This window comes from Pieris napi, chromosome 2 (genome assembly GCF_905475465.1).
Source record: "Pieris napi chromosome 2, ilPieNapi1.2, whole genome shotgun sequence".
Taxonomy (NCBI): Eukaryota; Metazoa; Arthropoda; class Insecta; order Lepidoptera; family Pieridae; genus Pieris; species Pieris napi.
The window spans coordinates 3,691,095-3,760,806 of record NC_062235.1 but is presented as its reverse complement, the minus strand read 5'-3'; the positions used below and the strand labels follow the sequence as shown (position 1 = coordinate 3,760,806).

Here is a 69,712-nt window from a genome sequence, read left to right as displayed (position 1 = left end):
GAAAAATATATACTTTCTTCTTAATCGATAACAAAAAGTTTTTGGCTATCATTCATTTATTTATTCAAGCACACAGACAGTTAAGACAGAGTCCTAACTTCTGTGATTCTAAATATATCTTAGATATAATTTATGTTTAGCCCATAAAATAACCCTTATATTCATAAGTCCGTTACACCCTAACAACCTCATCTGTCTCTTTCCATCACAGCGTTATCAGCCTTTTAACAGAAAAAGACAAAGTTTTCGTTAATGCAAATTAGACTGTTTTACATTTTATGAATAAGGGACTTAACAATTTTATTTTCATTACAAAAATAAATTACACACCTGTAATTCTGTTTTTTTTTTATAAACTAAACCGATAATTTCGTGTGTAACAGCCGTTAACAATGTTATGGAGTTTATTGTGATATACACATGTGTAGCACCCTCAACACAATACCCACTCAAACCAATACGTCATAAGTGCTAATTTTTTATACGTATTATATATTCGCATGTTAAACAGGTACCATTGTACTCTAAATATATGTATCAATTTGATACATTATTATAAGCATGATAATTTCATATATAAGCTAACTAGGATTCTGTTTTTGTTTTTCTATTCGCGTCACGACTATATCAAATGAATTAAATCGAAGAGGCGTGGAGTAACATTTTAATACTTGAACCTCAGAGTGATTTATTGTAAAGTGTTTAGAGGCTATAAAGTTATATGTTACAGCCGGATGTCAAACCTTATTGAATTTAACGGGAGAATAATACAGAAGTTTTGACTTTGATTGTTAGACTACCTTGCACTATATATTACTTGCTTGTATCACCAAATAGTTAATCTTTTTTGCGAAATGTTTTTGAAAAACATAGTTCTTTTTTGGTAATACCTATCTATAATACAGCCTTTTCGTTTCGGTACATACCTCCCGTGGCACTTGGCTCTCCTCTGTTTTGCGTATTTCTTGGCCAGATGACTCCCGCTATTTTCTAAATGTCATCTTCCTACTTTTGATGCTGTCCCCTCTTTATTACGGTAATCCATCTTTAAATAACTATAATAAATATAAAATTTACATATTCAATCTGAGTATCACAGTTTTATGTGCTTTGATAAAACTACATAACAATATAAAATATATGGATATACCTACTATATCTAATGTAATAAAAAATAGCAATCAGACATTAAATTAATTATCTTTTAACCTCTCTACATAGTATTAATATATAACGTTTCTGTATGTAAAGGCCGATTAGCATACTCGTTAATTAAAACTATGTGGGGACCTCACTTTTTACCTTATTTACTAAACCCCAAGTTATATTTTATGACAGTTATCACTTTAAAAGGCCATGTGTTTTCCGCAGATTAATTATCTCTTGAGTCCGTTTCTTAATTATATTATGAAAACATACCCGAAGCTTAAATTACTGAGCGATTACACTAATAGATATAAGTTATCCAACGTTTTATAAATTTACATACATTACATACAGAGCAAATCGAGTTCTACATCTTTAAAATTGAAACTCAGGGTAACATTACTTAGTTCTAACAAAAGGGAATTCTTTGTGTTCCTTGTTATAAATTATTATTAAAGTATTATTTAAAAAAAAAACAGAATATTATATTGTTTTCTGGTTCTGTTTCGTGATGTGCCGCCGTCGACTTTTTGGGTGTAAGGCACGCCGGCTTCCTCACGATATTTTCCTTTACAGTACGAGCGAGTGTAAAAGGACACTTATGTTAAATAGTACTTGAGTATATGTCCAATGAGTACAAAAAACTATTACATAACTTTAGTATCAACTTTCCAATTGAAATTCTGTTAAATAAAAAAGTCTTACTACGTAATTCTAAAAAATCTTTTGATCCCAAAGTCACTGAATTACTAAGTGAGCTTTATTCACTTACTATAAATGTTCATAGTTTATCCGTAAAATACAATCTTTTATGTAAAGTTGATCAAGTGAGAGTTCTTTTGAAATTATTTTCAATTTCTCTGATAATTTTCAATCTCCGACACGTGCCGAAGCTTTTTAAAATAAGTTTTAGAAGCTTGCGAACCCACTTTAAGATTTACTTGAATAATTTTTTATGTTGTATAAGAATTGGATATTATAGAATAGTATCTACTTAGTAATAACTATTACTATCTTACCATTATTATATATTATTACTAATAGATATGTATACGATAGGCTACACAAATAAATACCAAATGGTCCAACCTTAAAAATGTGACCTATACTATATAATACTTAAAAAAAACTGAATATAGTTGCAATCTTATATGTATTACACTATAAACTATACTATTGTGTAATACATATTAGTATATAGTATTTACAATTTTTTTAACCTACATAGTAATAATTAAAAATTAAAAAAAGATCCCTGTGGCAGTGTACCTTTAACGCTGGCAGCATTTCCTCGCTGTATTGCGATACTTATTCGTTGAGCGAGGAAAGCACCAGCTCTGGGGTCACCGGTACTATCTACCAGGAGCAAACTTAAATCTTTAATTAGCACTTGAATCCCACGGCCAAAAGTCTCTACTCCAATGGAAACAAAAACGAAGTTGGACAAAAGACTGTTACATTTGAGCCAATCATTATTAGCCGCCGGCTCTGCGGCCGCCCCTGCTTTTTTGCTCGTCCAAAGGAGGTAAGACGGGGCCTAACGAAACTTACTTACCTACTTCAAAATATTTAATAATGCATTAAAATCTTGGTGTGAATTTTTGACACTTCGTCAATACAATTATCGGTTAAAATTTATTTACACGTTTATTTTGCGCGTTGAAGGCGCGAAGAAGAAGCCAAGAAAGGGAAGAAAGGGGGGGAGGGATGTAAACCTAAACGATAGTGCATTCCGTTTCTTTGTGATTGGTTAACAACAGATTGGTTATATTTATTTCTACTGACACGAACGATTTCTTTTAAGTATTATAAACAGCCCTGCGATTCTGAAAAGGTGGGAGCTTGTAGTTTATTGTTTATCAGAATGCCAAATCATAAAATGACTGCTTCACGACTGATTTGAGAGCGACCGCCGATGCAAAAACCGCTGTGTGAGTTCGTGAAGTGAGTAACAGAATCGCAGGGCTGTATCTTTAGCTATTAAAATACGTGGAAGAACAAAAACCGTACTCAACATTGTCTCATGGCTTCAAGTAAACAATTTGTTTTCTGTTATAAGGCCGAAGTAAACACTGCGAATATTAAACTTATCCATAAATAACATCTGAATATTGAATATCTTACGGTTGCTAACGAAAACATCACTTTTGTTTCTATGAGCGCTTGGTGTCAAACTTTATCGGATCATTAAATGCAGGAATCGCTTATAGAAGTGTTTTACTATAAATTACTTTGGTTTAGATGATAGGTCCCCGAAGCTATATTATCGCCTGACAGCTTTCCAGTATGAAATTACTTGCAAAATTTGAAAAGAGATTTTAATAAAACTCCATAACTTTGTTGTTTCTTCATTTTCGTTTGTTTTACCTACTAAAGTTTTTTTATAAAACCAATTTCTTTAATAGGTATCACAAGGGTGCTAAATCTTGTTTTTAATTCCGTCCTTAACTATTTTAAAGTCAGTGTGCTTTTCCAGACTTTGGGTAAGAAGGTAAACACATTTTATTACATTTTTACGGATGCATAGGATTGGTTTGTTGATGTTTTAAAACGATATCATAGTAAACTTTTAAGGTATCTCCCAATATTATAGATGTACGATTGATATTTAGTTACTAAAATATACCATAAAATGAAGATATTTATCCTGGAAACACGGACCAAACTGCTCTCAAACGAAATCGCTGGTAATAATATTTCATACTGTATTTTTGTTGCCAAATTTTTCCTCTGCTTAACATTATTAGCTTGGGAAAATAAAAGCGAGATCACACCTGTTTATATTCTAAACGCGACATATATACGTGACGCAGGGTTGAAAATTATTTATCGATCCATTTATAACTTTCCATTCCATTTATTCTATTTATGGAAATAAAAATTAAATCATGCCTGGAATAGAAATCAATCCTTGACACGTACAATATTATCTCTGGAATTGGCTGAAACAACAAAATATGGCCAGTAAATCTATTAGCATCTAAAAATTTACTAGGTATAAAATAAAAATGTGTTTATTCATTAAAATGAATGAAAGATTTGGGAACATTTTAAGTAAAAAATACCTACGTGTCAGGGTTCACAGCTCTTCCATAACAGGTATAATATATATTTTTTTTAATTACAATTTTATTTTTTTCTGAATACTCGACGCGTAACACGCGAGAGTGCATGAGTGAGTGTGTGTATGTGAGTGAATGAGTAAGTGTAAAGTGTATGCATGAGTTACCACATGTCAGGTCTCAGTAGCATCTCCGACTCTGCGTAAGGTGTGTTCATAACAAACAACAACAAGAAAGATTTCGGGATATTACCACATCACATGCTTAAAATTTTCGATTAAATCGAGTTGTTGGTTTAAACTAAAAGAACAAACATTCGTCCATTTAAAAATAGTCCCCTTATTTAACAAAATACAATTCTACATAGCTGATAAACGTGAGCCATCTTGTCTTTCATTAGGTAAAAACAGGGAATCTTTTACTTTAATATAAAAAAAAATATATTTTACTTTAGTTTAAACGCGTCTATGAACTTTATTATTATTATTAAAGCTTTATCAATTAATCCATACAATAATAATTTATTTTAAGTATTAGTTGTGTTAGTACGATGAATTAAAGTTAGTTTTGTTAGTGTTCTAGTATTTGTATGGCCCCTTTTAGGCTAAAAGCCTCCTCCATATTGATTAATTTCTCTTTGTCTTGAGCAATATTCATCCAGTTTTTCCCCGCTAGCTCTATTACGTCACCTGTCCATCTTTTCTTTTGTCCTACACATATATTTCCAGTAGGTCCAGTCCATTTTGTTATTTCAAATATAATAATTTTAACCCGCGCTCTAGAAATATAACCTGTCCATATCCATTTAAGCTTTTTAGCGTGTACAAGTGCACCTGTAAGTTTTTTTTTAATTTCAACATTTTTGTTTTGTTTATTCTAACTTTAAGACTTTTCTATTGCATGCTGTCAAAACATGATTTTTCTTGTTATTTTCTTGACGTGGGTTACGTTTGACTTCCATATTTGACAAGGTAGAATATTTGAATATTTGTGATATTTGTTATAAAATAAGTGCTGTTTCACATAGTCATTTTGTATGATGATTTGCTATTTTAAAAGAGTACCGAGAGTTTTTTACGACGGCATTTTCTGTCGGCCTACACCCTCTGTCTTCTTTGCCGATGAATAGATATGTCTACCGATTCAAATTTTATGCCGTGGAATAAGTGATACCTGTATCTTATATTCCATATTACACATATATTATGTTTAATACATTTTAACCCATTAAGCACTGATTGGGTCTTAAAGTTCACAGGTTACTTCTAAGGAAATTATTCGTTAATAGACATGGTAACCGCAACAATTTTTGTTTCTGGAATAAAATTGACCGAAATGCGTGATCAGCTGTGAAATACATGCCATAAAAGGTCAGTACAATGAAAAGAGGGAAAGCATTTTGGGTCAAGATCGTTCTAAAGTAACTCGAGTTGACATCTTAACACCCCTCATGTACCGACAAGTATTTGTGTAGACGTTTCTTAGATCATTATGAATTTGATTTACATTTTGTATAACAAATTGGAAGCGTGATAAATTAAGTCGTGGGTTCAAACCCCGGCTACACTACTGTCGTATACTTGCTTACGTTGAAAGCGTTTGCATATGGGCGACGTGTGTCGGGCACAGAAACATTTACTTGCCTATAATGTAAATGATTAATGAAACAAACGCAGATATGTATCTGTCCGATTGTCCGATTCATCATCGAACGTCGAGGCAGAATACAAAATTCCACTCGTATCACCTTGACGTCTGGCGTTCCACAACTGAGCGTAATGGCAGTTTTTGCCGCGCACCACCACTATGTGGACCAGCTGCCCACTGAAGTATTTCCGAACCAATTCGACTTAGGGTCCTTCAAGAAAAAAGCGTATCAATTCTTAAAAGGCTGGCAACGCACTCGCGAGGCTAGCATTGAGTCCATGGGCCCTTAACATCAGATGGGCCTCCTACTTGTTTAACCCCTGTTCTATATAAAAAATTGTCTCTTGTAGATTAAATGTTAAACGGGCACGAAGCCCGTTTAACTAACTGTACTACTTTATAGCGGTTTTAGTTTTTTATCACTTTTGCACCAGTTTACTATCATTTATGAGATTTCCATATTTTTATAGTCGAATCAACTACGCAATAAAAACGATCCCGAGATATGTATAAAACTTCAAGAAACCCAAGGAATAGGTTTACAATGTAGATTTTTTATAAGATACGAATTTTAGTTCGGATCCCAGAGGCCTAGTACAAAAATACTTATACTAAAAAGAGGATTTTTTAAGTCAAGTCAAAGTAAGTCATTAGAATTACATATTCCACATCATCCCTCAGTAAAATAAACATATTTATTTTTAAAATTTAAAAAATAAAAATAAAAATTTAAATATAAATATTAAATGTCCAGCCGTGCTAAGCCGGGACAGGTCATACATAATATACTAGGCACGATTTACATCTGAATATATAAAACAAAGTCGTAATGGGTTTCGAAACTGTCAAACATTTAATGTTCATTCCGTTGATACGGTAAACTCTCCTCTTAAATCAAAGAACGTATTTAAATAAAGGTTTCGAATCGACAAGATGTGTCCACAACATTCGGGTAATGGCGTATTTTAGATTTAAAAAATATAGAATAATGTCAGTAATGAAAAAGGAAATTGTCTAAGGCAAGCCGATTTCCTCACGATGTTTTCCTTCGCCATACGAGCGAATTTTAAATGCGCACATAGAAAGAAAGTCCATTAGAGCACAGCCGGGGATCAAACCTACGACCTCAGGGAGTCGCACGCTGCAGCTACACTGCTTCCAAAAGTAATGAACTTAATATTTGTTTTGTATTTATTGTATCACTTTCATAAAACAATAAATAAAGCTCACCTTATACACGAGATTCATTGACGTTTGTTGTTGGGCGGTAAGATTTTCGACGGGTCATCTAGTATTAGCATAAAAACTGATACGTAGTGGAACTAATCCAGAATGATGTCACAACTGTCATTGTCCTTATTATTGTCCTTAATACGTCCTCTTTCCTTTACGTATTTGGTTTCACCCATGAGTTAACTTTCCTGTCCCTAATTTCTGTGAGTAATTAATTGTATTATCTACACTCATTTTAATATATCAGAGAGTTCAATCTTCATCGTCAGTGGAATAAGAGTGAAAGAGAAAACGGACATAGTGAAGCAGAGCAAGAAATTCTCAGCGACTTCATGTACTTTGGTTACTGCAAATCGGCAGGTTATAGTTTTAGTTTCCTTCAAAACAAAAAAAAAACAGTTGAAGTTTTTTTTGCAACTTTATAACTGCCATTTCTTCTGTCATGCTGAAACTGTCAGATTATTGAAATTAACACTTTTCTGCGTGTACTTACCTTATCTTTTCTATCTGACGCGCTCAAGTATTTCTAACAATCCATTATTTTTACCAATCTGATCGGCTTTCCTAGATGTTTAAAAATATAGGACTCAGGTTTGGTGGTAGTACTTCACAAGGTCTAAGGTTGTCCCCTTATATTAATCGGCCGCGCTCGAGTAAAACCCGAAATCCCCGCTTGGGCTTCCCTATTATTACCTGTAAGGAAATTCGACCAAAATTATCAATGTAACCATAAAGTATATAATAATAAAAAAAAATTTATATGATTACTTATGCAACTTGTCATAAAAATAGTAGAGTTTTTCCGTATAACCTGGACGTCCGTTGTTCCACAACTGAGCAATTTCTAAGGCAGTTTTTGCCGCGCACCAGCGCTACAAGTGGTAACCAGCTGCCCACTGAAGTATTTCCGTACCAATCCGATTAAGAGTCCTTCAAGAAAGAGCGTACCCATTCTTGAAAGGCCGGCAAAGCACTTTCGAGCCTTCTGGCAATGTGAGTATCCATGGGCGGCGGTATCACTTAAAATCAGGTGAGCCTCCTATTACATAAGAAAAAGTATTTTTTTGCAACGATGTGATAAATGCTTAGCTCCATTTCCCCCTGTATTCGGCAAACCTTAGCGCTTGTGTGGACCTTAACTTAGTTGATCCAACGAGTAGGGTATAGGTATCAGGCTCTCAGTCACCACAAGCTTCTCCTTGTTGACCTCTGCATGCTATAAGTCTTAGGATGCTCATGTATCAATAAATACATTGAATATATTTAGCAGATATTGAGTTGGGAACGAAGTAAGTGGTGTGTATATCTCTCGTTCGTTAACGCTAATCACAAAAGCAATAAAGGATTGTCATACAATGGATATTTATGACTCAATTACGCCAGAATGTTTTAACGAATCTAGTTGAAATTTGGCACAGAACTGACTAACTGAGGCAAATGCCATTTTCTATCACGGAAATTACGGTTTACTCAAACTCAAACTCAAAATAACTTTATTCATACAGTGGGTTAGACGAAGTTTCCACATGAACAAATTCGTGGTCAACAAATAAAATGTAGAAAAATAACACCCCTACGCAATTGATATGTCACCGGAAACATCATCATATCTGTATATATATGTATGATCGTAAAATAGTGATTCTTTAAATGATACTCACACAATTTTTATTTTTCTAGACAGATTATATTCGGTCCATGACCTATCGTTAAATTGTGAAATGAAATATGACGGGACCCATCTCGCAACACCAAAGCAATTATCATTCTAATTGTAGAAAAATCGTATCTTCGTTGACTTAATACTAATATAAGAAATAGTAGCATGGTAAATGTTTTAAAATATCAACAAAAAAAATCTATGGCGGTACCACCTTTTTAGGTCTGGGCCTCAGATAGAAATCTCAGATAGTATCTGTTTCATGATCATTTGTTAATATAATAGGCAAGTAGGTGATCAGACTCACGATGTTTTCCTTCACCGTTCGAGCGAATGTTAAATGTGCACAAAGAAAGAAATTCCATAAGTGCACAGCCGGGGATCGAACCTACGACCTCAGGGATGAGGGTCGCACTCTGAAGCCACTAGGCCAACGCTGCTCTTAAAAATATCAAAAATAAAATAGTATTTGAGATTTGTAACCGATTTTCATTAATTTTCATTAAACCGTACTCTAAACAATTTTTATAACACCATAGATAAAATTGGACGTTAATAAAAACTTCTAACGAAATTAAAGTAATTTTTTATTCAGCATAACTATAAATAAAAATATTCTTTTAGGAAAAAAAATCTTTTGTGCTTCAAAAGCCAGTCGCTAACTCATTTGGGCACTTTTTGTCATAAGTTCTATATCATTTATTATTAATCTGTACGGCGACCACATAAATAGAAAAGTAAGTAATTTTCTAAAAGTACTTTGTTTCTATACGTCGGAAGTTACAAAAGCCGTAAGAGAAAATTACGGATGTATCCTGTCTTTAGCTTAGGATGTTGGGTGTAATTTGTACAGCAATTGAAGCTTCTATCCTCACTGATTCCAAGATTACTGAAAGCTTGATTATGTTTGTAAAGCGTACGTTTCTTACTCTTAACACAATCAATAAAATAAAATTTTCCATGGCTTTTCTTTTGACGTCTTTAAAAATGTACATTTATACGTTTACATTTTGCGAAATTTATGAATGTTTGCTTATTACTAAGTCTAATAAATGGAGATCAGACCATTCTTTACAAAAATATGAATTGTTATCGTCTATACCTTGTATGAAGGTAAACTTCTTTAACGGATATGACTTCGAATTTATTAGGTGCATTATTTATATAACTTTTAAGAGCTTTTTCAAGTAGCGAGACTAAAACGTGTAGTAGGTACTCGCGTAAATCAAAGACAGTAAAAGTAAGCTTACTCTCAATCTATTTTCGTTTATACATAATTAAGCAGTGAATATGTGTAATAAAGAATATTAATTCTAAATATTCAAAGACCGGCAACGCACTCGTGAGCCCTCTGAGCCACAAGAGTGTCCATGGGCGGCATCACTTAACATCAGATGAGCCTCCTGCCAGTTTGCACCCCGTTCTATAAAAAAAACACAGAACCGATTATGGTAATATCTTACAGGATCCGAAAAGTACTCGAAGCTTTTCTCGTATCTCTGTTCGTAGACCTGCTCGTTCCTCTGCTAGTAGCACTGCTCGTTCCTCTGCTAGTAGCACTGCTCGTACCTCTACTAGTAGCACTGCTCGTACCTCTGCTAGTAGCACTGCTCGTACCTCTACTAGTAGCACTGCTCGTACCTCTGCTAGTAGCACTGCTCGTACCTCTACTAGTAGCACTGCTCGTACCTCTGCTAGTAGCACTGCTAGTTCCTCTACTAGTAGCACTGCTCGTACCTCTACTAGTAGCACTGCTCGTACCTCTGCTAGTAGCACTGCTCGTACCTCTACTAGTAGCACTGCTCGTACCTCTACTAGTAGCACTGCTCGTTCCTCTGCTAGTAGCACTGCTCGTACCTCTACTAGTAGCACTGCTCGTACCTCTACTAGTAGCACTGCTCGTACCTCTACTAGTAGCACTGCTCGTACCTCTGCTAGTAGCACTGCTCGTACCTCTACTAGTAGCACTGCTCGTACCTCTGCTAGTAGCACTGCTAGTTCCTCTACTAGTAGCACTGTTCGTACCTCTACTAGTAGCACTGCTCGTACCTCTGCTAGTAGCACTGCTCGTACCTCTACTAGTAGCACTGCTCGTACCTCTACTAGTAGCACTGCTCGTACCTCTGCTAGTAGCACAGTTCGTACCTCTGCTAGTAGCACTGCTCGTACCTCTGCTAGAAGCACTGCTCTTTACCTCTACTAGTAGCACTGCTCGTACCTCTGCTAGTAGCACAGTTCGTACCTCTGCTAGTAGCACTGCTCGTACCTCTGCTAGAAGCACTGCTCTTTACCTCTGCTTGTAGCACTGCTCGTTACTCTGCTCATAGCTCGGTTCGTAGCTCTACTCGTAGGTCTGCTTATAGCTCTACGGACCCTAAGCGATATTCTATTATTTCAAAAAAATACCATTATTTTACAATACACAATACAATCTTTATTATGTCTCGACCAAAATTACTGAAAAGCACGTCGATTTATGTAAATATTACATTATAAAATATGTTATATTATTATCGCATTGGCTTAGTTCGTACTGTGTATGGATTTTTGATTTATATATTATTTTTCCAGTAAGGAACTTTCCTTAAACATTATTTGTTGAATAAGATGGGGTAGTGGTGATTATGACGATATTTTTTTATTTCATGTTCTTAGTGCTTTAAAAAGAATAAAAACCTCAAAGGGCTACAAAACTGTAACTGAGTACACATATATCAAACAACATTTTTCCTAATAAATATCTGATTCGCTTTGTTCAGGATAATTAAACTGTTACACAGAGGAAAATTCCATTTTTGTTAGAGAAAATTAACTTGTCATCGTGATAAATATATACAAGTAACATAATAAGATTTTATTATAGATTTGGAATTTTAGCGCTTTAGCCTGCCATATTTTCCTAACTGTCAAATGGACAATATTACAAAACTTTGTCAGTTTAAATCGGGATCAAGAGTCTCCAGAACTTTGTGAATGCTGGATACAGATTATTCTCAGATTTCTGTGTTTAACTTGTCGGTATGATGCTTCATAAATTATTCACAGGCATCGTTATTCATGCTTAAATCCTACACGTTTTGAACTAGATAGATAAATATAAGCCTGTATATTTTCACTATTATTTTTTTATTCACGGTTTGTTAAATTTTATACGTAACGCGACTTTTTGACACTGTATAAATTGTGCTGCTGAGTTTTTAATGTATTTATTGTTCTCCCAAGACATTGACGAGTTAAAACTTATTATATTATGACAGGTCAATTTTGATGTTCAGATTAATATGATTGAACATTATATTAGGTGAGCTGAAAAGTTCATAAAGGCTAACATAGAAAAAAATTTTGTTAATAGAATTTGATTTTATTAATCAATATAGTTGCTTTGAGAGCGATACAACAATTATAGCGGTCATACAAATGTTCGATACCATTTTTATAGTACGATTTGTCTTTAGCCTCAAAGTAGGCTTCAATTTCTGTCCAGCAAGCATTCTCTTAAGTTCTGAGAACAGGAAAAAGTTACATTTACTTGAACTATTGTTGAATGTCGATAACGCTTTGCGCATTTACCCAAGCTATACGATTTCTGATAACACAATTATTATGTTTGTAAGACAGAGAAACGTTTTCCTGAAAAAGAATTATCAATTAAATATATATGTTTAGCCATATATGTAACTGGAATATTTAACTTTCCATAACATTACTGGTTAACACCCACGTAGCTTTGGGATTACAAGCAAAATAATAATTAATCAAGGTTGTTACAAAATCAATTCGCACGACGCTAACGAATTAGATACTCACTTCAACACAAGTCTGGAATGTGATAGCGCGACTTCAAATGATAATTTAAATATTATATTACTTTACTGATATGAACATATTAATTAGCTAGGTTTCTATTGAATATTCTTTTAATAATAATACAAAAGTTAATATACGACGATGGTAAATTTGTTTGGACATTTGTTATATTAGTGAAATATGAAAGGGCTTTCCGAGGTTTTAGTCAAATACATAAAGAGCGTAGCAAATATAAACATTGCAGTATAATCTGTATTGCATAATGCATATCAATCTCTGTATATGCAGCATTGATTCGCCTTGGCCCGCATTCTTTGAAGAGCAAGTATGAAAATCGTAAACATTGGCTATTAATAAATCACTTGACATTTCGGTGGTAAACATTTTAAGTCACTATTATTAATTAACGTGAAGGTGGGTTGGCACAGGCCTTTGGTCAATATTTGTGACTGGCGGGCGCAGTGCTCTCTACCAATCTGTCTATAATTCATTGCGTTCCATACTTTATACCTCACCTGCCAAACATCGATTAATTATACCAATTTGGCAGTTTTGTAATTTGGCATATTTTTTACAGATAATATTTCTCTTTTACTTGGAAACCATGTTGTCTATATTACTTAAATATATAATATAACTAGCTGCCCCCGCGAACTTGGTTTCGCCTTAATATGTTTTTTTTTGACTTAGCCCACTTTTGCTAGCGACGTAGCTACATACATACATATGGAACATTTGTTCGTTTTTCTGGAATGAAAACTTTTTAGGGTTTTCTGTGAATTTTTCTCTATATAAACCTCATAAGTCATAAGATTTTAATTATCAAAAAAAAATAGTAGTTGATCGTAGAGGGGTGAAAATTAAGGGTTGTATGTATTTTTGTATTCTGTATCATAAAAAAATAAAAGTAAAAATGTAGGGGTGCGACAACCCACTTAGGAGTATGAAAAATAGATAGTAGCCGATTCTCAGACCTAATGAATGAATTGTACGATTTCTGATTATACAATTATTAGGTTTGCTAAATAGAGAAACGTTTTCCTGAAAAATAATTATCAACTAAATAAATATGTCTAGCCATATACTTAACTATACATATATATATATAATGGTATCAATCGCTTATATGTACTCGGGATAAATAAGGCACAACTGCGTTTCTCTGTGAATACAAAAGAATCAACATTTAAAGCCTTTATTCTAGGTTTATAAAATAAAATAATAAAATTAAAAAATTAAAACATCTTACATCTATTATGTCAAGTGACAAATAAAACATCGTCGATCACACGACAAAGAAGAAAAATAAAATATAAAAAGTTTGTATAGGAAAATATTAAATATTATTTTTTCCTTACATATTTACATAAAATTTGATACAAATCGGTCAAGCCGTTTCGGAAGAGTGTGGTAACTAACATTGTAACACGAGAATTTTATATATCAGATATTGTAAAGAGGTAAAGTTTGTTAGGTGGTAGGGATAATCTTTGTATCTACTGAACTGATTTTAATTTTATATATCTCCATATAAAGCCACAATTTATTAATCTACAAACAATTCCTGATGCCTGTATGGACTTATGGTTTCTGTGGTATCAGTAATAGCCGCATCCAAATAATCCAACGATTCCTGAACATAGTGCTCAGGGGAATAGTCAATGGTACATTCACAATAACGACCTCCATCGGACGTCGCCCAGTACTCAAAAAGATTGCTGGAGCCCACGAACAAAGGCTCCAATATCACGTGAATGTCGAGGCTATTCAACTTCTTGACACCACGGGCCTAGTGAGAAGATTGAAAAGGACAAAACCACTTGAATTAGTGTTAGTGCACGTTAGTCTTAAGTGCTAAACAATGGTAAGTGAAAAAATAAAACACAAGAACAGAGTTTATTCCCTTTAATAGACACTGTAAGTAATGTTCTTGGACAGTTTCTTATGTTAAATAATCCTGATTAGTAAATTAGGTTAGACTTCAATTACTTATTGGTCTTAAGTTAGGCTAGATCGTAATGTTCTATGATGCCTCAGTGAAGATACTTATTATAAAAATAGAAGCCACGTTTGCGAGTGTCAAAGGTTTATATTAACTGAAAGAATTATTAAAAGAACTTTCGGTTGACGGTTCAAAGTTTACGGGTCCCGGTTGTCCGTGAGAAGCCTGGACGGATAGTATATTATAATAAAATCATCTAAAGCCGGGTCCACATTTGTAGCATTTCGGTGTATCGTATCTCCGTTGCGTGGCTTCGGCGCGTATCATGATCGTTAGTTTGGACGCAAAATGATACTCGTTTATGATACATGCCGTATCGGATACGGCCCGATCCGCACTAAGCGCGTATCTTGATACACCTCGTATCCGATACGCGTATCACGATCGGTGGTATGGACGTATTTTGATACTGTATCACGATACTGTATCGCGATACGATACTTGATACACCGCGAACCATCCTGTGTCGGTTTTTTCGCGATCATCAAAGGGAATACACAACATCAACATGCGAGTGAAATTTTTGTATTTTCCGCTGGTATGCTGAAATTTTAAATCTCGCATCAATGGTATTCCACCACGTTTGTTTCGGTTTCTAAACACTTCCAGCGCCGTCTACGTCTAGATTTAACTTTTTTTGAAATACTATTAATGATAATATAACAGGCGCTAGTCACCGCCAAACTGTGAGCAATTGCTGACATGGCTAAACCGTTTGGGAACGAAGACATGACTGAACATTACGAGAAGGGAAAGGTGCACTGAAAGACACGCGCATCATGATACATCGGAAGAAAAGTGAAGCGTCTATATTTGTAAAGTTAAAGCCGATACACTGACATGATACAGCATTTGATAAGTATGGACGCGTTTTTTACAAGATGCGCCTTAAATATACGACATGGACAAAATGAGCGTCCATATTTATGATACAGATACTAGATACGATACGACGGATCGTGATACGTCAACATGCTACAAATGTGGACCCGGCTTTAAGCCGGGTCCACATTTGTAGCATTTCGGTGTATCGTATCTCTGTTGCGTGGCTTCGGCGCGTATCATGATCGTTAGTTTGGACGCAAAATGATACCCGTTTATGATACATGCCGTATCGGATACGGCCCGATCCGCACTAAGCGCGTATCTTGATACACCTCGTATCCGATACGCGTATCACGATCGGTGGTATGGACGTATTTTGATACTGTATCACGATACTGTATCGCGATACGATACTTGATACACCCCGAACCATCCTGTGTCGGTTTTTTCGCGATCATCAAAGGGAATACACAACGTCAATGGGTGACATGCGAGTGAAATTTTTGTATTTTCCACTGGTATGCTGAAATTTTAAGTCTCGAATCAATGGTATTCCACCATGTTTGTTTCGGTTTCTAAACACTTCAAGCTCCCACCAGCGCCGTCTACGTTTGGACTTAATTTTTTTTTGAAATACTATTAATGATAATATAACAGAGAGAAAAGATACATCGGAAGAAAAGTGAAGCGTCTATATTTGAAAAGTTAAAGCCGATACACTGTCATGATACAGCATTTGATAAGTATGGACGCGTTTTTTACAAGATACGCCTTAAAAATACGACATGTACAAAATGAGCGTCCATATTTATGATACAAATACTAGATACGATACGACTGATCGTGATACGCCAACATGCTACAAATGTGGACCCAGCTTTAAGCCGGGTCCACATTTGTAGCATTTCGGTGTATCGTATCTCCGTTGCGTGGCTTCGGCGCGTATCATGATCGTTAGTTTGGACGCAAAATGATACCCGTTTATGATACATGCCGTATCGGATACGGCCCGATCCGCACTAAGCGCGTATCTTGATACACCTCGTATCCGATACGCGTATCACGATCGGTGGTATGGACGTATTTTGATACTGTATCACGATACTGTATCGCGATACGATACTTGATACACCCGGAACCATCCTGTGTCGGTTTTTTCGCGATCATCAAAGGGAATACACAACATCAATGGGTGATATGCGAGTGAAATTTTTGTATTTTCCGCTGGTATGCTGAAATTTTAAATCTCGCATCAATAGTATTCCACCATGTCTGTTTCGGTTTCTAAACACTTCCAGCGCCGTCTACGTCTGGATTTAACTTTTTTTGAAATACTATTAATGATAATATAACAGGCGCTAGTCACCGCCAAACTGTGAGCAATTGCTGATATGGCTAAACCGTTTGGGAACGAAGACATGACTGAACCGTACGAGAAGGGAAAGGTGCACTGAAAGACACGCGCATCAGGATACATCGGAAGAAAAGTGAAGCGTCTATATTTGTAAAGTTAAAGCCGATACACTGACATGATACAGCATTTGATAAGTATGGACGCGTTTTTTACAAGATACGGCTTAAAAATACGACATGGACAAAATGAGCGTCCATATTTATGATACAAATACAAGATACGATACGACTGATCGTGATACGTCAACATGCTACAAATGTGGACCCGGCTTTAAGTATCTTTTTAGTGTTGATAATTTATAAGAGTTTACTTATTATTGCTTTCCAGACCGAAAATAGAATTGGGCCGGTACTAAAACTTCCTTTTATCTTATACTAATTTGTTGTCATGCAATAAACTTTAATTACTTCACATATAAAATTATGGACAAACCATTTTAAATATTAAGATATCCTCAGAAAGCATTCGTTTGATCTCATTTCTCAAACATTCTTACAAAATTGAAAGTAAACACAAAGACGACAAACGCGATCCATTTGGTTTATTCCAAGGTTGAAAAGATAAATATTTGAATAAGCTTAAAATATTTTGCAAATATGTATTGAAATATTATTAATAGAAATGGAACAGATAACTATGATTTGCGGGAAACGTAACTTAGCGGTTTCGTATCAGCCTTGCCATTCTGTAACTCACTTTTCGAACTCACATAGCGGTTTTCGTATCGGCGGTCGCTCTCAAATCAGTCGTGAAGCAGTCATTTTATGATTTGGCATTCTGATAAACAATAAACTACAAGCTCCCACCTTTTCACTTTTGTGGTGTAGTGGCTGCGGGAACTTGGGCCCCTTCTGCTAGACTCAGACCTCGACTAGGGCCTTCGCAGGGTAGTCAATCGCCGGAAGGGTAGGACGGAAGCTCATTGGAGTGAGGAAAGGACGAAGTTAGGGACCACGCCTCCCACGTTGAAAGCGGTTTTTTAGCCTAGCAGCGGGAACAGAGCTCTATTTCTAATAAATGAAGCGTTAATGATTACGGCTGTTCCTCTCCAGTTTTATCTTTATCTGGGTATTAACAAGTTTTAAATAATGATCAAAAAAATTTTTTTTTAGTAAAATATATTATGCATATAATAGATGCAAAACAACGTTAACACCATAGATTTTTAGACATAAACAACAAAAAACAGCTGTTTTATTATTCGATGCGTCACATACACAAAACAGGAAATACGTAGGTATACCAATTGTAATTTGGAGCTAATCGGTAAAGTTAAACTACAAACGCGTTAGTCGTCGATCTAATAAGATCTCCCTTAACTTCGGAAGAGATTGCCAAACTTTACAATAGCATGTTCTTATTAAACTTTAACGGTCGGATAGACTTAATCGTGTATCAAATTGTATCGTCATTCGTCTTTGGTAGTCTGCGAAAATCACACACATGCAGTCCTTGCTGTTGTTTGCGGCAAGGACGTCGCCAAAGTCGAAAAAAAAATGTGTGTATACTTATGTACATGCGTTAGAAGTTATACTTCTTTGGCGTAACAAGATAAAAAGTTTATTCTACGTTTGTAGAAAAAACGACGCTAACAATAGATAAAAGGTATTTAATATATTGGAAGTTTTATTATAACGCATCATCTAGATAAATAAAGTTTATTTAAATATCACAAAATGAAATATTGACTATAGCTCTAAAATCAGGGTGTCGGTTTTTTGGCACGGTGTGCGCGCGCTTCGTAAAAATTTACTCTCATAATTTTTCACTAACGCGCCAAAAGAAGTGTAACTTCAAAAATAAAGAGATTATCGAAATTTTTTTTCATTTATCAAAATATATTATTAGTTACAAAGTTTTTATTTACGGCCGGGTTTAGGGGAAGGCAACGCCTCTACAACAATCTTTCAAATTCGATATTTCTTTCGATGCTTTTTACCTACAGCACATTGCACATTATATTGATTTGGACTGAAAAAAATTGTACTTGTTATATGGAAGTACCTATACCACCACGCCCCTTTATCCTACCCTGGCTTTATTTATTGCTCAGTCAAGACGTTAGTTTTCACTTGCTTTATACAACTCTATTTCCCATCCTCTGTTCTACTGGTGGATAGGACATAGAGGCGACTTTGATTATAACTCCTATTAAATCTCAAAATAACGTTATTCATATCGATAACTAAGTACACTTATGAAAGCAACAGACAAGATAAATTGATTGTAAATTTACATTTACCACCACTTCGCAAGTCAAGGGCGTAGAGCGGGCAAGAAACTCTACGCCACTCTTTTTGATCGCCAAGTTTTAAGTCATACAAATTGTTAGGTAGAGCAGCCATAAATATTTGAACTGGAGCAAATCAATCCCAAGGATAATAATCGTCAAATTATAAAAAGCTTTTTTGATAAATTTTCATTACACGAGAGTTTTGAATTTATTGAGTTATAAATCTCTACTTTCGCTTGGGAGTTGGTAGAAAAAACGAATAAAATTCCCATATAAGGAGAGGTTTATCTACTGGCGCCTGGTTGGTCGTACACTTAGATTTATTCTGTTTCGAGTATTATTCGGGTGAATGTCACCATTTGTTTTCAAAGCCCGGTTCTGCAGCACAAATATGGATTGAACCTCTGCAGCAGCACCCCACGGTAGAATAACGCTGTGAAAGTAGCTATGATTCACAATTTTAGCCGTGTCCGGATCAGTTAACTGTTGGATTTTCTTTACTGCATTATGCTGCAGAGCTCAGCCTATTTGAAATAGTCTCTAAGTGTGGCCCACACTTAGAGACTATTTCACCACTGGAGTTTTAGTGTTGCCCAAAATCGGTCTTGGTCTTGCAGTCTTGGTCTTGTTCTTGCGTTTTTGCAAGACCAAGACCAATACCAAGACCGCCTTATTATAGCAAGACCAATACCAAGACTGAACCCTGCAAGACTTGAGCAAGACAATACTTAAGCCTGCAAGACTCTTGCGTCTTGCAGTTAAGACAAACTGAGATTTGGGCGTTATTAAGTAGGTATTTGGTTTCAATCCCGATTTTGAGAAACGTTCCTCAGTATCAAAACCGTAGGTATCACAAATCATAACACTAAACTAAGGGCTGCAGTTGTATTTGTAATTGGCAACGTGCCGCTCGTCTGAAAGCACCCTGAAACGTATTGTATTGATTAGGTAGGTAAGTACTTATTATATTTCAACAATTTATTAAGTAGGTAGCGTGTTAATACTCACAAATCTGTTCCCTAATAACTTTCTAGCAAAGTTCATACCTTGTAGGTATCTACCTATAATAATATGTTATGCTTGTTAATGTCTAATGTGCAGATCTAACGTTAGTACTCGTAGGTTGGTATGTGCTTAAAATTATAGTTAACAAAATTATATAAACATCATGTAGGTGTGAAACTTATGTTTCAAAGTTTATATTATTCTTCTATTTAGCAAAATTTAAAACTAACAGCGAGTCGAGTAGGTCTAGTAACAGTTTCTACGGCAGCCAATACTATGGTACAGACGCCAGCACATCAAGGTACTACAATCTATCAAATTTCTTCAACAGATTTTCAAGTTTATCGCTAAAGAATTAAGGTTCAAAGTTGATTGGGGAAATGTGACGTTCTGCGAATAAACTGTTGGTCGGTCGGTGTATTAAATACCTACTTATTTGATAATTTACCGACAAAGACGCGGTTTGCAACAAGTGTAACACAGCATTTGACACTGAGCGCCGCATTCGCCGACAGAGGCACACAAATTTTTACCTATTTTGGTAGGGTTGGTATAGCAGTATAAAATTAAATGACCTTGAAGATGTCCCAGCAGTAGGTAGGTATAAATTGAATGCCCTGAGTTTTTTTTATTTAAATACATTCTCACACTGGCTTGAATTCGAACACTACAGCGTTAAAAGCTGTCGGGCGAGATGATAATTAATAACTAAGTAGGTATTGCATCTATTGAATTGCGAATATTTTGATTTCGAAATAATCATTGTTAATATCGGTAAATGGTAGATAGTGAGTGATACCTAGGTACTAAAATGTGAGCAGCAAGATTGAAAAGTGTATATGCCATGTCAGTGCTTTCAATAAGTTTATTTTAAAAAAGCTCTCTAGTAAGATTTAGAGTTTACCATACAATTACACACAACATATTATTGAAAAACAAAAATTATGAAAAAGATATTTAGACTGAGTACTTAGGGTCGATTCGACCAAACAAGAGTAAATCTTAATCTTAGAATAAATCGTCAGTTAATCGAGAGTAAATAAATTTTACGTTTTACCAACTACAAATTCTAAGAATAGTGGGCTTATTCGGGAATTGTAACTATACCGCCGTTTCGCACGGAATAACAGCTATTCCTAGAATAATTTAATGGCGTCAGTCAGTCCAATCAGCTGATTTCTGTCATTTCACAAATATGTGTTCTGTGTTTTAATTTCAAGTCAACGCAACGCACTACATTAATAGGCTGGCATTGTATAATGAAACGTTTAAACAATTTATTATTTATTTATTTATTTTTAGATTTTTTATTTTCTATAATATTAGAATGAAATTCTCTAAAAAAACTGGGCTCAACAGAAGTTCCTGTTTAGACGAAAGCCTCAAACAAACAAGAAATAAAAACTTTTTGTTGTCGTTTGACACCTGTTAAAAGCTACTTTTTCACACTATAATACGGCAAAATCGAGTTGACATGATGTATGCTCTTACACTGTCCCGTTGTAGAACAACATTTATTTGCCGAGTTTTATTTTCGTTCACCATTTTCTTGCTATTCGCGTATTGTTATTCCTAGCGCAATTATACTATCGATTACGTGGACAAACGACTATGGATTTACTCGAGATTAAAATCATGGAATAGATTATTCTTGGTATAGTTACTCGTGTATAAATTGAAGTTTGGTCGAATCGACCCTTAGGAAATTAGTAGAAAAAATATTCTATCGTGGATACCTAGTTATTAAAAAGTGGATAAACGTTGTGTTTACTTAATTTTATTTTTCTGTGCTAATGCCAACATCGACAACCCCACCAAAATAGGTAAAAATTTAGTCCGCTTCTAGACTTTGTGTTGCCGCCGTCGCTTTCATGTCAAAGGTCGCCGCCACTGCCCATGTTCTAAAGAATAAAATAAGTTTCCGGGTGCTCAGAACGGACGCAAATAGATTATGTTGTCCTCGCAAGGAAGAATGTAGTCGTAAGGATAGGTAGATTTTATAAAAATTGTTATAAGTAATAAAAATATACCTAGTTTATATTATTACTAGCTGGCCTGGCGAACATCGTACCGCCTAACAGTCGATTCTTTATATTTATACTTATTCTGCTATTCGGGACACCGGTCTAGCTAGTAAGATAAAAAAAGAAAATTGATAAGACAACAAATACATTATGTCAAAAAATAAAAATTTACCTTCCCGGAACCCCTCCACTAACACTTGAACTTTATGCTATGGTATTAAAGTTCAAATTCACTTTTAAGTATTATTACGAATATTTTGTATGGGAATATAGAAAAGTGTTGTTTTTAGACTGATTCACTCAATTTTATTTTAATTTTTCTCCGTAAGAACCATCTTCGTACTTCAAGGTATATTATTAAAAAAAATTAGACAAATCGGTCAAACTGTTTTCATGTTATGTCGTGACAACGGAAAACGGGTTTCATTTTTATATATATATAGATTACCTATTATACCTTTTTAAAGGACATTGCACTGCAAAATTGGAAGTGGGTGATTTTAACAAACTTGAAACGTGGAAAAGTTCCAAATATGAGCGACGTCATATTGCTTTACGCATTTTGTTTTAAAATCATCGAGAATTGCAGTGTCGGTTTATCAACTTCTATCGTACCTACTCTAGTAGCGACTATTGTCTTCAGCGATGATTTAATAAATAAATAAAAATAATCGTCGTGTATGTACGACGATTATTTTTCTAAGGAATACAATTTTGTTGTAGTAGGTACCTACATCGTTTCTTACTTAGGTACACATACTTTAACGACAGTACCTACGTAGCAAAGCGCGCCAGTCACGAGTACGACAAATTGCCTAAAAAATGTACCTACGCACACTGCAATGAAATCTGCTAATCTCAACACAATGCCTGTAGCCTGCCTGCTATTATTGGTTGATGAACATTGTACATTGGTGAATGCTCCAGGATAGCCCGCAAGCCCCCACAAATAGCAATAGGCAAATAGGTATTTGCAAGTCTTGCGAGACTTGCGAGACTCTTGCTGCAAGATCAAGACCAAGACCAAGACTGAGAGCGCAATACCAATACCAAGACCGAGACCAGGTGTATTGACGCAAGACAATACCAAGACTGGCCTAAGTCTCGTCTTGGTCTTGCATTTGGGCAACACTATGGAGTTTACTATTTATTGTTATGCCTAGGAATACAGTTTTATCAACAAAGTTTAGTTCAATAGTATATATATAACAGGAGAGAATCGGAAATTCCTAACATATTTATTCAGAATATTTGTTCCTTCGTCTTCAATATTTACAAAAGAATGATGAATACAAAAGACCCAGTATATTATAGGTATCGTAAGATTTGTAATATATCACCAGTATTGTATATTTTTTAGGCTTCCTTTAATACAATGTTTCTTAGCTTTAGTACATAATAGAAGTACGTATAGCAATCCTAGTTAAGGGACGCATCAAAACATAATAGGATTGTGTTTCCAACTAGTAATTCATCTCCCTAGCGTCAAATTATCTCAGTAACGTTGTTAGTATAGAATATAGATTGTATACAGACCTATCAGGTACATTCTATTCCATAGTACAAACCTCTTAAGTTTCAATAAGAGTCCTATATATCATAACTATAAATAGTATTGTCATCAGCATGGTACTGTTAGGATAGTTAGTGCTAGTGACTGGGTTTTTAACCAATATTAGACAGTATGCTAACAAATGTGTAAGCAGTGTTGGCTTAGTGGCTTCAGCGTGCGACTCTCATTCCTGAGGTCGTAGGTTCGATCCCGGCTGTGCACCAATGGACTTTCTGTCTATGTGCACGTTTAACATCCGCTCGAACGGTGAAGGAAAACATTGTGAGGAAACCGGCTTGCCTTAGACCCAAACATTCAACGACGTGTGTCAGGCACAGGAGGCTGATTACCTACATTTCTATTAGATTTACAAATAATCATGAAACAGATACAGCAATCTGAGGCCCAGACCTAAAAAGGTTGTAGCGCCACTGTTTTTTTTTATTCATATTTATTTATATTTTGTTGCTGAATTCTGTAATTTAAATTGGAATTAAAATGCAATAATATACTTCCCAACTATTTAATATTTATAAATTCATGGCAAAAAAACGTCAGATAATTTCGGGCAATACAAAATACGCTTAAACGAAACCTTAAATAAATACATATTTACATAAATTCTGATAATAAAAAAGTCAATTAAATATTTTATACTGCTCGAAACGCCGTCTATATTAAATGTATTCCTATAATTTGTATTATCTACTATACAATGATTAAAATTCATTAGCAACTATAAATTGACATATAATTGACAGTGAGTGTCACAACTATGTCATATGCGCTAAGCTTACGTGTGAGTAACACTTGCAAAAAGCAGTACTTTTAACGAATTATGTGGCACTATAGACTATCGAGACATTGCGTCAGACCCGAATCTTTATCCGAAAGTGATGCAAACATCACAATCTTTGAGCCAAACTAATATTCCTTGGTAACTATGTTAGATATTCAGCTAATTCGTTGTAGCATATACATGTCACCGTAAAATTGTAAAAACCGTTAGATTGTAATCTATCTCGCGAGATTGTAAACTGTCGAAAGATTGTGAACCTCAACGAACTGCTTACAAATTAACGTATTATTATTCGGTAGTTATATGAAATTCTTGGGAAGTAAAATTAATCTGTAATTGACCAAAGAAGTTTGAATGATAACTAAGTTAGTGTAGTACAATCTACCGAATAATAATACGTTAAATTGTAAGCAGTACGCTGAGGTTCACAATCTTTCGACAGTTTATAATCTCGCGAGATAGATTACAATCTAACGGTGTTTACAATTTTACGTTAACATACATATATCACACAATAAGTATTCATACATTTCATAAATTTCTAATAAAAACAGCATCAATATATGTTTATATATTCCACGGAATAGAGAAATAAGTTATGCCTTTCAAAAACAATACGACAGAACAACTTTCTACTGGTGGCTCACATTTTCCACTTTCCTCATCTATCAATTCGAGGGCTTTACCAAATAATTATTGATTTTAGTTAACAGAAAATTTGTTACTAATATTGTATAATTGACATCGATATAAAAATTAGTGCTTAAATTCGTATTTTAATGTTACGAAGAAAAAACAATTATTTGATGAAGAATTGTTTTAATATAAACTTGTGAATGTAGCGGAAAATGCAGTAGGTATCTATCTAATAATATAGACCATATTATTTTTATTATCAAATTATATTATTATTATCAAATATAAATAATGGACAACATACCCTAGAATATAGAATTGGAACTAATTTTTTTTTTATGATTGGAAAATTCACACCAATTGACCTAGTCCCATGCTAAGCTGGTGAAGCTTGTGTTATGGGTACTAGGCAACGGATATACATACATATTATACATAGATAGACCTAACACATATAAATACATATTTAAACACCCAAGATCTAAGCACAACACCAAATGCTCATCACATCGATTTTGGCTCAGCCGGGGATCGAACCCGGGACCCTTGGATTCGCAGTCAGGGACCAATGAGCCGTCGACATTAGTATTCCGCTGACATAGCAACTTGTAGATTTTCAGAGAACATCAGAGGAACAAAAATATTCCACATAAGTAAGACAGAACACGATAAAAAGACCCAAATGTATGAGAACGTAATAAGTTTAATAAACTGACATAAAGCAGTAACTCAAAAAAGAGTTCCCGCTTAGCATTACTCTGGGACTATCTAGTACTCAGATATTTCCTCCTACAATCACAAGTATCTTCAATTAAACATTTTAAAACTGAAACGATATATAAACTGATTTATAACTATATAAAATAAGGCCATTCGATTGCATAGCACCACGCCACATCAGTCTCTCCCTATTGGTATGTTATCTAAAGCTGGCGGCTTCAACACATTTACACTTTGTGCTTGTGTAGTGTCTGTGAATAAGCGCGAGGCGTAGTGTCACACTGAATATGCATCATGAAAAGACTGTCCGTCTCTCTCGCGCTCGGTCAAGCTTATGAGTATAAAAGAGACAGTTATTGTTTTGCTTTTGCTACTGTTTATGTTGATCTTTACTGTACAATGTACATGTTGATCTTTTTTCTCATTATTATTTTGTCTGTGATTGTTTACTTATTTGGTTGGTGGTTAGAAAACTTTGAAAAAAATGTCTTATGAAATATATTCCGTCTAAACATTACCAGGACAATCTCGTGAAATGGTGCACAATGTTTTTAATTATTTTAAGCATCTTAATAAAAACAGTTTAATGAAAAAATTTAATTCTTAATTTGACATCAGATGCGACTGGGGTTTCTAAGAGGAGTATTGAAAGAATTGTTAGTGAAGTAAAAATGAAGTGTGTTGAGCTAGATGGAGCTTATGTCGAAAAATGAAAAATTCTTTACACAAACTACTCTTTTATGTTCTTGGTCGGGCTTAGAACTTTTGGATCCACCCTCGTATTATAATATTTGTTTTTGTAGTTTATGTATTTGACACATTTTTATTTATTTACAACCCACCCAACCTTACTAAAACCAGAGTAGACTATAAAATATATAGCTTGACAAAAAAGTCATATTTTTAAACATACTGTATAGTGAAATTGCATTAGTGTGAGTACTGTGAACGCGCCAGCTTACGATAACCGACCTTATCACATTCAATTCATAACTTTCCATATTAAAAAAACATTTGTACGAATTCTGTAAAATAAAATCATTCTAGATTTAAAATTGCGATTTAAATTATAATATCAATAACAATAAAAATTATCTTTGGTTTAAAACTTACATCGTACATTGAAACTATTTACATAAAAGCTATATGATTTTCGTAATTCCGTTAGGTACCACTTAACATTAGACTAGCAATTAAACCTCAGATTTTTCTTAAAACTAAAAACTGCTTAAAATGTTATTAAAACTTCCTTTGATCGGCAAGTAAAGTCAACGGTCACCGCAAACATGATACTTTAAGCTACGTGTTAAAACATTTAATTATTATCATTTCACTTTTAGAACCATTGCCGTAAGATTAAGGGTGAGATCAATAGTGCGCACTTGGACTTTGCTCAGACTTTACTTACGAAAAACACTAAGGTTAAACTATGATTTAGTATATTGATAGACATTTTAACGGTGAGATTAAGCTAAGCTCAAGCTAAGACAGAAATTGATGTTTCATTTCATGCAATACCTTCTTTATTATCCTTTAAAAAAGTAAAGAATGGTTGTAGTTAAGTCTGAGCAAAGTCTAAGTGCGCACTATAGATCTCACCCTGAGTATTGGCTAAAAATCATGGCACAGTCCACGGTGGTTGTTAACTTTTTTTTTTAATTCTTGACCATTCTTTACAAAAATACTTGATTATGACACATTTGTTTCTTTTATTAAGAAAACAGCTATTAAGAGCGGATTGAATTGCAATTTTAAAGTTAAAACTACAAACATACACTCTACGTAAAATGTTCGATAGCTTTCAAATACCATAGGAACGAAAAAAAAATTGTAAGTTAAGAAAGTTTTAGCCAGAAGAAAACTTTTATGACTGAAATAGGCTAGATATTTTTCATTTTCCGTTTCCGAAGGCGTCAAGAATACGGATATTTTTTTTATTCAATTAAAAATACTTAAAATATCATGTGCGGGGTCCCCTAAAAACTATGATCCTTAATAATTGTAAAGAGGTATTTGCAGTTAAAATATTTACAACTTCAATACATTGAGGAACAAATATACAACCATTCCATAAAATTCGATTTCATATTAAAAAATATTTCATAAATTATTGTAGAAAAAATTAAATTTCCATATCTCTATTTTTAGTTTGTCGGTAGAACAACATAAAAAAATTATATCAAATAAATTTCCTCAATATAAAATCACAAAATCGGAGCAATAAGCCAATTAGGCATGTATTTCGATGTATTCCTTGTTCCCAATAATTGCAGAACATTCTAGTTACTTTTCTTATATATAATATTGCGAAAATTACAAATTGTATTACTATTCGAGGTTATCGTCAGTCGTGAACTTTACTAATGCGAGAGCAAGACAGCACGATCGATGCGCAAAAGAGACAAATGTATTTCTTGGCGCACGTTATAAAAGCGATTCTCAAAAGCAAATATATGCTTTATAGGAATGTTGTCAATGGTCTAATAATAGACACGTACAGTTACGTATACCTTAATACGTACGTATGTACGTACATAATTACGTCGCAATAATCGTTCGCTAGAAGCGAATTTGTCCGCGATTTCAAGCCAACTAAGCCTAATTAGTTCCTTCATTTATATTCGTCCATAAATCGCTTGCACATATGTACGAGGTCAATAAATTTTGGTCTCATATTGGGATCCAGCGCCCAGCAATCCTTCATCAAGTGACGAAATATTTCTGACGGGCACCCATCCGGTATTTGGAAACTGCAAGAAGATTTATTGCTATAATAGAAAATAGGGGTTGATCGTAGAGGGGTGAAAATTAAGGGTTGTATGTATTTTTGTATGTTGTATCATAAAAAAATAGAAACAAAAAAAATTGTCAAAAATTTTTAAAAACATTTTTGGGGTGCACACCCCTCATCACTTTAGGGTTTATAAGATAGATAGTAGCTGATTCTCAGACTTACTGAATTTTCATAAAAAACTTCATAAGAATCGGTCGGGCCGTTTCGGAGGAGTATGGGAACGAACATTGTGACACGAGAATTTTATATATTAGACTAGCTGATTCGGCAAACGTCGTTTTGCCATGTTTATCATTTATAATAAAAAAATAGGGGTTGATTGTAGAGGGGTGAAAATTAGGGGTTGTATGTATTTTTAATGCTGTATCATAAAAAAATAAAGAATATTTTTTTTATCTAAAATAAAATAAAAAATATATTAGGGGTGGACTACCCTTAACATTTAGAGGGATGAAAATAGATGTTGTCCTATTCTCAGACATAGCCAATATGCACACAAAATTTCATGAGAATCGGTCGAGCCGTTTCGGAGGAGTTTAACCACAAACACCGCGACACGAGAATTTTATATATTAGATTAGGTCAAGGAATGGTCACTAAGGGTGATATTGAAAGCCGAGACAACGCTCAGCATGAACTTTAATATGTCAAATATATATATTTTTTTATATTACATACCAAGACGCCCTCTCCCGTGGTCGTTCCACATCAAATTTGGGGACCTCAAGACGTGCACGTGTTAGGATCTCCCACGCGGTTACTCCGTATGACCATACGTCACTTTTCGTTGAAAAGTGCCACGGCTCAACGGCTGACTCTGGCGCGTACCTATAAAATTTTTTTTTATTAGAATCTGGCAACTGAATGCTAGTTTTTCCTCCTATCCCTTGACTATATTACATAGGAAACACAGTTCTATGAAGTATTACGTCACGCAATTTTTGGAGATTATTAAACGCCTCCCCCCATGTAACGCGCCGTAACGTTTTTCTGTACCCAAGTATAGTAAAACGTTTCTTGACCACCCAGTGACTCTACACCTAAAAGTTTCCATTTTGTGGTGTAAAGTACTGAAAATAATATTAACAATAACGCGTAATTTAATCCCCGCCCCGCATCGGAACGTTTTACAAGAGGAACCCTCCCCTCCCAAAATTCGTTACGTAATACTTGAACGCTCCCTAAAGCAAAATTTGACAGCAAGAGACAAAAGAGTAATTTTTGTTTGCTTATAATATATATCACTTTAAAAAAATGTCATAAAATACATACCAGTTTATAGGCAATAATCGCTCAGTCTTTATCCTATAAGCACTCTCCTCCTTGGGAATAATCCTCGCAAGGCCAAAATCAGAGATCTTGACGTGGTATTTGTTTACAACGAGAATATTTCGAGTGGCTAAATCCCGATGTACTACGTTTTTTGCGGACACGTGATCCATTCCCTAAAACAGAAAATGCCAACTTTTGATACACCCAAAACCTATCATAAAACTATTCATAATTTTTTTTTAAGTTATACTTCTTTTGGCGCGTTAGGGAAAAATGAGAGTAAATGTTAACGATGCGCGCACACACCGTCACAAAAAACCGACACCCTGAAGTTAGCTATAGTCATTATTTTAGTTTTTATGACATTATACTTTTGGCGCGTTAGAGGAGTTAGTTTCGTTTTTCTACAAACGTAGAATAAGGCGAAAGATACAATTTTGGAAAAGATTTTTATCTAGTTACGCCAAAGTATAACTTCTAACGCGAGTACATAAGTACACACACTCTTTTTTTTAGTTTACGTCGTAGCTTATGATGACTAGCACCATCTCTGTTATCGAAATAATGCTTAATATAATAAATATAATAACAAAATCTATAAATGAGCTTGTATAATATCTTCCCAGGCCTAAAATATTGTTCTGGTTTTAGAAGGTATTGGAGACTTCTTATTTTTTTAACAGAAACAATGCCGTAGGGTTGTAAAACTTCAAACAACAATAAGTAATAATTGTTGTTTATATTAACAATCTCGTTTTAAATTTTTAATAATTCCACAGATTATATAAATACTAATTACAGATTATACAACGATTACTCATAAATAAACTTACAGTAGCAATATCCTTGCAATACTTGAGCAGATGCGAGAGCCGCAATTTATCGCCTTGGAACTTGAGGTAGTAGTTGAGTGAACCCTCCTCAAGGTACTCCATCACTATTAGAACATCTGACCCATGGTCCCACGAATATCCGAGGATTTCCACTATATTTATATGTTGTAGGGACTGAAAGAGTAAATAGTTTAAGTTTAATAACAGAAAAGCACAAGAAAGGAAAAATTTTATGTTTATTGACAAGTTCGCGTTTACTTTTACGTAACGGGTAAACGGGTAGAAGGCTTTAATAAACAATCACATAGCTAGAGGGCTCGCAAGTGCGTTGCCGGCCTTTAAATTATAATATGTTGCGGGTCGTTAATAATAGATAGGGACGGACGGTGAATGCATTTTGACGTTCTGGGGTGTAAATTGTCTAGAACTAGCCTAGACCAAAGAGAATATAAATACATACAATTAATTAAAATCTTAATACAAAGGTATGCAAGGCAAAATATGATATAAGGTTAAGGTTGTATTTATAACATAAAAAGCTATGAAATCATTTTGATTAAAAAAATTGTCAACCTTGCATTTAATTAAATTTATGAAAAATGGATTGCTTTTAAAAATTAAATAAACTTTTGTCACAATAAAGTTTATCATGGTATGGGTCACGTGACAAATGAAGTTCATGACTTATCTGTGTTTATCTGGGGAATAATAAGTTATTCTTACCTTCATAATTTCTAATTCATTTTTGAAATCTTCATACAAACTACCATTTCTCTCAGACTCTTGTCTTGTTAACTTTTTAACTGCCACTTCCATCCTTTGAGATTCTTGATTATCACGCTCCATCCACCCCTTGAAGACGTGCCCATAATTTCCCTACAATATTTTATTAATAAAGGTTTATCTGTGGTTCCATTTCCACTTAGAACTTAGGAATTTTAACCTAACAACGATTTAAACTTATATAAGTCAGAATAAATTATTCCTAAGATATGTCATAGTATAAATGAACGAACACTTATTTTAACGCAATGATAATAATGATACAGAGAGACCAAATATTTACTTTATTGCAATCACTACCGGATCTAAATTTTGATATATTCTCGTCCACACGGAAAATAACAAAATCAATTTTTAAACTATAACCATTATACTCTCACATATGTAAGAGACAGTAGAGCAGGTAAATTGAACTTTGTCGTCAATTTCTTATCTGTACAAATACAGTTTATTTAAAAAAAATGTTTATTATGGAACATAAGATACAGGTATCACTTATTCCACGTCATTAAATAATTTGAATTTGTAGGCATCCCTACTCATCGGCAAAGAAGACAGAGGGTGTAGGCCGAGAGAAAAAGCCGGCGTAAAAAACTCTTTTAAAATAGCAAATCATCAAACAACACTTATTTTAAAACAAATATCGCAAATTAATTAGAAGTAGCCTGTCTAGCACTAGTCCCAGGCCCTTTTATCAACTAGATAATCGTTAACTTTATAGTAAGCCTTTTTACACAGCTTTTATTTAATACATTTCTTTATTGTCTATTATCCAAACGAAGAATGTCTATACTTACACTGCCGATCTTCTTAGTGATAGTCACGAGGTAGGTCTTTCCCTGAGATACAATGGACTCCATAAGCCGTGGAGCCGAGCAGGCAAACTCGTCCGCGGTCTCTAACCCAAGTCCCAAACCGAGCACGCTGCTACGGCTACTACGCCCGCACGATAACGTCTCGTTGCGTAACGCGTACGCCATCGCGTTTAAGTTATGCTCAAACGAGTTCGCGCTTTTGTTGTCTCCGAACTATTAGAAAGATATTATTTTTTAGTAGTGAAGATACACGAGTTTAAAAAAAGTAACATAAAAATCTGATCTATTGTTTAAATTCAATTTGATAATTTGAAAAAGATCTCTTAAAAGTGTTACCATACTTAAATTATGTACATACAGTGTAAATTCTTTATAACGAATTTCGAGAAACCGAGAATTTCTTTCGTTATAGAGAGTTTTTTTTATTCGGAGAACAAAAAACAAATTTAAACAATTACAATAATTTCTAATTTTATTACTATCAATAGGTAAATTATTCTAAACGCAACGCTTTTCTTTTACTGGCCATCTTGACAGTTTCAACGTTTGTTTACGACTGATAATACACGATAGGTGACGGTGGTGCGTTTAGTAACTGAGACCAAAATTTCCTACAATGCAAATTTTTGGCTATATAATCTATGTAATGTGAATTAATGTATGGGCTTTGTGTTAGCCAAATGTTACTTTATTTACGTTATAGAAAGTTTTTCGTTATAAGGAATGACGTTATAAAGCGTTTACACTGTATTTATATAAATTTGTATTATCTTTAAAAATTAACTACTGATGACTAAATAAAAAAAACTCTTGTCCCTTGCATTACATTAAAACATAGAATAAAGAAATTAAAAATCCCGGGGCGTATTTATGTAAATATTGTTTCCTTAAATATGTCCTTACCATATTATCGTAGTGATCGGACATTCCATTAATAGAATTAACACTACTTTCCACAGACAACAAGGACTTATTGCTGCCCGCATCGCTCAACTCACTAGGAATAAATCTGTCACCTGTAAACAATATTAATATTTATATCCGAAGATTTCAAAGCAATATCTCATTTTATCATACACGACATTGATACATTGACTTAAATTGCAGTCTTTAATAGTAGGGCCTATATATTTCTAACAGACTGGTGGCCATGAGGCACACGATCGAGAGGCCGGCGTTGGGCCAAACAGACAAAATTACGATGACGGCGGAGTAAAGATAAAGGACATAGTAGAAAATTGTGGAATTCTTTGGAGGAGGGTTTTACCCGTGGGGAGTCCAACCAAAAATACACCCACCTTGCCCTTACATATTATTTATGTACGAGCCAAGGTTTTACATTTTGCTCACTCAGGGTTTCTTAGTTTTATAAGCGTGGCGATTTCCTAAATCGTCGGAGTTACGCCCCGAAAGTATAGCCAGACCTCGGCACTCTATTGAACTGCTACGTTGTAGTCGTTAAATAGCAATTAACATTTCATTATTTTGCTTATATTCTATTGTTGTACGCGAGTGGTAAATATAGAGGAAAACTAAATCCTCTATTATTTAGAGCACCCCGATGATCCAGTCACCGTACATTTTGGTCCTTCGAGCCGAATTTGAACCATGGACCTATATATACAACTTTTTATGTTTATTGCTTCCTGTTAATGTCATGGATGGTATATGTGTTGTACTTTTTATGGTTTAAAAAGCTATATTAATATTATTATATGTTTTTAAATTTTTTTTTATTTAGCATTGCGGCTGTAAAAATGGTCTCACATCTCTTATACATCACAATTTTTCTGTATTATTAAGTATGGATACTGCAGCTAAATTGTTTGTGTCTATGATACAAAATTATTATATATTCTTATTGTCAATGTATTTTATTTTAATCCCTATTGTTCTGCTTTAATAATGTTTCTCAGTGAGTGACTGTATGTGATTAGGTAAGTAAAATATCAAATAATTTAAAAGTGAATTAGTTTTAGGCGTCCATAAATATTTCATTTAATTTTGTATAAACACTAATATAATATGTACGATATTATTATTTTTAATGTGCACACAATGTGAACTACAGATTACTTTTACTTTATCAAAATACAACATCATGTATGGTCGGTTAACTTACTTGAAACCGTATCGTGATGTTCTAGATGGTCGAGTGAAATCTTTGGTTCTTCATATTCGTGTATAGGTACGTATTCTGCAAAAAAATTGTCATAATAGGTAAAGTTATAGGAATTAAAAAGTTATAATAAAAGCGGCATTTTAATCAAATGTGATAAAAAACTCTACAACATTTTAGGGAGCGTTCAAGTATTACGTAACGTATTTTTTTGCTTTGTAGAACGTTACGATGCGGAGCGGGGATTGAATTACGCGTTATTGTTAGTATTATTTTCGACTTTCCGGTACTTTACTACACATAATGGTAACTTTTAGATATATAAAGATCACTGGGTGGTCACGAAACGTTTTACTATTGGGTACAGAAAAACGTTACGGCACGTAACATGAGGGGGGGGGTGTCAATACTCTCCAAAAACTGCGTGACGTAATACTTGAACGCTCCCTTAGGTCTGTGTTCCAGAATTCTGTATCTATTTCGGATAAATATTTTCAATCAAAAACCCTTTTAACCGACTTCAAAAAACTGAGATATTAGACAATCAAATAAAATTACACTTCACTCTAACAGATAAAGCATATTTTAACTAATACTCTGTAAATTATTTGATTGAAATATTTACCTCTGTGCAGCATATGATTCATATCTCGCATGATCTCTTGCGGTCTCAGAGGCTCACTTTGCCAACATTGCCTCATCAATGCCCACACTTCGCTGGGACACCTCGCCGGACGGAGTAACCGGTCGCCCATTTCGTAACTCTAAAATTCAGTAAACGTTTAAATCTAAAGGCAATTTCTTCTACAATACTCTGTTGCCCGAACTGTTTGTTTGAACTTGTTCTCAGATGGATTTTTCGTAACTGAAATACCCTCAATACTTTTTTCGAAACTAAACTCGCATACTAATGGTTATAGGTGCTGGGCTCATAACCAGTTAAATTAAACGAGTATTATAAAGTAATCAAAGTGTTAATTATTTATTGTAAACCAGACAATGGCGGAAAAAGTAGTTGGTACACAGAATAATAATACTGATCTGACTTGACATAGACAACTATAGAGCGATACATTCTATAATGACTGAAGGCGCCAAATTTAAATTTTATACAACCTAACACTGAATTTAAAATGCATTATTATAAAACGTGGATCATATTTTGTATAACAACAATGGTAACTATGATAACAAATGCCGTGGACATGTGTAGTCCATGTTTTATAATTAGGCCGTAAATTTTATGCTCCGTGTTTCCGGTTGTGTACTACTTCCGAAAATACAAAGGAAAATAAAACTTTCTTATCATTACATTATTTACATAACTCGACGCGACGTCTTATTTTTTATGTCTCTATATAATTAAAAAAGTTATAAAGTTTATTTATTTATTCACAATTTAGCAACTTTATATAATTGACTATGAGAAAGTGCAAACAACAAGGGGCAAACGGGCAGAAGGCTCACCACACCACAAGTGTGTTACCGGCCTTTTAAGATTGGGCACGCTCTTTTCTTGAAATATTTATGCCTTAGCACAACCCCATTATATGACTACAGTTTTAGGACACTAGTCAAAACACTTAAATACGGGCCCTAATATTTATAAAACCCGGACATTTGTTAGCCAGACTCATTGGGTGCGCAGGAGTCGATATCAGGTTTTCCCACTAAAAATACATGCCCAAATTCAGCTGTTTTTCTTATTATAATAGTTATTAAAACAACTCACCCTTGAAGTTAAAACAGGATTAGTATGAGTTGGCGATTGTCCGTATGAAAACACTTCCCAAAGAGTGGTCGCGAAGGCCCAAATATCGCCGGCAACCGACCTCTTTGCCAGGGCCATATCAGCAAAGAAGTCCACAGGAATCCAATGAACACTAAAATTGCCATATTAAAACTAAGCACCTTCTCAGTAAAGACGCTCTTTTAAATTTGGGGGGTACGCGTCATATTAATGTGCAAAATTGTTAGGAATTTTTCTTCTAGAGTACTTGGGTAAAATATTTTTTTTTGCCAGTGACCTTCACCGAGATGCTTATTTAATGAAACGTATTTTATATTTAATTTAATATGTCAATAAATATATTCCATATGGGTTGCCTAGCAAATTTCAGTCCAGAGTATGTTTATTAATATTTTTTTAAAAAATATTTTTTTAAATATTTCACCGGTATGATTATTAGATAAATTCTATACCTATCGAAAGTATGAAGCCCATAGAATATGCAAACGTTAGGTTGTTTTTAATCAATTAATTATTTATGTGTATATTTTTTATGTGACACTAAAGTATATATACATCTTTAGTAAAAAAGAAGGTTATAGTGATTCATATATAATACTACCCTGATTAAAAATATTGATTGAAAAAAATTAAAAAAATTTACTACATGCAAATTATAAAAAAAATATTTTTTTTTAAATATTAATTAAACATACTCTGGACTGAAATTTGCTAGGCAACCCATATGGATTATATTTATTGACATATTAAATTAAATATAAAATACGTTTCATTAAATAAGCATCTCGGTGAAGGTCGTTGTATATCGGGATCGTATACTAATACATCTTTTATATGTAAATAAATACTGAAAGGAACTTAAATTAATCTTCATATGCCTGTATTACATTAGATATACATGTTCCCATGAATGCGTAACGTTAATCTTTAAAAGTACTCAACCGATTTTGATGAAGACATTTCCGCGATATTTGTTAACGTAATAATAACATACATTTACGAATAGCACACATGAAAGCCCAAATAGATATATTCAAATATTGCCCAGTTCCAGCAGGTCAAATTGATAACTTCCTACTTTCGTAGTCAGTTAAAAATATAATGCCAATGTCAATCATTGATGCTACAACCTTTGTCTCTTCTGTATATGTTTCGTGATCATTGTTTTGCCTAGGCAAGTAGCCTTCCGTGCCTGACACACACCGATGACTTTTTAGGCTTAAGGCATTCCACACGATGTTTTTCTTCTTCTTACGAGCAAATATAGAATGCGCCTAGACAAAAGTACATTGTCATAGTCGGGGTTCGAACCTACGCCCTCAATAATAAGAGTCGCACACTGAAGCCACTAAAACTAAAAACCACTTTTTTAAACATTTCTGTTAACCCAGTTAAAAATACAGCCGAACCTTTTCTTGTGAGTAAATTAAATTCAATAAAATACTAACTCTTGTGGCGTATACTGCCTCAGCGTTGGTCCAGACAGCTTCACAAGTATCCTGTCAGCCTGATGAGAAGCAAGCAGCAATCGTCTGCATCTAATATCACCATGGACAACTCCAGCTTCCGATAAGTCCCATAGGGCTCTCGCGAGGCCGGCCGCTACCTTCTTGAGATGGAGCGGCTTAACTCTTTCTTCGTTTTCCCTGTGATTAGCCATTTATTTATATAATAAAAGTAGACAGGTGAAAAAGAACCCAAAAGCTATATTTACAATAATAAAAATATAAATTATATGTATTTTATTTTTACTCCCAAACATCACACATGGCAAAATTAGGACAATTAAACACGTGTGAAAATATGCTGGAAAATGGATATACACGTGTGAAAATGGCATGAGAAATTAAGAAGGCGCCAGACCAGTTCCAAGGAACTTCCTCACAACAAAACAACAAACCTCAAGGTGTAGCTGGTGTCCTATTTTACCTCCTGCCCCATAAAAAAAAGGGTGCGTGTACTTATGTACGCGCGTAAGAAGTTATACTTCTTTGGCATTATTATAAATAGTTTTTGATTGCATGCAAATAAATAATTACAATTAAATAATCAAAGACTGGAAAAGGACTAATTAAGTTCAGTTTACAGTTGAAAAATTAAATAAGTAAATATTTATTATTATTCTTTTACATTAAGTGTAACATAAATTCTATTATTATTCGAATGTTGTTTTTAAATTATGTCCAATGCCGTAGCATCTTCCGTGGGCAACTTCATTCTGTTAATTTTGTGTCACGGTGCGCGCGCATCGTAAAATTTCACTCTCATCAATTTTTCATAACGCGCCTAAAGAAGTATAACCTCAAAAAGTGGTTGTCTCTTGCCAACCTATGGCCAGATTCTAAAGCATGCTTTAGTGGAAACCAAGTTATCCAGTATATACCTTAAATAGACGTCAAAAGGTCCAAAGGGCAGGTACTCGAGAACTAGCGCTGTGGGAGAGCTCAAGGTGACACCGTACAATCGAACTATTGAGCTAGACTGTACGCACGCCCATTTACTTGCCAACTCGACAAAATCCTGAAAAATTATTTTATAACATGATTAATCAGATATAGATGAGGCAACACAAGATTGTTAAACCACTAGATTTTTAAACGCGTCCCAAACCGCACGTTGGGGTTACGTAAAATATATATTCAACCAAAAAGTCTTACGTATTTTCTACAAAATTTATTTTCTTTGTAGGCAAAGTTACTGAATTTACCTTCAAATAATCATTGGCTCTATCTCTTTGCAATGTTTTGAAGGCGACTTGCAGTTTCTTCGTTTCGTCGAGTCTCCAGAGCGCTTTGTATGTAGCGGTTATATTTTCGGAGCCTACTTTCTCAGATCCTGAAATTAAAATATTTAACATTATTAACAAATTTGAGGTCGTACGTTGAAACCCCGGCGGTCCACCATTCCATTCTTTCGCATTTCACACCTGTATATAGAAGAATAACATTGTGAAGAAACCGTGCCTTAGGGAGCGTTCAAGTATTACGTCACGCAATTTTTGGAGATTATTGACACACTCCCCACGCACTGTAACGTTTTTCTGTACCCAAATATAGTAAAACGTTTCGTGACCACCTAGTGACTCTTTATACCTAAAAGTTACCATTAGGTGGTGTAAAGTACTGGAAAGTCGAAAAAATATTAACAATAACGCGTAATTCAATCCCCGCCCCGCATCGTAACGTTTTACAAAACCCCCTCTCCCAAATTTGTTACGTAATACTTGAACGCTCCCAGCCCAAAAAGTCACCTGTGTCAGGCACAGACAGCCAAGACCAAATGTAGTCAATGGTTTTTTTATTCTACTATCTATTGCTTATAGAATAGACATTCAGAAGAAGTTAGAATAAGATATTTAGGACAACTATTTTTTTAAATGATATATAAAAATACAGAAATCATTATTCACTTGTTTTTTTAGACATTGTTAAACTTTTCTTAACATTTTAATTGCTATTATTCACATGGCTTTTTTAATTCAGATAACTATACTTTTTTAACTTTTAAACAAACCTGTATATAATAAAATATCCTTGTTTGGCAAGCATCTAGGACTTTTGTTATCTTTTAGAATATCCTGTAACTCGGCTTGGTCGATCCTCACTCCTTTCTTAACGGGCTCTCCACACAGCAGTAATTGTGATTTATCTAAAATATTTTTAAATAACTTCTTATAATCTTTATTTATAGTAATTAAATGGGGTGGGCATTTTTGAGTGATACATGATTCTTAATCTTAATTTGTGACGATTGCTTCTCGAACTCAGGATCATAAACTTAATTTGAGTAAGTTTAAGATTAAGTAAATACTTAACACATTTTTATAACAATAAAAAAAAACACTTTAAATAGATAAATACTTCATATTTTTGTAAGTCAGTTAAAAGTAGGATTATTTTTATTTTCTAACTAAAAGGAACTGATCTTTAGATAATAAATTAAATACCATATTCCGAAGGAGGTATACATTCGTTGAGAAATATCCTTCCTTCAGGGTTCTGATGGCAACTGATCAGCCTTTCGATACTAAAATATTTTTCCTGATTAAACACGTAGCCGTCGCCTTTGAAGTCAAGTAAATATGTTTCTGTTGTGCTGAAAGTTAATAAAAACAGTTCTTTTAATTGTCTGGTCTTCAACGACGTCTTATACAGGTCTCTCATAAATCAACGCCAAGCTATTTAATAGGAAATAGCGACTAACTTCAGAAGCAATATTTAAAAATTCTTTGAACTTTGGGCTAAATACGCTGTTTTTATATGCTACTAGCAGACCGGCCAAGCGTTGCTGTGGCTAAGGTTTTTGTTATATTACATAGTAGCAAACTATCAAAGGAAACGGTAGGAGAACACCAGTCATGGGGACCACCATGCCTTTTTGGTGGTCATGCCATTAAATTGTAGCTTATATGAAACGTTGGTACTTTCAACATAACGCCAACTGTTAGAATTGTGACTATAAAATAATAAACAAATATTTTGCAATAAAATAATATTACGGGTATAAATTGAGATGTAAGCTATCCTATCTTTTAAGTTGGATCAAACTACACACGGTGTGCAAATTTGAATGAAATCGGTTCGGTAGTTTAGGAGTCCATAGCGGACAAACAACGTGACACGTAATTTATATATATTAAGATTTGCCAACATTTCATAGTATTTTTTTCAAAGAGGCCGGAGTTGGATCGAAGAACGTCACATGGTGCATACAATTCATTTACTTATTTATAAAACACGTGACATAGTATTTTTTTATTAATTTTCTGGAGTCACTGGACCAATAGGATACATTTTAGTGCCACGGGTATTAAAAAAGGCTTAGATGGATCTGAGAGACTAAAGAGAAACTCTGATTAGCTTGCAAACAGATGTTTGCCAGCGGTGGGACACTACGGAGCGTTGTAGCCAATTCGCAATTCGGGTTAAATAGTTAACATTAAATCTGTGTTCAGTGATGCCAACTTGGAGTTTCCCCAAAATTAGGATTAATATTAGGAACCAAATGTCTAGGGAGGGGGTTTTTAAGGGGGTTGATTAATATAAACTCCAATGTGCTACATCTAATACCCCATCGAAATAATAGCTCAACAGTTAGAAAAGTAAAAAAAGTAAAGAATAAAAGAAAATCAGGAAAAGCAGAAAAGTTTATTGCAAGAAAAGTTAAGAAAAACTAAATATCAAGAAAAGTTAAGCAATGTTCGGAGAAAGGACAGCCAAGTTGGCAGTACCATATTTTTTAAATAAAGATTTTTTTTTAACACAGTCATAGAATGGCAAGATTCAAAATTCAAATACTAGGAATTAAAATTATAAACAGAAATTTATTGTTCACTTGAATACCCAGCAACTATTGGATTTTTGAAAATTATTTCAATAGAATGCTTTATTCCTGCAAAACTCAATTAACGAAAAACCAAAGAGAACCAAATAGTTACCTATTTTTTGTACAGACATCCAGGTAATATATATTATAATCATCCTGACATTGTCGAAGTATAAAACAACCATATTTTTTACTTCGCTTTTCCTCCAACTTCCGATACGAAAATGCACCTCTGTAACAAAAAAACGACGGCACTCGAAGTGAAAACTTGAATATTAACGTTGTGCATTTTTGATATTTTGGAATGGTTAGGGAATAATTTTGCACGAATTGTATTAATTATCAGTATAAAAGTACTATCATTTATGTGGTAGAATACAATATTTATTTATTGCGCTATCGTACACAAACATGACAATTTATATTACATTAAATACGCCGCGCCAGCTGTCTACTCTCCACCCATCTTACGAATTCTTCGATCAGGTCACGTGTCCTGACGCGAGTTTAAATTTTTTTTACCCATTCCAAAAAAAGTGTACAACGCCGCTTACGTACAAGTTTTCACTTCAAAAAAGTATAAGCCGGTTAGGTGAATCGGTGGAATAGTATTATCTATATAAACAAAGTCGTGTTAGTTACACTATTTATAACTCAAGAACGGCTGAACTGACTGGCTGAAATTTGGTGAGGAGGAAGCTTAGAACCAGGAGACGGACATAGGATACTTTTGATCCTATTTCTGAGGGACGTGACATAAAATGTGGTATAACAAAACTCAGGCCGGCCTTGTTTGTTGCGATCAGAAGTCCTAGGTTCGATTCCCGGCGAAAAAACATTTCAGCCCTGCGATTCTGTAACTCACACAGCGGTTTTCGCAGCGGCGGTCGCGCTCAAATCAGTCGTGAAGCAGTCATTTTATGATTTGGCATTCATATAAGGAGGGAGCTTGTAGTTTATTGTTTAGAAAAGTGAGTTACAGAATCGCAAGGCAGGACGTTGTTTAATATTTGTCTTATTTATGTTTAATATTTCTATTATATTAGGAATATTCATACCCGACAGGTCCGTGACATCTTATCCTATGCAACTCCTTGAGAGATGGTGTTTCGTCATCTTTAGAAAGATTAAAAGTCCATTTCACCATTAACCTATTATAACAATGTTAAAATCAAATTATTATGGCACTTTAAAACGTATGCAACATTTTTAAGTCTTAAGATATAAAACAAAGTCGTGTTAGTTAGACCACTTATAACTCAAGATCGGCTGGACCGATGTTAGCTATCTCTTTTTTGGTGGATTCTTCTCCACTCTAGCAGAATAAGTAATAAAATATCGGAAAGTTATCATATATATCGTAACAATAAATTAATTAATTATTTGTACGAATGCAAACAGCATGTGGTGCTATCTGTTGACGAAATAAGAAAGTCAAAGTCCATTAAATCATCAAATATCTGCAAATATGTCACGAAAGTGAGTGATATGGCGGTTTTTGGCATCCAAACCTCTTATACCAACGAAATAAAACATTTCTGTATTTGCAAAGAAGTTGTATTAATGTATAATAACATGTATTATACCTTGATGAAATCCTAAATTAAGTTTATCTAAAGTTAACACTATATCATTAGAATGTTAGGCGGAACGAAGTTCGCCGGGTCAGCTAGTTAAACATAAATGACAATTTTACAAGCGTTTAAAAGTTTGGTCCCTGTGGAAGGACCTTTAAAAATACATATACAAGAAAGAATTGTACTAAGAATAACAAAACTGGTATTACTATATTAAGAATGCACAATGCACATCGTTCGAGGTTGTGCAATCATTGGCAGTTAAAATATCTATGTGTCAGAGATACTTGAAATGGCATGGAAAATAATTAATAAAATAGATTGAAAAAATTGTATTGTAATTACCTATAGTACCCATCACAGATCGATATAAACGAAGTTAATTGTTCTTCAGACTTGAACTTAAGGAAAAGTGGTGTTCCTCGTCGAGACACTTCCAAGCTATGGTCACCATTTCTCGTCAGATATATCAACTCTTCAATAGCGCATGCGTGGAACCACTGCAATTTTGATTCATTTCATACAATATTCACATAAAATCGCCAAATACTTAATATTTACATAAAATATTAACTCTTTTGCAACAAAAAAAACGGGTAAGTACCTAAGATCGATTTTTAGTGGTTTATGCAACTGTCCTATAATAGAGGGTATTAAAACATGAGTGTAGTTTTCAAAATAATATTACACGAGTGTTTTAATACCTAATTATATGCAGTTGCATACACTACTTTATTTAATCTCATGGTTTCCAAGTCATAAAGTTGTTGGTAACATTTGTCGTACGCTTTTCTTGATTTTTCTGGCAAAAGACTATTCGTCAGTTTCGTAGCTGTTTCTAATGTCAGGTAGAATTAAATTTTCATCAGTATCGTCGGTGTTGCTTGACATTTTTGCTACTAGTTTTAACCAACAAAATATTACTCAAATTCGTATGTACGAAATAGCGCCAAAATGGAAAAAGTCTCGTTATTGGTATATTGGCTCGGAACCAGCGCGTTGCGCGCGCAGCCCGCTCACTACAGATTATGTGTACTTAAATTGAATTGAAACCTCCTTGGTCGGGACACATTGTACTTTAATAATTAAAAAAATATTTTAAAGCATTGTTTTGTTAAGTGTCCTGTAAACGATCAAATTGTTTGTCAAATTATTTGATAGCGTACTGCTGTGTTTGAGGCGTTTGTCAAACAATCTACGTGTTTGTCGTGTTTGATGGATTGATGTCGAGTTTGACAAACAGGTTTGAACGTGAACGGCGGTGTTTGTCAAACAAGATCTCACTCGTTGTATTGACATCATGGAGGACGGTACGCTCAGTGACGATATGAGTGGCAATATTACGAACAAAGAATTTACGTTGCATTTCATATCTGTGTATCGTGATATGCCGATGTTATGGAAAATAAAATCAAAAGATTATATGGACAAGAACAAGAGAATTTATCTCTTAATTTCAACCATTCTCGACTCCATCGTCTTCTTTTTTTTGTCTTGATACACAGTGCTAGAGTCAATGCCAAAAACGCGTCATCTGAAAGACTCATTGTAAGCGCTCGGCACGGCGACGTCACGTCACGAAAGGAGAAACCAGAATCTACTAGAAATTTAACAAATTTGTTTGATATTTGGTTTAAGCTATTGTTTGATGAAAACGTGAAGTTTGACAAACAAATTTGGCAAGCAAATTTCATCGTTTACAGGGCACTTTAGGAGAATAATGCTTTAATTTAATTTTTTAATTTTCTTAAAGTATGTAAATAAAATATGCCAATAAAAGTCTGTATTTCATTTCATAATTAGAATATTACCGAATGTAATTATATAAAGTTAATTAAATAACATTTAATAGTCTGTGTCTGTATACTTATAATCATGTAAATTAATTTGGGCAATATATTATGAATTCTTTAAAACCAATGTACATGGTCAAACAATAAGAAGTGTTTAGTAATAAAGATAAGATTTTTTTACTTTTTTTAATTAGTTGCCCGCAAAAGAGTATATATGAAGTGTAGAACCTCAATAGCAAGAATTGCCTGTAATTTAAATAGGCCAATAAGAAGCAGCATAAATAATATTGTCTTAGGTTCGTTACATACATCTCGCTTCAGTGTATTGTAGATCCGAATTCCAGGTTGATGTGGATGAAATGGGGCAACCACAACTTTTACAGGAGTGCTCTCTGCTCCATTTTGCCATACTACATCCTTATATTCCTCTGCTAAATAGTTTGGTGCAAGTCCATACAACTGTTGTAGATATAAATTTTTCACATAGCTGTAAAAGTTTAACCATTTAGTCCCAGAAGGTGCATGTATGTATAATAAGATGACTGGAAGACATATCTATAGTAATCTTCTATCTATATATATAAAAAGAAAATGGTGTTCGTTTGAGGCTCTTTCACGCTTAAACCACTGATCGTATCGACATGAAACTACCACCATTCGATGCGAAATTTTTCCTAGATGGTTTATGGCTATTTATTTATTAAATTCCAACGTTCCTTCATTTTTTTATTGCTGTTTTACTTTTATGAAAATTTATCCATACGGACTTCACCGCGGAAACATTCGGGGAGGCTTCCTAGAACCTCTAAACGTCAACATCTGTTAAACACTCGATTTTCGAAATATTTCAATTTTCTTAGCGGGAAGTTAAAAAGAAGAATAATAAAAATATGAAAAAAAATAAAATAATGAAACATAAAATTTATTTTAATTCGTCCAGCAAAGCGGGCGCGAAACGGCTAGTTAATAGATAGATTTATACTTTGATGGTTACTTATAACTAGGAGAAGTTAAAACTATTCCGCGGAAACATAATTGTATTGACTTAGAATAAAAAAAGTGGAACAAGAGACCATGGAATTACGTGATTTCACTCAATCTTTATCAAATTACATGTAATAAATTGGTTTTATCATCTATATTCCTCAAACAATTTGTTATCTATATAAAATAACTTAAAAAATTGCTCACTTCACACTATGACCAGCAGAGCACAACTTTGGTAAGCAATCATATGCATGCTTCTTTAGGAATGGCCCATGACTCTTTACAACAACTTTAGGTATGTACTTCTTATAATTTCTAACAACTTCGTTTAATTGTAGATTGTCTTCTAGTATGACACGCATCCTGAAAAAATAAGTAAAATAAAATAAATATCACATAGATATTTTAAGATTTGAGAATTATGGAATATAGAAATAATTAACAGTATACAGGCCAATAATTATGTTACGTATAACTGTATTGTTATTTAAAAGCTAGTGTTAGAATACTATAAAGACATCCAAAACCAAGTTTCATTTTTTGCAACTAATTTAAATTCAATTTCTAATAAATCATTGTTTATTGTAGTGGGGATGATACATAATACTAATAGTTCTAAGTTTGGAGAACACTTACATATCATTCTTGATAAAAAACACAGTTAATTCAAACTAATATTTAAAGACAAATATAACAATAAAATGGGAGGTCAATCAAATTTTTACATTAGTAAACTTATCTTGTAATCTAAGCTTATCCGTTTACAATTATTTAAAGATCCAATCAATTAACAATTTATGACAAATAAAAAATTGCCACTTACATGTCTGCTATACCTAGTCCAAGAAGTTCCCGTTTATGTTCAGGATATTTAATCTCTGGTATTTTATTCTCATTGACATCATTTCTTGCTTGTTGGAAATAATAATCATATGTTGTCATATCAATATTTATCAGAAGGCTCAGTTGGGGAACCTTAAAAAAGGAAAATACTGAATTAAATTTATTTTATTATTTTCATCAATTATAAATTCAAAATATTCTTCAGAAAACCGAAAATATATTTAAAGTTAATAGTACAATCTAAGCAATGTCACACTACCTTGAACCTGATTCTAAGTTCGTAATCTCTTGAACCGGAGAGAACTTTGCTGTTATCTTTGAGGAAATAGTCCGTGCCTTTAATCCGTAATGCAAATAGGGTACGGGTTAATGGAGGTATCCCATATTTCTTGCACAATAGTATACAAAGTTCCTCAGCTGTTAGAGAATTTGAACATGGCACAATATTGGCCACGGGATCGACAACTACGGCAACTTTGACTGTCTCGTGTGAAGCCATGGTTTATTTTGTATACTTGAACAACAAAAAAATTAGACGCCACCACTGATAAGGCTTAAATTAAAAATGTGTGCACCATATCGATGATATAATAATATCTCGTCCAAATGATAATCATTTTGGTAATAAGCATAACAAGTTATGTACGTAATGTATAAATCAATGAAATAACTAAAATGTTTATTTATAAACTAAGTAAGGTCACCACTTGCCACTGCCACCAATACACAGACTACGGACTACGAGATCACCAATTTTCATATATACAATGGTACTCTGTGCCACCGTGATAATTCCACAGTTTATATCTGTCTTCATTTGTTTATTGTCTTCATAAAATAAACGATTAGATATATTATATCAAAAAATATGTGATTATTCAATTTAAAATTCTGAATAGAAATAAGTTCAATTAATAAAAATAAATAAACCTAGTACCTATACTAATTCCATTAAGGTAAAATTAAATTTGTAATGTCACAACAAACTGTGAAGGAGGACATACCAATATATTTACCAGATTTTGGGTAAACAACACACCTAAACGTCCTTAATAATAAGATAATTATGATTCCGACTAATTCGATTCAACTGGAAAAAATCGCAAAGCGAGTAATTTATTCCATTGTATGTCCATAGAATGGTATTTTGTATAAATTCGTGTACTTTATTATCCAAAATATACTGTAAATAAATATTTGTAATGGTTTTCCTTGGTAATAGGGTAATGAATAAATTATTATCTTCAAATATTTTTATATTTTTACATCATTGTATAATAAACGTGATTTTTAAAAATCTATTTTGTAAGAATGTGGCACTGAGAATATCATAATACAATTGGAAAGTGTGAAAGAGAATTTATGGTAACACTACCTTTGTCTTCCGAACTGCGATTTGTGAACATCAAATTTTTTCTGTCGCCATTCTTTTTCAAATATTGCACGCTGGGGCAACAGACTGTTTTTTATAAAACCTAGTATTTGTAGTTACATTTTTTTTAAACTCTGAATGTAAGTATTGCAATAAGATTATACGTAGTTTTCGGATAATTGAGAGATAGTTATGTCAGAACTGCACGTGTATTAGAAGCCGGGTCTTTCGAACTTTTTTCAGTTTCTCAACAGTTATTATTACTTAATAAATTGTTTCTACCAACAATCATTTCACTGACATTGTTTGATATCTTTTGAACAAGTTAATGCTCCGTTTAATTAATATTATTCTAATCTTATATTATAACTAATCTTTATATCTTAAACTTTCTATTTAACTTTTAAATAGTTACCCTATAGTGTTGTGTTATACATTTATTTATATAATAAAATATATATTTAGAACATTGATATGAGTACATTCTCTATCACATTTATTTATTTGATTTATTTCCATTACAGATAATGGATGATGAATGGGATGATTCTTGTGATATGGTGAGTTATTATAACTTGAAATATGGATACACTTACAAATATTAGGTAGGTATGCTATCAGTATGAGGGGTACCTTCACCATTGCACAAAGTTTTATTATTTGATATGAAACCATTGCTGAGATCTCATTAGATAATTTTTATTGTGATTGTTTAACTAGAGTTTACAATATTTTAATATTGTGTTTGTATTAATGTTGATAAAAACTAACTACTATTTTATAATATTAAACATTTATGTACTATTACTACACCAGCACAAGATATGTGAAAGTATCATAAGTATTTGAATTTTTAGATTTAAATGTTTCAAGGTTTGTTATTAAAACTAATTAATAATAGAACCCTTTCACAAGTTTCATAGATTTTTTTACAGACCAAACATTTTTTGCCTTTATCGCCTCAACTTATTGAAACTATAAAACTAACATTCACACTTGAAATATGTACAAAAAAAAAACATAAATTAATTTCTGATTTTTATATTAATTTTTACACTGTTCATCTTAAATATGTATCAAATCATACCTACAGATTGTTCAGACTTTGTGATGATGTGTTACTACCAATTACATAGTTAAATTGGTAAATTACAATTTTTTCTTTAGGTGGTAGCTCCAGTTGTACCAGCATATAACCACAACAATGATGTGGATGAGGGCCATAGTGTGTCAGCCATGGGCAGGGGCTTCACAACTTTTATAGATGAACAAGAGGGAGGATGTGAGTCTTTATTTCATCTTAAAAAGTATATCCATCTTCCATATGGATGTCTTTTAACTAACTTTTCTGCACAGCATATTTTTCTTTTCGTTGTTTTATATATATAAAGTAAAAATTATATATAAATTTATATTTCGTTTGACTAGATTTTACTAAAGACAGTAATAATGGCTTTGGTGATCGGCGTGGACGCGGCGGGCGGGGAGGACGCGGGGGGCGCGGTGGAAGAGGCGGGAACCGAGATCGAGGCGATTATGAAAATGGCGACGGTAATTATTTTAATTTTCTACTTAATTACCATAATATAATAGAAATTTAACTCTATGACCTGTAATAAAAATCATAAATGCGTTGTGACTTTTAAGACATACTATATACTGACTTTTAAAACTTCTTAAAATTTATTTGCTTCATGCCTCACAATGACCTGCCATAATAAATATTTTTTACTTGGTAAACAGGTATTTTTTTTATTTTACATTGGTTATTGGTATTATACCACACTGATTTTAAAATATATTAAAAAAAATATTTCTAATATCTGAGTTATTAAACTTTAAGCTTTTAATAAAGAGCTTATAAATCTTATGAAAAATGTTAATTTTTTTATAATTGTTAAGGGAAATCATAAATTTAAAAAAAATATTAATATGTATTAAAAAACTCCAAAGATAAATCAATATGTTTGAGATTTATTTATTCTCATGTCAGTAGTCTGCCCTACACTTGAAAAATTGTTTAGGGTATTTATTTCAATGCTAGAGTTTTGGTTGAGGATCATGTTCAAAGACGTGTGTTTTAAGTGCTTCGTGAGAAATTTCAGATAAGGGTTATATGTTAAGTGTGATAACTTTAAAACTGTTTGATAAATATTTCATTTATCACTCTAGAAGTACCTCCTCTTTTGACGTATTAAAATTATCATGACTTGACTATTTGTGTAAAATTCGAAATCGGCCCTTACTGTCTTTAATATTCAATGCGTTAAAGAAGTGACTTTTTTTACTTATTATTATTTAAATTAAAACAATTGATCTGACAGCCAAATAATCGGCGCGAAGTTGAACTTTCGTTTTTATCATATTTTTATATCGCTTGTCTAACAAAGGCCTACAGAGTTTAAGCGGGTTCTGAGTGCCTACATGTTTTATCATCCTATGCACATGGCAATGAACTTAATTTCCACTATCTATTACCACAATTCGTATCTGTGGTTTCATTAAAATAGGAGATGTGTGGCAAAGGATACTTTAAGGGGCCTCATAGCCTAGCGGTCTTATTGAGTGGCATCTGGTGAGGGGTACCGGGTTCGATTCCCGGTTCGAGGGCAAGTTTTAATTTAATTTAAATTTGTTCTCGGCCTTTGGGAGGGTTGTGCGGTATCGGGCAAATGCCTAAACCGCACATGGAGGACACGGTCGAATTTCTATAGACTAGCATGAATTAGAGCCATACAAAAAAAAAGGATACTTTAACTTATGATATTCATAGCAGGTAATTACAACGGTGATAGAGAAGACAGAGGGGAGAGAGGTGAAAGAGGTCGTGGGCGTGGCAGGGGCAGAGGTGGGAGCCGCGGCGGTGGACGGATGGGCGGAGGTGATTCTCCAACTGAAGGTGATGGAGAAGTCAAAAAGCCTGAGCCTGTAACCTACATACCACCAGAGCCCACAGAGAATGTAGACGAAATGTTCGGCAGTTCCATTAGTTCAGGAATAAATTTTGACAAATTCGATCATATTGCTGTAAAGGTATGTTCAATTTTTGTGAAACGTAAGTCACGATCAGTACGCAATTTTTCATACAACATATTTCCCATAGTCTATTTTTCATAAAAAAAAAAACAATTTACTCGCTAAATATCAATAAAATACATTATGTAGCTTTTATTATCAATAAAATATATATTATAATATTTGTGCTGATAAAAACATAGTCATAGTATGAATAGATCTTCTGTCGATCCGAAGTAGTGGAGGCCTGATGACCTGTACCACAGGTACTCTTACATTTAGCAGGCATCAGTCTCACACAGACTAGCTTTTTCCATAAACAGAAGTAAGAATATAACTGTCACTTGCTTATGTCCTAAGTTTAAGTTTTTGTGAGAAAATAAATAAATAAATAAAAAATGATTGAAAGATTATTTTCTTTTAATATCTTTTTATTCATCAGGTTACCGGCGAGAATCCGCCCCAAGCAATCGATAGCTTCGAAAGGGCTAACCTTAGGAAATTCGTTGTGGAAAATGTATTAAAATCTGGATATAAAAAGCCCACGCCAATACAGAAACACGCCATACCAATCATCATGAATGGCCGGGACTTGATGGGATGCGCACAAACGGGATCAGGGAAGACTGTAAGTAATATTTTGTGTCTTTGTTTTACGCCAGTACTACGTTTTCAATAAAATTCATTTTCTTCATTTTCAATTTCATTGAATTTTTAACAGTTTTTACAATTTATGAGTGTGGTAAATACTTAAGGGCTCACATGGTTTCAAGTGTTCGATGATTGTTTACATTTTGTTTGCGCTTTTAATTACTAACTAAAAAAAAATATATGCAACTTAACTAACTAGTATAAATACTTTATTTTATTTTTTATATATTATCATAAATAGCACAGTTTTAATACTCCTTATTCCTGTCTCTCAAATGATATATGTTTTACGCAAATTATTATATAAGCTGTTATATCTATAAGTGTTATTAGCAGACTCAGCCTAGCGTTGTTGTGGCTAAGGGTTTTGTTATATTACATAGTAGTAAACTATTCAAGGGAAGGAGAACACCAGTCATGGGGACCACCATGCTTTATTGGTGGTTATGCCATTCAATTTTAGCTTATGTGAAACGTTGATACTTTCAACACAGCACCATCTGTTAGAATTGTTACTGTCAAATAATTTGCAATAAGATAATATTGCGGGTATAAATTAAGATGTAAGCTTTATCTTTTAAGTTAGATCAAACTGCACGCGGTGTGCAAATTTGATTCAAATCGATTAAGTACTTTAGGAGTCCTTAGCGGACAAACAACGTGACGCGTAATTTATATATATTAAGATGTATCAAATGTTATGGGATGTAAAATATCTATAACAGGACTATTATTCATAATTAAAAAGTATCTCACATGGTATGTCTTTCAGGCGGCGTTTCTCGTTCCCATCATCAACACATTGCTACAAGACAGTCGGGAACTAATTGTAGGAGAAAATGGTTGCGCTCAGCCACAGGTTTGTTATTATTTTTATACAGTGACTAGCCGTTTCGCGCCCGCTTTGCTGGACGAATTAAAATAAATTTTATGTTTCATTATTTTATTTTTTTTTCATATTTTTATTATTCTTCTTTTTAACTTCCCGCTAAGAAAATTGAAATATTTCGAAAATCGAGTTTTTAACAGATGTTGACGTTTAGAGGTTCTAGGAAGCCTCCCCGAATGTTTCCGCGGTGAAGTCCGTATGGATAAATTTTCATAAAAGTAAAACAGCAATAAAAAAATGAAGGAACGTTGGAATTTAATAAATAAATAGCCATAAACCATCTAGGAAAAATTTCGCATCGAATGGTGGTAGTTTCATACGATCAGTGATTGAGCCTCAAACGAAGACCATTTTCATTATATATATATAGATTAAGTAATATGAGTAAAATAAAATTATTTATGACTCATTATGTGGATAAAACCTTAAAAAAATCAAAAGTTTGAGTAAAAAAAATACATAACTTTAGAAATAATAGAAAATTTACATTTCATTTCATGAAATTATTAGTACCAGACTAGTAATTTGTATAAATATAATTTCTAAACTTTTACTCCAAGCGAACAAACTAAAAAGCTAATTAATGTTTTGACCTTATCCCTGTTGAGTCACACGCGTGCACAGAAGTAAAAATATGACTTTTTCATGTAATATAACATAAAAATTATGTAATTTTGCAGGTGATCATAGTTTCCCCCACCCGAGAGTTGACCTTGCAAATATTCAATGAGGCGAGGAAGTTTGCGTTCGGGACCGTACTGAAAGTGGCTACTGCGTACGGCGGCACCGCTGTACGCCATCAGAGCGACCAGATCTCGGTAAGTATTTCTAAATTAATTAAAGTGTATTTTTTTTTTAATAATAAAACTTTAGTCAATGAAATTTGTGATTTTTTATGTTGTGTGATATTACGCATTAAAAGTTATTTGAATTTCATTATATGCCAGAGTTTGGAAGAATTTTTTTTTATTTACATTATGATTCGTCAGACACTAAAAACATTTGTTTCTTTCTGTCACAACAACAGTTCTTTTTACCAATTGGATACTTCATGTTGTTGCTATAGTCAGATTCTAATAGCTTAAACTCATCATAAATTTGTATGATATCGGAATCATTTTCTCCACAAATGCAAGTGAAACAAACAATATTCTGGCTTTCTTTTAAATGCGCCCAGATAATGCTGCATAGGTTTTCCAAAGAAAATGTTATTACTATATTTTGTGTATTATGCGTTATACCATAAGAGGAACAGCCATAATAAATGAAGTAAAATTGTAACACTACCGCAACCAAGGGAACATAAAATAAACAGAGGTTGGCAATTTACAAGGTGGGTCGATAAAATCATTGAAATAGCTTGAAAGATCTGGACAAAATTGGTATACAATAAGAACAAATGGAGGACAATTGGGGAGGCCTTTACCTGTAGGCACAGAATCGGTTATCGACTTAGACTTGCAACGAATATTCGGTGACTATTCGGTATTCGGCTGCTTTTATTATATTCGACTGAATACTCAAATAATATATTTTGTCATAGATAAATAATTGGTAAACTGAAAAATTAAAATTGATTGATTACGTATATATTCATATTTTCATTTCTGTTATAATCATTTAAGTAGTCATTGGTATATAACACAGGTAGATAATCATCTTCTGAATTGGAAAAATGGAGGATTCTATGTATTTGAATAAATTTATTTTATTTTGTGGTAATAAAAATTTAGAAGGGTAATGTTCTCATTTCTTTTATAATCATTCATTAAGTAGTCATTGGTATATAAAACAGGTACATAATTTAATCATTTTCTGTATTAAACAAGTTAAAAAAAATTCTAAGCATTTGAATTATTTTCATAATCTAAATTTAGAAGGGGAAGGTTATGGTTCAGAAAGTCTAACTTTTCTGCATTTTTACAAGTACAAGTTTTTGGCGCTAAAATCCAGCCGAATATTCGGTATACTGCCGAATATACTATTAGTTGCAAGTCTAGTCACTTATCGTAGATTAAGATACATAATAACTATAATGTATTTATTTTGTATTTCTGATATATGGCTATAAATAAACAAATTAATTAAATTGTGATACAGAGGGTTTTCGAAAAGTATAACCTTGAAACTTTTTACCTTGCAGAGAGGTTGTCATATACTGGTAGCCACTCCGGGGCGATTACACGACTTTGTGGACCGAAATCGCATCTCGTTCGATAGCATACGCTTCATTGTGCTGGATGAGGCTGACCGAATGCTTGATATGGGTTTTATACCTTCGATTGACAAAATGATGCAGCATCCAACTATGGTGCAAGGTGTAAGTGATTCATTATCAATTATTTTGTGTTTAATTGCTTAAATACATGTAAAAAAATGACCAAATCGTAACATATATATTATTCATAATAATATGTTATATTTATGTGATACGGTTTCACGACTAAGCGTCTAAAAAAAGAAAAATATTTTTAAAATTGTTACATTTGTAACATATACCAGTAACATTTGTTTCTATAAGATTATTGGTCGCCTTTAAAAAACAAGACGTACTCATTAAGATATTGAATGTATCAAAATTCGTCATATCTTTTTTCAGAGTGATCGTCAAACTCTGATGTTTTCGGCAACGTTCCCTGAAGATATCCAGCACTTGGCTGGGCGTTTCCTCAACAACTATCTATTTGTGGCGGTCGGTATTGTGGGCGGGGCCAGCTCGGACGTCGAGCAAATCTTCTATGAGGTCTCCAAATATGAAAAAAAGACTAAATTGCAAGAACTTGTTTCAGATAATGGTATGAAAACAAAATTCTGTTACATCATCATTTATTTATTTATTATTAATATTATGATAATGGCACTTTCATACTTAAATAATTTTCTGTTCCTTGAGTAGTTCCAGAGCTTCTCTTAGTATGTATACAATATATATAATATACATATATATACTAAGTAATGTAGTTTTAACCGGCCATCAATAGGTATATGTATTCAGTACTCTAAAAATAATTTCAGTTAATAAACGCGTGTTGGTTTTCGTGGAGACCAAACGTAACGCAGACTTCATAGCTTCGTTACTATCTGAGCAACAGATGCTAACCACATCCATTCATGGAGACCGACTTCAGCGCGAAAGAGAAGAAGCTCTCGATAACTTCAAGAGTGGGCGGCACGTCATACTTGTTGCTACCGCTGTCGCGGCTAGGGGACTAGGTATGTTCTAACAATATTTGCAAGTTTTTTTTTTTAAATATCTAATTTTTTTATTTAACGTATCGCTTACTTAATAATATTTTTATTTATAAATTAAAAATATAGTTAACTAGTAGACTCGGCCAGCGTTGCTGTGGCTAAGATTGTTTTTATATTATATAGTAGTAAACTATTCAAAAGAAACGGCAGGAGAACACCAGTCATAGGGACCACCATGCTTTTTTGATGGTTATGCCATTAAATTGTAGCTTATGTGAAACGTTGGTACTTTCAACACAGCGCCATCTGTTAGAATTGTGACTATCAAATAATAAACAAATATTTTGCAATAAAATAATATTGCAGGCATTGATATACAAAAAACCCTAGATGCACAGTCTCGAATAAAAGTAACGCTCGAAAGTGTCCCGAAACACTATTTCTGTCCCTTTCTATAACAGTATGTCTATAACAGTATATGTTACAAGCATATATTATTGCAAAATCAACCTTACGCGAATTGCTTAAAGTTGTTATTACAACGCAGTGGAGTCGAACATGACTTTTTTATTTACAACTATTTAACATAATTTAGAATTTATCCGACTTTTCGGGTGCTTTACAGCGTGCGTGGTCACGGTGACTGAAGACAAAAGGTGTTGGATGTTAAATAGTTGTAAATTTATAATAATACATAACTTTAATCCGGTTAAAAAGTTTTTTCTTTAAATTAAAAAAAAAATCTTAAATTGGCTACCTCCTGACCTACACTTTATATAGCGTAAATATATTTGTCAAAAACTACACACAAAAAAGTTCAAAAGTACATAAATTTATTTATAAAAAAAAACACAAATAAATAACATCGACTCCACTTATTAGACGCGAGACTATTTGAAATGAGTGCACAATTTAGAATGTTGCGGTCATTTTTTGAAGACGTTTTTTAGACGTTGATTGTGCATCTTGGGTTTTTGTATATCAATGATTGCAGGTATAAATTGAGATGTAAGCTATCCTGTCTTTTAAGTTGGATCAAACTACACACGGTGTGTAAATTTGATTGATATCGGTTCGGTAATTTAGGAGTCCATAGCGGACAAACAACGTGACACGTAATTTATATATATTAAGATATAGCAATGACATTAAAGAAGACTCACCGTACAAATGAATAACCCTATTCTGTCTAATATATTAAACAAATAAATCTTCAATTCAGATATAAAGAACGTTGATATAGTTGTTAACTATGACCTGCCGAAGAGTATTGACGAGTATGTTCACCGTATCGGGCGAACTGGGCGAGTTGGTAATCGAGGGATGGCTGTCTCCTTCTATGACTCTGAACAGGTATTACTTATTAATGATAAGCAGCAAGATTACATATATGATGTAAACAATTTCAATGAATGAGAAAAATTTAAATAAGTTACTCCGTTCTTCTTATTTCTTAGGAGATGTATATGTTAATATTTGTTTGCAGGACTTGGCTCTGGCTGCTGACTTAGCCAAAATCCTTCGTCAGGCGGACCAAGTGGTCCCAGATTTCCTTCAAGGAGGAGGTGGCACTTCCACATACAGGAGTAACAAGTATGGAGGCAGTGATATCAGAGTAAGTCTTAAATATTTTTATCATGTATCATTAAGGATTTTTACTAGATTAAAAACATTTAGAGTTAAAGAAATAATTGTAAAAATATTTTAATACTTATCTTACTTTCCTTTGCCAACGACAGGGGACGGTTGATCGGGAGGTACATATGAATAACTACAAAAGCCTTTAGTTAGAACTTATTTTAATTTTCATTCATAATTTGCAGCATGATTAGTATTTTTTGCATTAATAACTTAATTCATATACTACAGATGTATGATAAAGTATTTTGTAGTTAGAGGCTTGTATAATATATCTATATTTACATACATATATGCAAAAAAGACAGTTATCACCCTATAAGGAACTAAAGTTAGCCATTGGACACATTATTATTATTAGAATGAATGAATGTTTAGTAAATATCCTGAAAACTATGTCTAAAATTAACTTTTAATTTTGTCTTTGATTTAACCGGATTGAAGTTATGTATATTATAATATGTATATAAATTTACAACTATTTAACATAACATAATGGTCAGCGTGACCACGCACGCTGTAAAGCACGCGAAACGTCGGATAAATTTAAAATTATGTTAAATAGTTGTAAATTTATAATAATACATAACTTCAATCCGGTTAAAAAGTTTTTTCTTTGAACTTTTAATTTGCTTTACAAATCATTATTCGAAAGTTATACAAAGCGATTAAGTAATCATAAATTTACATTATTTATATTTTCAGAACTTCAACAATGCCGTTGCAGCTGAACCTGGCCAGGAGCCAGATGAAGAGTGGTAATTAGTGATTGTGTCATTGATGCTTGAGTACACCGATTAATGTTTACAAAACTGGTGTCTCTTGTTTGCCCAGTGAATTTTCCAAGTGTTCTTTTTTTTATTTTCTAAAACTAATTACAAAGTAGTATTTAGCAATTTTGAATTCTCAGTGTTTACATCCAACGGTGGGCTCTAAAATAAGTGCATAAAGTGAAACATTATAATAAAAACTGCAACAAATTGTGACAAGTATTGTTAATTTAAGCTATTATTAAGTTCACACTAACCTACCATCATTCTTCTGAAACCATTTGTTGTACTTATATTTTCGTTAAGTAATTTAAGTTTTTCTTACTATATTACAGTAACTTTACGTGATGTTATGTTGCTCATTTGATGTTTATACTCGAGCTTGATGCTCAAAATTTAAAGTTTGAAAAGGTGTAATACTCAAAGACCACTCATTGTTATAAAAGAAATGGCAGTTGTGTACCCTCTTGGGTACATAAATAATTTTGTTATTTTTTTTTATTAAAGTTATCATAATCCATTTTGTTATAGTAAGTAGCTGTTACATATGAGTGGCCTTTAGTAACACTAGTGTGTTATTGTTAATATTTTTTTCAAATAGATGTTTATGAAAAACTAAGTGGAACTTCTTATGTTATTACTTTCATTACATTTACGTGAATCTCAGGGAATGCCTGTTAATTCTAACATTTGTACAAATGTAACAAATCATAGGTTTACATTAGACTGTGATGATTAATTTAAGTAGAATAGTCGAGCACCTAAGGTGTATTTTGACAAATACAACCAAAAACAGGGTTAACTTTCCCCATGGCTATTCAACGCGAATAAAGTCATAATTCCCATATAAAGATAGGTACAAAGTTGCTGTACTTTAAGATATACAGTAAATATAAGTCATTGTTCTAAAACTTTTCTGATTGGAACTTAATAAAAGTACAAAGAATAGATTGTTTTATTTCTAAAAACATAATTACACACGCCTAAAACTATTAGTCTTTATTTACTTCAGAAAAGCCTCTGATTATAAAACACATTTTGTACTAACGTTAACACTCATCGCATACTTAATTGCATATAAATTTCTTATCTTATCCTATTCACTCCGTCATATATAATTCTTTAAGTACTTCATTTATCAAAACTGTTGTGATGTCATCTTCAGCACTTAATCTGAAACATTAATGTATGATTTTGAAATAAAAAAACGTTCAAACTGACAAGTAATGTGATGTTTGATCTGTGGAGCCATCCTATACGAAAGAATAGAATCTGTTCGAAAAGAGTAGCGGCGTACCAGTTTTCGAGTAATTTGAGTCTTTTTCTACGCATCATTTTATTATTTATATTTAATTTCTTCATACTAATTATCAAGATGATTATCAACATACAACATTGACTTTGTCAACATAATAAGAAAGTATCATCCTGATATACTCGTTGGAAAGCTTCAACACTATGGCGTTGATGGCAAAGCTTCCAGCCTGATGAATTCATATTTAGAGGGAAGGATCCAAAGAGTTCATGTCAATGGAGTCACCTCTCCGGGTTCGCAGGTATCAATGGGCGTCCCCCAAGGATCGATTCTCGGGCCTTTCTTATTTCTGATTTACATAAATGACCTCCCATTCTTTGTCAACGAAGTTCATGAGATGGTATTGTTTGCTGATGACACTTCACTTCTATTTAAAGTGAATAGGAATAACGTATTATTGGACGATGTAAACAATTCTATCTCTCGTATAGTTAACTGGTTTAATGTAAATAACTTACTGCTTAATGAGAATAAAACAAAATGTATTAGATTTACAACTACTAGCGTAAAGCGAGATATTGGTAACCTGAAAATTAAGGACAGTGAACTAAACTTTGTTGACAAAACTGTTTTTCTAGACATAACAATAGATAGTAAACTCCAATGGGGCCCGCACATAGATACTCTTTCGAATAGGCTCAGCTTTGCAGCATATGCAGTAAAGAAAATCCGACAGTTTACTGATAAGGACACGGCAAAAATTGTTTATCATAGCTACTTTCACAGCGTAATGTCGTACGGTATTCTACTGTGGGGTGCTGCTGCAGAGGTTCAATCCATATTTGTGCTGCAGAAGCGGGCTGTTCGGGGTATTTGTTGTGTTTCTCCGAGGGAGTCGGTACGGAATAAGTTTAAGGAATTAAATATTATGACACTATCTGGTCAATATATTCTTGAAGCCTTGTTGTATGTCCAAAAAAATATAAACGATTTTAAAACAAATGGTGACTTTCACCAGTATAATACGCGAAATAGAACTAATTTGAGTGTACGACCAACCAGGCTCCAAAAGATAAACCACTCCTTATATGGAAATTGTATTCGTTTTTACAACAAACTCCCAAGCGAAATTAGAGTATTATCTATCACTAAATAAATTCAAAGCCTTCGTTAAACGGAAACTAATCAACAAAGCTTTTTATAAATTTGAGGACTACTTAAATGATCCTAATCCTTGGGATTGAATTGCTCCAGTTCAAAGAATTTGTATGACAATACCTGGCGATTAAAAAGAGTGGCGGAAAGTTTCTTGCCAGTTCTTTTTACCCGCTCTACGCCCTTGACTTGCGAACTGGTAGTAAATGTAAATTTACGATTAATTTAACTTGACGATTCAAAAGTGTACTTGGTTACCCACTTGAATAAACATATTTTGAGTTTGAGTACTTTCGGCACAGACACAAGATAACACTAACTCTGCCTGGATAATTTTAAAATTTATGGAAAGTGCTTAATTTTAATATAGCTTTATGGGTTAGGTAATTTAAATTGCAGGTAGGAAGCCAACGAGGCTACAACGCACCCGCGACTAAATAGTCGCCGATGCGTTGCTGGATGTTGTAGTTTATGTACCATACCAGAATTAATACGTTGATAATGTGCTCCCGATCCTCTCCAGTGATAGTATTGTACGAATCTGAAATATGAAAGAACTATTTAAAAGCAAGATCTAATATTGTTTTAAATTTACTCAAGAATAAAAATACCCGTTTACAGAATTAAAACACATGTAATTGTAAAAATAAAATTCTTTAACGAAAAGTTAAACGCTCAATAGCCTATATATGCACTGCAATCAATAATTCTACTAGCAACATGTTATCTTCTAGAAATTAAATCCGTTCTTTTTAATACCAGACATATCGTTGGTCATTTTGTTACTACATAAATACTTATTGCTAAATTGTTTTCTAGATAAACAGTTCAGGATTAAATAATCGAATGTACGAAATTTAATTTAAACCCTAGGTACTTCTTTCAATAACTTACCCCAACATTACGACACAGAATAACGCAAATATACTGCTTAGTATATAAATGGCGCCGGGCAGTGTTGCCAGAGTGGCGGCATATAAAGAGTTATAGATCAATGGCGCCAAAAGTGGTGCGAAACCTTCAAATCCACACACCAGTGCAAATATTTTTGCTACATCTTCTGATGGCAGGATTTTACTTATGTAAGAACGAGTTAATGCGCTTGCCAGCCCTTTAAATACGGATACTAGAGAACCTAAAACATGAAATAGTTATTAGGAATTACATATACATTAAAATTTAGATAAATTAAATAGTGTTCTGGATTTTACTGCTATCTGTAAAAAAAACTGTAAACGACCTGCTAAAATGTGGCAGACATGTTTGTGCGTCTACCCGTAACCCCATAGCCCCCAATAAAACGGCTTTCTTAGTCAAATATTTTAAGAATAGGTATATTAATACTCACCCAAATACATATACCACCACGATATAGCACAAATCTTTAGGACATATTCCGCTACAGTGCTAAGAATCGCAAATATAGCGAAGGAAATATCTCCTATTCCTAAGATTTTCTGAACAACCATTATACCGAAGAATCCTCCGACGAAAGATAACGACGTACTTAGAGCTGAGTATTTAGTAAAGTCTTGTAATGACCAATGCAATTGTGTTCTTGTGAATAAATATTCTAAAGAGCTTGTACCATACAACACAATTATTAGGAGAAATTTCGTTATTGAAATTAAAATAATTTGCGTTCTCTTGTGATCAGGACGATGTTTAAAGCATTCTCTAAACATGTCCTTAACTAATAGTAGGTCTAACACTCTCCACGATCCGTCCTGAAATATGAAATAGAGATATAGTATGGTTTTCTATGAAAATATATTTGCATAACCTAACAGTTAAATTTAATTTTATAAAATCGATATTGCTAAAATTAACAGCTATGGCGCAAACTCAATCCTAAGCTGTCAAATTACCAAAATATACTACCAATCACGAGATAAAACGTTTGCGCAATTGATTTTTAAAATTATTATAACTGCCCTAATGTTTAAATAACAGTTATATCTGTTCTATACTTATATTATACAGAGGAAAGAATTGTTGTTTGTATGTTTGTAACGAATAGGTAACACCAAAAACTACTGGAACGATTTAAAACATTCCATGACTATATTATCTTAATAGCTAATATTAGCGTTATATGAATGAGAAATTACAGACTAGTAATGGTATATTTATTTCTAAAATATTTAAAGTATAGGTTTAATGGTGCTTTAATTTAATAAGGCCGTTTGAAATCGGGACAGGCCGCTAGTTGGTTATATACTAATGTTAACAATACCTCTAAGGCACCATTTAAAGACTCCTTTATGTAGACGTTAGTAAATGCGTATGAGAATACGTTCAAAGTAGACGTCAAAAGTAGAAGGTACACGTTTCCAATGGATAGTATCAAATAAGAACTTAATATGGAACCAATCACACTGCCCGATGATGCAGTCGCGTCCACCATTGTCATCCTAAAATAAAAGTTTCGTTTAGCAACAGCAAACGTCGAAATAAATACATAATTACAAAATTGTGAGAATACGCAATTTAATTTGGTCGCTGTCACCTTAATGACGTGTTCTCCTTGGTACTGGTGTCACTGACGTAGCAATACGCCCCCGTGAAAAGAACCACATAACCACCGGTCAAAGAAAATGGTATTACTGTCGCAATATACCACCAAGGACCGAGGTTATCCATCAAGCCAAATATAACAAGTAGCATACTCGTTATTGCTGAACCTGAAAATATAAAAGTATTTATTCACTATCAAATAAAATTATTTAAAATTGTAAATTCAGCGCTGTGGCCTGGCTTCAGCGTGCTATTATTACAATTAATGGCGGGAATTAAAAACGTCTTAAAACCATAACTCTACAACAGTACGGAGTCTGATCACCTACTTGGACAAATCATTAATACACCAGGTTGCTTCCCATAGATGATAGAGGACGAGTAGGTCTTTGTAGCGCCACTGGATTCCACTATACCGTATTGTACCATAGAGTAAAAGATGTTAAATTGATCATAACGTAAACATGAAGAAGAAAGTTGCCAATTCAATTTTTTTGGGCATCGCGAACCTATAATGTATATAGATATTTAAGCCATATAATTTAAGAAGTTCAAGGACGACTTGGTCGAGTGGAATTGAGCGGTTTTTACTTTTAATTATTCGTAATAGACTTTTTATTATGATTCAGTTAAAAAAATTCACAAAAAAGTGTTTTATTCAACCGTGACATTTTGTAAACGAAGTTCCGATCTTGGATCCATTTGTGGTATCTTACAAATGGGTTATAAAAAATCGATTTTGTCAGAATTCGAAACAGTAAAATAAATATTGCGCATTTTGACTATATAATATTTATATTACATAAGGAGACTCGGCAAAAACGTGTCTAACTCGAAAAAGCTTTTAAATACAAAAAACACCATCATACATTTCCATTTTCCAACTTTACTCTATATACTTCTTCTTTTATGAAAGAAAAACACCTACATAATTGTCAAAAATGTTCGATCAAATAAAAAAAATCAGATGTTTAACATACTAAGATCTAGATTTTTTATGTGCATCTTTTATTATATGATAGAAGTATATTAAAAGAACCAGTAGCGCTACAACAATTTTAGGTCTGGGCCTCAGATTTCTGTATATGTTGGATGTTCATTTATCAATCTAATAGGCAAGTAGGTGATAAGCTTCCTTTGCTTGACACACGCCGTCGACTTTTTGGGTCCAAGACAATAAGTCGCTTTCCTTACGATGTTTTCTTTCACCGTAAGAGCGAATGTTAAATGCGCACATAGACAGAAAGTGCATTGTTGCACGGTCGGGTATCGAACCTACTACCCCAAGGATGAGAGTCGCACGCTGAAACCACTGGGCCAGCACTCTAGAAGTAAATATATTCAGACCTAAAAGTGACCAGACCATAAGAGGCTTCCTGCCATACGTGTCCGACCATGCACCAAGGAAGAACGAGAGGAAGGCCGGAACAACGGCTTCCAACACCATTTTCACAGTTGATACAAATGTGGCATATCTTTGAACATCGGCCTCTAAATGATTGGTCTCATTATTTTTTACCGGCGAAAGAAATGGCCGGCATTCCTCTTCCGGAAAATTTAGCGCGTGGACGCAGGATCGGTATAAAATTATGTTTCCTAATGCAGCTCCTGAAAATAATAACGAGCTAAGTAAGAAATTTTAGAACTATAAACTCAAAACTAATACTTATATTAAGAAATGTAAACAATTTTTGTATGGATTAATTAATAAAGCTTCAACAGTGGCGCAACTATACCATCTGTGATCTGGGGCCCGTGGCAAATTCTTTTGATGGGGCTCTTTCAGTAAAAATCGTCACATTGCACTCAGTTTAATTTTAATAAACTTCGAGACTTTCAGCGTACTCAATTACACGTTTATCCCACTAATGGCCATAGGCCTCCTCTCTTAGGCGAGAGGGAATGGTCTGTAGTCCCCACGCTACCCAAATGCGTATTGGAGACTTCACATTCATCCATAGAACATAATATCTCTTGGGCAGGGGCCCTCTTGGGTCGGGGGCCACTGACACCCTATTGTTACGCCACTGAGCTTTAATAATAATAAGTAAGGATTTTTTATTTCAGAACAAAAAAACAGCAACGCTATTGTAAATTTAGCCTTTTAAGTTTGCCTTTAGCCGCTGTTTATCTACAGTTCTTTATTTATTTTAGATAAAAATTGTAACATATTTTACACAAATTCGTTATGTTTTACTGATTGCTTTGAAATATGTATAATCAATTTGAATTATAAAATACGGTTTTACAACCATTTTTATAACGCCCGTATCCTGTATCCTACCCGTACCAGAGAGAATACATTTATAAGCATTAAAATAAATGTTCCTTTAATGACAAAACGGATGATGTTTTTGTTGCAAGTTATGTTTTAACACGCTACACGCGCACACATGACAATAACACGCACACTAGAAAACACAGAACAATAACAAAAGCCAACAGATGTGTCCTGAAACAAAGAGTAAACTAAACAAAGAATCTTACCGCTTAACGATATTGCGACCATGTTCAAAAACAGCGGCAACTCTATAGTGTTGCTTACTGCTCTCTTCGGCAAATTCACATTCACATCCAATGCTCCATATTCACTAGACATATTTGTTTTTTCGTACTACAATTTACAAGGAACATGAAACACTCAAACACATCGTCGAAACCTAACACATTGTATCACTTATACAATTAAAATTGAATTGCGGACAGTATAATTTTGTTACGGTCTAATCTATACAGATGCGGACAATGAGTAATTTAACAATCATTGGTTGAGCATGATTGTATTAAAATACAAGTAGGTTGGCAGTTATTATCGCAGAGAATATTATCCGTTAGATGGGGATAGAGATTACGTGATAATTTCGTGACGAAATCATTTTTAAATCCGCCAATGATTATTTAATGGCGCTGTACTAGAAACTGTGTAACAGGCTCATGCGGGCTACCTGCGCTCGTACTCTGAAAAATAAAACAAAAAGCGCCTCAGGGGTTGTGATAGTAAAACGATAGACGTGTTTAAAGACGTAATGATTGAGTCGCTTCATTGTTGTTCGCACAACGCTGTTTATCAGGAACGCAATTCACAATATAGATTTTAAGTGCAATCTAAACCCTTGCCCATTAATTTGTATGTATCATTTTAAAGCTAATCAAATTCTGTACTAGCGAATAGTATCACAACATGTGCAATGTGCAATGTTAATTGTAAGGTTTTTTCCTGCCATAATTACATGCACGAACATCTGCTACCACGCAAAATGTGAAGTTACGTCATCATGATCATTATTGAGGCCTTAACCTGGTCGGGGATCTCCAGCCTAGCCCGTTCCATTTCATGCTTTTTATTTATTTTCTACCATTACAGCAACTTACACTTTACAACTCGGTCGTAAATTAACCTTAACCCTTTCATATAATGCATAGTGCAACTCTGTCATTACATTTACCGCAATATGTATTATTAAGTGTGCATATTTCTTTCTTAATTAGTGCATCTTTGAGAAAAGCACGCTCGCGGCACAGCCAGCACTAGTTGCTGTTTGCAATTAGTCCAATTGCACAGTTAAATACTAATCTGTCACTTTTCATCACAGCATAAAATCTATTTGCCAGAAAGAGACGAAAGAATACAATAGTCAAAAAAGTGCAATTAGACCGATTTAATTTTTATAATATGCCTTTTAGTCTGTATGAATTTAATTATTTAAATTTAATAATGTTCATTCATATTCATCCAAAATGTCTAGTTTATGTAGCAGATATTGTAATGAATTTAAAATAAATTAAAAATATGTTTGATATATAGCATAGAACAATACAATTTGGACTTTGCTAACACATATTTACGGGTACGAATAGTGCGCTGATTTCTCAAAATTGGGTGTTAATCCTAAATGCCATTCAATACAAAACAATTAATTATTCCCACGTAATTAATGACAATAATTATGGACAGGTTTAATGCATTGGTTCATCAATAAAAAAGAATAAACACGTATAAACATAATAAAAGGATTATTTCACGATATATTTGTCTTTATTTCCTCCGACGGAAGTTATAAATTTGAAACTGATATCGATTCGTATATTTAAAAAAACAATATCGTCCATTAAGTGGAGATAACTTTTATTAATTAGATAAAAATACCAAAACACTTAATATAACACACAATATTTAAACATACCTTATATGCGTTATTCATTGCATTTTTAAATTTCGAATACACTTCCGGTTAAACAAGAAAATTATTCTTAACTATACGTGTATTACTTAGAACAAATACGTTCGTTTGAGATTACGTACAGATAACAATAAAACTAACTTGGAATTTCCATTTACCTTGGTGACCTAAGATGTATTAAGATCATTAGTTAAGTAATGAGGTTTAGAAAAGAAAAACCTTCCGGATCTTAACGTAACGCTTAGAACAGATTTATTAAAGCCGTTTAAACTAAGCCTTTCTACATCTTCCTGACTACGTATTTTCTTTCAAAAACAAGGTTCATCTTTTGTTATTATTACGTATTCTACTATCTATACTGGTAGGTAGGGAATTCAATCCTAAAGCTAAAGATGACGACATCTCGTGGAATTAATGAAGATCATGAGATTCGATGAACAAGCGTATCTCTGAGCGTTGGTATATTTGAAAATGTATGTCCAGTATTCCAGATATATTATTAGACCAGTCAAAGTCAAAGGCGACTTAATTTTCCATATGTCTATTAAATATAGGTATCTATCGTACGGAAAAAAATTAAAATATATTCAAACGATTATATCGTCAGATACTCTTTTAAACACCTCCACTGCTGTTAATGAGATTAACACCGCAAAATAAAACTAAGATATACTGCATTTATCAATGATTGCAGAGGATTTTACGTGATGCTGCTATAAAAATCCGATCTATGTCAGCTAAAATTGGATTGAGATTGCATATTAATTTTGGCCGTAAATCTGTTTTCGGTTTGGGTAGATTGACAAATAGGGTTCGAAATATCAAGGCCGATGATATATATGGGCATTTAATTAGCCATTAGGTTATAGAGATGATTGAAGATCACGAGCAAGCCTTATGCACTCGGAAAAACCGATTGGTGCACAGCCGGCATTTCAATGTACAAACATATTATACCCTTCTCCCTTCCCCCCTCGTTCTTAACCAGTATTGTTGTGAGACATCAGGGTTAAACAATTTCCTTGTACTTTTTGTTTTTGTGTTAATACTACCATAGCTTTATATTCTATGATAGCTTCCCCCTACCAACATATGGGACATTTTCCTATGCTACCCCATAGAGACTTCTGTTTTTCGGAATAAAATTTTTATTTTTCTCTCCATATAAACCTTCAGAGTTCAAGCAATTAATAAATTCTATAAATTATTTGTCTTTGGTCCAGCCATCTTCGAGCTTTGCGCTTACCTACATATTTTTATTTATCGGTATCTATGTACTGATAAGGAAAGTATGATTTATTAGTATTTGCTACTGTATACAGGTCCCCAAGGATGCGGTGAACAGATTAATGTAAAAATAAGAACTCTATGTGTAAGCGAGTCGAGTGGTAGACCTGGAGCGCAAGCTTGGCTTCCAATAAAGGAAAAATCGCACGATCTCAGGGCTAAATCGAACGCATTCCCTAAGCTAGAACTGTATAACGTATGAAATAATAAGCAAATAAATAAAATAATAATTTATTGGTAAAAAATCACAAATAATAAGCACCGATATTCTTATATTTTACAAAATCTAGTCTAGTATTATCAAGTAAAAGTTCCACATTTTACTGTAAAATTATACGCCTATAAATTTCAATTCATTCACTGTTTTTAACCGACTTCAAATATGGAGGTTACACATAGTTGTATGTGATATAGTTGAAATTCGATATTTGAGTATGATTAATGATATATTATTATACATACATATAATTATACGTATATTTTTTGGCTTCCGAAGCACGTGTGTTCACGCGCACGGCACATGATCTGCGCCGGCGGGAGTGGGGCGCGGGCGCCGCGGCTGCGACCGACCGGCAGTTATAATCACGGACGCACGGCGCGCGACACTAATAAGAATTTTATTTTAATACAAATTTAAATCCAGTCCAGGTTGTTTGTTTGTTTGCTGCAATTCATCAGCAAATCCATCTCCCGGACAAAATTTGGCGACCGTGACAGGACCATCGGTCTGCATCCAAGGGCCGGTGAAGTCCAGAAGACCATAAGAATATATTCAGAAGATTCATAAGGAAGTAAGCCCGTTCCTTACCTAATCACTTCCCTTGCACCGATTTGCATCGATTTCAATCAGTGTTAAATAGTGTCGTGAGTCAATCTAAAAAGTGCGTTAATTACTTGTTTTAAAGTCTATTTTCCAAGTAAATAGTCGATTAAAATTCCGAGTTACACGTATAGAATCATTCAACGGGTACTACGGAAATCTACCTACAAGTTTAAAAAAAGTAAAACTAACGTTTAGTTCTACATTTAACTGCCCAAACTAGGGGTACAATATTTAACTGCCCAAACTAGGGGTACAATATTTACTATTTCCTTTGTCTTTACGTTTGCATTAAGTAACTTTGCGCGTTATAG

The 69,712-nt window shown here is 33.7% G+C and overlaps 3 protein-coding genes across 6 annotated transcripts; 1 reads left to right on the top strand and 2 right to left on the bottom strand.

The window, feature by feature from the left end:
• Positions 1-27,604: 27,604 nt before the first annotated feature.
• Positions 27,605-47,393, bottom strand: LOC125061240 (tyrosine-protein kinase hopscotch). The gene is made up of 22 exons (XM_047666572.1): positions 46,916-47,393; positions 46,637-46,788; positions 46,018-46,176; positions 45,136-45,313; positions 43,379-43,533; positions 42,515-42,607; positions 41,569-41,688; positions 40,078-40,226; positions 39,645-39,779; positions 38,839-38,966; positions 38,515-38,651; positions 37,580-37,777; positions 36,114-36,264; positions 35,007-35,145; positions 34,385-34,459; positions 33,166-33,278; positions 32,245-32,475; positions 31,388-31,540; positions 30,665-30,838; positions 29,832-30,004; positions 29,238-29,387; positions 27,605-28,515 (listed from the first exon to the last, which is right to left on the bottom strand). The coding sequence occupies exons 1-22, from the start codon at positions 47,153-47,155 to the stop codon at positions 28,377-28,379; spliced, it is 3,342 nt and encodes a 1,113-aa protein (XP_047522528.1). The 5' UTR covers positions 47,156-47,393; the 3' UTR covers positions 27,605-28,376.
• Positions 47,394-48,016: 623 nt separating this feature from the next.
• On the top strand, positions 48,017-59,129 carry LOC125058593 (ATP-dependent RNA helicase vasa). Of its 4 annotated transcripts, none has more exons than XM_047662705.1 (15): positions 48,017-48,168; positions 48,553-48,588; positions 49,196-49,310; positions 49,457-49,579; positions 50,805-51,061; positions 51,486-51,671; positions 52,467-52,553; positions 53,264-53,401; positions 54,727-54,903; positions 55,183-55,378; positions 55,599-55,796; positions 56,998-57,128; positions 57,262-57,390; positions 57,515-57,532; positions 58,119-59,129. In XM_047662705.1, exons 2-15 carry the CDS (start codon positions 48,556-48,558, stop codon positions 58,173-58,175), a joined length of 1,845 nt encoding a protein of 614 aa, XP_047518661.1. In that variant the 5' UTR covers positions 48,017-48,168; positions 48,553-48,555; the 3' UTR covers positions 58,176-59,129. The 4 variants fall into 4 exon arrangements, with proteins under 4 accessions (XP_047518661.1, XP_047518656.1, XP_047518674.1 ...); XM_047662700.1 differs by having other exon boundaries at positions 50,802-51,061; XM_047662718.1 differs by lacking the exon at positions 57,515-57,532.
• On the bottom strand, positions 59,125-68,009 carry LOC125058617 (proton-coupled folate transporter-like). Its single transcript, XM_047662726.1, has 9 exons — positions 67,295-68,009; positions 65,598-66,068; positions 64,458-64,718; positions 63,103-63,277; positions 62,830-63,007; positions 61,942-62,320; positions 61,488-61,728; positions 61,076-61,134; positions 59,125-59,356 (listed from the first exon to the last, which is right to left on the bottom strand). Exons 2-9 carry the CDS (start codon positions 65,707-65,709, stop codon positions 59,352-59,354), a joined length of 1,410 nt encoding a protein of 469 aa, XP_047518682.1. The 5' UTR covers positions 65,710-66,068; positions 67,295-68,009; the 3' UTR covers positions 59,125-59,351.
• Between the last annotated feature and the right edge of the window lie 1,703 nt (positions 68,010-69,712).

Bases quoted from the DNA above. Each gene is read 5' to 3' on its own strand.
- LOC125061240 (XM_047666572.1), bottom strand. From the start codon at position 47,155: ATGGCTTCACACGAGACAGTCAAAGTTGCCGTAGTTGTCGATCCCGTG. The intron at 46,177-46,636 runs GTAAGTGGCAAT...TTATTTTTTCAG, and splicing joins GGACTAGGTATAGCAGACAT to GATGCGTGTCATACTAGAAG. The intron at 38,967-39,644 runs GTTTGTTTAAAA...TTTTAATTTCAG, and splicing joins GGATATTTTATTATATACAG to GATCTGAGAAAGTAGGCTCC.
- LOC125058593 (XM_047662700.1), top strand. From the start codon at position 48,556: ATGGATGATGAATGGGATGATTCTTGTGATATG. The intron at 51,672-52,466 runs GTAAGTAATATT...TATGTCTTTCAG, and splicing joins AAACGGGATCAGGGAAGACT to GCGGCGTTTCTCGTTCCCAT. The intron at 57,129-57,261 runs GTATTACTTATT...ATTTGTTTGCAG, and splicing joins CCTTCTATGACTCTGAACAG to GACTTGGCTCTGGCTGCTGA.
- LOC125058617 (XM_047662726.1), bottom strand. From the start codon at position 65,709: ATGTCTAGTGAATATGGAGCATTGGATGTGAATGTGAATTTGCCGAAG. The intron at 63,008-63,102 runs GTGACAGCGACC...CTTTTATTTTAG, and splicing joins AAGGAGAACACGTCATTAAG to GATGACAATGGTGGACGCGA. The intron at 62,321-62,829 runs GTATTGTTAACA...TTCATATTTCAG, and splicing joins CTTTAAATGGTGCCTTAGAG to GACGGATCGTGGAGAGTGTT.